Raw genomic sequence first — 69619 nt, forward strand, 5'->3', positions numbered from 1 at the left:
ACTCTGCTGTTAACCTGCTCAATCTTACTCGTGTCTTTGTCTTGATTCTCCATCAATCAATGTTTTAGAGTCTCAAGATCTTGAGTGATCTGATCATCAGGAAATATCTTTTTACTGAGAAGCAGCGTTTGTTTCCAGAAGTCTCAAATCTGCTCTTTTGACTTTCACTGTTCCTCCCAGCGAGGAATGATCTTCACAAGCCTCCAGAACAATCTCACATCTTCTGAGGAGCCTTTATTTCTTCATCTCTCAATCACTGCATTATATGTTTGGATCATTTACATCTCATCTCACTGAGACACATTACTGCAGATATAGAGCACAGACTGATATTCAGATCAGTTTATATCAGTATCTGCTCTACTGTTATAAAGATCTCACTGGTTTACATCACAAGCTGTTTTAACTTCATATTCTCACTCTATCAGACTATATAAGCCATAAAAGATGAACTGATCTGAATTTATCAGCAAACGTCTGAGGGACAGGGTCAGGAAGGTAATCAGGTGGAAACTGGCTGAATTGGATCTCTGAAAACTGTCTGTGAGAGGTTGTTGAAGCAGTAATGACCCTTTTGGATTCCCAGTTCTGAATTTGGCCGTCTTCCAAAAAATTCCTCCTATTTACTCTTCCCCTCTCCCACAACATCCCTTTCGTTTTCTCGCGTGGTAAACGTGTTCTGCGTCCAGCGGTGAAGTCATTTCATTTACACACAGCACCTCGCGTATGATGAGGTGTGAGATGCTGTGTGTTTTATCACTGATTGGTGTTCCTCACATCAAACGCGTGACCCCTGACCTCACGCTGTGACATCATCTCAGTGACCTCTGAACTGCTCTGCTTCACTCATTAACAGCGAACGAACTCACGCATGTGCAAATGAAAACATTCATTCAAGAGTGGATTTTGATTTGGTTTCAGCCTGCTAAACATTCACACTGCAGCTGATTGTGGTCCAGATCTGATTTAATTTCACACGTGACATGGGTTTGTTTCATGGATGACAGCAAAATCAAACTGAATATGATATTTTCTATTCTGATCTGGACCATTTTCATGTGTAAACAAAAATAGCTTGATCTCAATCTGACTTGTGTTTGTTTGAACTGCACATGAATCATGAAATAGATCCGAGTGGTCTGTTTCTCTCTCTCTCTCTCTTTTTTTTTTTTTTTTTTTACTCTTTATTGAAGAATTTTTTTTAATAATTCCTTACATTTATATAGTGCTTTTCTGGGCACTCAAAGCGCTTAACTGTGGTGAAAATGAAAAAGAAAAATACTTTGAATTCCATAAAAAAACCTAATGCAATGCAAAATATATCATACTAAATGTTACTATGAAATTTATAAAACAAATAATTTATAATAATAATTATTTTTAGAAACATCAAAATAAAACAACCTGATGAAAAACTAATTAATTATAAATTATGCAAATATATTTTTAATATACATATTTATGAAAATATTTTTAATAATAATAATAATAATATATAATTGCATAATTTATAAAGGAGTAATATTTATAAATAGTTTATAAAATAAATATTTTTTTGTTAAATTTTTTTTTTTTAAATATATAAAAATTAAACAAGTTGATGAAAAGCTGATAATTAATTATTAATTATGTGCATATAAAATATTAATATAAATATTTATACCAATTTAATATATAGTTGTATTTATAAAAAATATTATCCATAATTAATAATAACAATAATAATTATTATTATTAATATTATTATTTAAAATATATGTTATGATGGCTATGATGAGCATGTGTTTTTTATTTTTATTTAAGCATAAATCTCTTTTGTTTGCACTGCAAACATCGCTGTAAAGAATAATTATTGTCAAACTGAAGGATCGGTGAAATCGGTTTTGAAGAAAACACACAACTTTACTAGTTTGCTGAAGTGAGGTGAACTTAAACTCACCTCTCTATCTGTAACTTCAGCCAAACACTACACACACACGAGAGACGCAGTGTTTAATAATAGAGTCAAACCGCTGAAACTCAATCTGTGTGTGTGTGTGTTTCACCTGTGTGTATTCTCATTAGACACACATGCTTTTCCCACTCTTTGCTATTTTTGCGTGGCCTGGGCTTTGATTTGATTCTCTCAGGGGATTGTGGGTGTAATTATTCCTGGTTCCTCCTGATGATGCGCTGGGGTTATTTACACTTCAGAGCGAGCAAGCGCCCAGCGTAAATATTCATGTGTGTTGACTTTAGCGCGAGGAGGATGCTGCGCGGACACATATTTCTTCTGCTGTTGCGTTATTCTTGGCGGCCGGACGGCGCGGATCACACTGGTGTGAAAACAATCAGCTTTTGACCTCGGAACGGAGGTCAGAGTCTCTGCGGCCAAAGAGAGGCTCTGAGAACATTCTGTTACCTTCTGAAAATGTTATTTCTGAATGTACAGCATTTAAACGTTTACAGAAACTTTTTTTCTTGGTTATGTGAGCGTTAGAGAAAACATTAAGCGGAACGTTACATTTTGTTATTTTGCTAACATTATAGGAATGTTACTTTTCTAATGTTACTTTCACAACATTGTTAAAGACCAGATCACTTTGACTAAATGTTCTATTAACGTTACTGGAACGTCCTGAGCACATGCTCTGTTAGCTGCAGATGATCGCACTAGAGTCACGGGAGCACACTAATGAGGAACACGCTGACTAATGAGGGAACTCAGTCTCGCAGTGGTTTGTCTGCAGGTCGGACGCTTCCTGACTTTAGCGCTGTGTTCATTATGTGATGTTTTTCAGGATCCACGAATCACGTCCAGTTGATTCATGCAGCGTTTCCATCTTCTGTTCTTAAAACAAAAGACAAGCGGGAACCCAGAGACTCCAGAACAATGATTCACGCTCCTGTGTGTGTGTGTCTGTGTGTGTGTGTGTGTGTGTGTGAGAGAGAGAGAGAGAGAGAGAGAGAGAGAGAGGGTGTGTGTGTGTGTGTGTGTGTGTTGTGCTGTGTGTGAGAGAGAGCGAGAGGGAGTGATTGTGTGTGGTGTGTGTGTGTGTGTGTGTGTGTGTGTGTGTGTGTTGTGTGTGTGTGTGTGTGAGAGAGAGAGAGAGAGAAAGAGAGGGGAGTGTTGGTGTGTGTGTGGTGTGTGTGTGTGTGTGTGGGAGAGAGAGAGAGAGAGGGAAGAGAGGGGATTGTTGTGGTGGGGTGTGTGTGTGTGTGTGTGTGTGTGTGTGTGTGTGTGTGTTGTGAGAGAGAGAGAGAGGGTGTGTGTGTGTGTGTGTCAGAGAGAGAGAGTGTGCTGAGAGGTTGTGTGTGTGTGTGTGTGAGAGAGAGAACAGAGAGAGGGCGGGTGTGGTGTGTGTGTGTGTGTGAGTGTGTGTGTGTGTGTGTGTGTGTGTGTTGTGTGTGTGTGTGTGTGTGATGCTGTGTGGAGATGCTGTTGTGAGAGAGAGAGAGAGAAAGAGAGAGGGAGTGTGTGTGTGTGTGTGTGTGAGAGAGAGAGAGGGAGTGTGTGTGTGTGTGTGTGTGTGTGTGTGTGTGTGTGTGTGTGTGTGTGTGTGTGTGTCTGTCCTCATATTTCTCTCTTATTCTGCCCACAGCTCAGCTTGTTTAGATTATAAAGCTCGTGAGCTCAGTTGAAACTCTAGTTGAGTCTAGATATGGGGATATGAGGTTATGAGTTGCATCACAGTTTGCATACTATACATACTTAGCAGGGATTCCCAAACTGAGGTTTGTAGATTGATGAAAACGCTTGATTGATTGATATATACGCGTTAATCGACCCCAGAGGGTTAAATAATTCAGAATTATGCAAAATAATGTTTTGTAATGAAAATATGAATTTATGCATGTATTTTATAATAATAAATTATAGTAGTAGTAGTAGTAGAGTATTGTTTTCCTAAAAATGTAAAATAAAAAAGGCAAAATAAAAAGCTTATAATTTATTAAATATTATGCACATATATTATTTTAATATACATATTTATGCAAATATAAAAGTATGCATATATTTGTAATATATAATTTATAAATAATTAATATTATATAAAATGGTTATTTTCATTAAAACGTTGTTGAAAAATGTTCAAAAGTTGATCGAAAGATAAATAATTGAATATGAATTATGTGTGAATATATATTTAATATACATATTTATTCAAATATAAATGTATTCATGTATTATTCTATAATAATATGTAACTGTATAATATATAAATACTTATAATTAATTTATAAATAATAATAATAATTTATTATTAGACTCATAAAAATGTATTAATTTAAATTAATTTTAATCAATAAATAAAATCTAGAACTCAGTTTGAATATGGGTTTGCATACTATTCATACTGTACAGGAATGTGAATGATTTATTGTTTAGGATCTAATAAACTCAAAGCTTCAGCGTGTGGATTGTGTTTGAGGAATCAACTCTACGAGTGAATCTTCACGCTTTTAAAATGAATCTTAACCTTGCAAAAGTAAAGGTGTTGTCTTTGGTCACCTGCATACTGTATGTGATGATAATGAGAAGATCAGAATGAGATATCAGCGAGTGTTTGCTGGTTTAGTTGATGCTGAAACACGTCTGTGTTCTGATTCAGACTGCAAGCAAACGGCGAATGCAGAGAAGCGGTGTGTTTGGGTTCTGATGGAGCAGATTGTTCACTGGCTTTGACTGTATGTTCACTGCAGCAGATATTACAGTTCTTCAGGACGAGAGGAGCTGTGAGTGTTCGGATCTGGAGCCTGTGCTCGTCTGGGTTCATGTGTTTTAACTGCAACTTATTGAATATGAGACGGATGGTTGCATTATGAAAACTGACCGAATGAGTCACTTTTGGAAGCGTTTATAAAACAGCTGATTTCTGTATTAATGCTGCATTCCATGCTGATGGAAGTGTAATTATTGCAAAAATTACAAAAGATGTTTCACTTTGCAGACACTCATAATTAAAGCCAAAATCAATCCATGTTGATTTTTTTACTGATTTATTGCACTGAAAAAATATTGCTGTGGGATTTACTTACTCAGAAATTGAACAAACGATAGCAAAGAAAAGCAGCATTTTGAATTAAACATAGAATTTTGAAGTAGAAAAACTGAAATAGTATTTTCTTGTAAAAATGTAGTCCAATAATCTTTATTAATTTTTTTTTACAGCGTGCATATTGATTTGCAAAATAATGACAACTAACAAATAAAGTGCACAGCTACAAAAAAAAAAAAAAAAAAAAAAAATCAACATTTATGAATTTGACAGATGCTTTTATCCAAAGTGAACTGCATTGCATTGAACTGTTTATCAGTTCATGCATTTACTGGGAATCGAACCCATGACCTTGGTGTTGCTAGCGCCATGCAACACTGCACTAGTGTAGCGATAACTACTTAACTGTCTTGAACTCTTCAATGTTAACTGAAGCTAAATAAAAAATAAAACAATTTAAAAAAAATATTTTAAAAAATTAATAAAAAACATTTTACAAGTTGCAACAGTCAGTTTTGCACTTTTATCATTTTAAAAAACATTTTACAAGTTGCAACAATCAAAATTTAAATTTTATCATAAAAATGACATTCATACAAAATGAATATACATGTAAGTTTATTTTTGAGCTAAAAAAATGACATTTATACATGCAAAATTAATAATAAATATATTAATATATAAAGAAAAAATTTTGGTTTATCAAAAAAACATTGGTGTCTTTTATCATGCTATTGGGAATTGCATTTAGTAGTAATTCACAGTGTTTTATTTCATCACTGGGTCTCTGTGTAAATATCAGGAGGCTGAAAGATGTTTGCACTGAGGGTGTTAATGTCTCTCTCTCTCTCTCTCTCTCTCTCTCTCTCTCTCTCTCTCTCTCTCTCTCAGGTTGAAATCACTCTGCAGGACGTGAATGATAACCCACCGGTCTTCCCCACCGACGCTCTGGACATCACCATCCAGGAGAACATCAGCGACGGCTTCAGGATCCTGCAGCTCACGGCCACAGACGCAGACGAGGTACAGACCGCAGCTGTCACTCATGATGATTGATGTGATGATGGCTCTAGCAGACGTGTGGGCGGAGTCTGTGTGGCTCCGCCCCCAAACACTAGCCAGACGCAGACGATACGCGACGTTTGAGGTGTTTCTGCAGCGCTAGATTGATTTTAATCATCAGGAAAATAATCACACACTATATCTCACATCAATCATACCCTAGAGCTCCAACACACAGATTCTCAAAACAAACATACAGATTCGTGTTTTCCCTCGAGTTCAGATCCATCACTGCATTCAGTCTGAACTATTAAACACTTCAACATTAAAACAAAGGCTGAGAGAAATCTGACGCTCAAACTCACGTCTACACACAACTAATAGAGTCCCTGTCGTGGGCTATGATTGGCTATTGGTGTCAGGTGGCATTGGGGGGGCGGGGCTTCTCATTAGAGAGCAGATAATTAGCAGAATTGTTCTAGCTAAAACTATAACTAAAAAAAAATAAATAAATAAAAAACCTAAAAGCATAAATTGTTTCAAATAAAATAAATGTTAACTAAAAAAAATAAAAAAAAATACAAGAAAAACTAATAAAAAACAAAAAATATAATAAAAACAAATAATTAAAAAAAAAAAAAAAAAATATACAGCATATTTTTATAATAATTCAAAAACATATATATTTAAGCTAATTGCCAAGCTTCTCTTTCATTTAGGTTGTAACTTGATCTACTAAAATAATTAAAAATATGTAAATAAAAATGGATAAGTATATAGCATAATAAGTATACAGACATTATGATTTAGAAAAAAAAGAGCTAATAACAATGACAAAATACAACCTACCAAAAATTAAAATGGAAAATATAAAAATACAAACTAATTCAAAATACTGATAAATAATAATAGTATCAAATAACACTGGTAATTAGAGTAATAAAATGAAGGTTTTTGCACTACAAACCAGTGTGTTTATGATTATGATAATAAATTAAAATATGATAAATGCTATCAAACAGCATCAGATAATAATCAAAGAGCCTGAATATAAAGATGAATTATTTGAAATATTAATTGTGATTCATCTAATTATTAAGTTGTCAGTTTACAATTTACATTAATTATTAAATGTTTTAAAAACATTAGATATTTTCATATAACTAAAATAACTATTTTTATCTATTTTAAATCATTATAATCCAGTCCAGGACAAGCGGTTGTGATCTGATCTGTGATTTCTCTCCCCTGTTGTTCATTTCCAGTGTTTTTTAAATGAAAAGCTCAAACTGAATCTCATGTTGGCACGATGGGCAGGAATTATGGGATGTTTGGGCTCCACTAACAGCATGTGTGACTGGAGTCCAGGGTTATTCCTGTCCCGGTCTCTGCCCACATCCGTGCAGGACGGCCAGAGCTCTAACTCCACGCCGGCGCATGATAAAGACGCCGCTAGACACCCATCACTAAACACAGCGACTGAACCAGAGCCAGAACTCACAAACACAAACACAATGAGAACTTTCTCTTTTTTTTCACTTTCACATTGCTATCTTGTTCTTGCTATTCTCTATGCTGTTTCTAAGGTGTTGCTATGCTGTTGCTAAGGTGTTCTAGGTGTTGATATGCAGATGCCATGTTGTTGCTAAGGTGTTCTGGGTGTTGCTAAGGTGTTCTAGGTGTTTGTTACGCAGTTGCCATATTGTTGCTAAGGTGTTCTGGTTGTTGCTAAGGTGTTCTAGGTGTTGCTATGCAGTTGCCATATTGTTGCTAAGGTGTTTTAGGTGTTGCTCTGCAGTTGCCATGTTGTTGCTAAGGTGTTCTGGGTGTTGCTATGGTGTTGCTAAGGCATTCTAGGTGTTGCTATGTAGTTGCCATGTTGTTGCTAAGGTGTTCTAGGTGTTGCTATGCACATTCCACATATTTTCTAAAATGTTCTAGGTGTTTGTTACGCAGTTTCCATATTGTTATTTATAATGTTACCATGTTGTTGCTAAGGTGTTCTAGGTGTTGCTATGCAGTTGCCATATTGTTGCTAAGGTGTTTTAGGTGTTGCTATGCAGTTGCCATGTTGTTGCTAAGGTGTTGCTATGGTGTTGCTAAGGCATTCTAGGTGTTGCTATGTAGTTGGCATGTTGTTGCTAAGGTGTTCTGGGTGTTGCTATGGTGTTGCTAAGGTGTTCTAGGTGTTTGTTACGCAGTTGCCATATTGTTGCTAAGGTGCTCCGGGTATTGTTATATAGTTGCTATGCAGTTGCTAAGGTGTTCTGGGTCTGAACTCATATTAGGTATCAGAGGATCCATTAGCTGGATTCAGAAAGGTTCAAAGAGGCGCCCGCTAGTCTGTCTGTCTCTCTCTCTCTCTCTCTCTCTCTCTCTCTCTCTCTCTCTCTCTCTCTCTCTCTCTGTCTCTGTCTCTGTCTCTGTAATGCATTATGAGTCTTTAAAAGATGTTTTAGACTCTAAATGGCAAGGGATAGATGGGTTAGATGGATCACCTAAAGGTAGTTGGAGGACTCTGTATAAACCGTCCTATTGATAAGAGAACCGGTGATCTCCAGTGGCGTATATATACAATAGACGGGAATAATAGCTACTAATAGACACAGGGCACATATTGGATCAACTTGTAAGGGATGACGACAGTGTCCTTTTTGTTTTGAACATGAAGATATGTATCATTTATTTTTGCAGTGTGAAAGATTGAAGCCAATGTTTTTATTGTTGGAAGATTGAGTTTTTGGATCTTGATGTAACAATTTATGTATTTTGTAAATACTGTTTTATTGGTAATGTTAAATTGTTAAAGATAAGAAAAAACTAAAAGTAAAGGAACAGTCTCTCCTCTCTCCTCTCTCTCTCTCTCTCTCTCTCCGTTCTCCGTTTGTCTCTCTCTCTGTCTCTCTCTCATCTCCTCTATCCTCTATCATCATTCTCTGTCTCTCTAATAAATCAATCAGTAAACAATTCAATGCATGAATACATTTATAAATCAATAAATAAAAATAAACAACAACCCAATAAAATCAAATAAAAATAACACTAAAAAACACACTTGTGTGTATTTGTCTCAACATTCAGACTTTAGTTTTGTCCACTGGCTGACTCTCGTAGTTTGTGGCAGGCTGTTACATACTTTGCTGCTGTTGTGATTGAGATAGAGAGTTTCTCCCAAAATATGATTTAATTTCTCTGAATTTGGTAAATGCCATAAAATGTGGTTCTAGTTGTTGGAATCTGGTGAAATAGTGTGATCTAATGCTGTGATAGTGATCACAGTGAATGAGGAAGTGTTCTTCTGTCGCCTCCAGCTCTCTCTGAGAGCACAGTGAACACAGTCTCTGCTCTCTCGGCTGCCATCTCTGCCTGTGCCGTCTCTCTCTCTCTCTCTCTCTCTCACACACACATATCTGCTTAGGGTCCTTTCTCAATTTATGCTCTTTCACACAGCTCAGGTATTCTGCTGGTTTATACTCTCTCTTCAGCTTTAAATAGAGTTCCATCTTCTTTTGTGATTTAGTAACATCTTTCCAATAGGTGATGTAGTTTTGTTTTTGTAGTTGTATAATTTGGTTTGTCCAGATAGTGCTGTGCTGGTCTGGCTGTAGTTTGAGCATCAGCTGTGAGAGTGCGCTCCGGTGCCGGTTCTGCTCCTGACACCGCAGGGCTTCAGCCTGGTATGAGCTCGGCTCGCTGCGCTTCAGGTGCTGGTAGAACTTCACAGCTCTTTTCTGGATACTGATCAATAAGGGGTATTGTCCTAATTCAGCTCTGCACGAGTTGTTTGGCGTTGCTCTGTTTACTTTTAGGATGTTTTTACAAATTTGTGTATGCAGAGTTTCGATTTCCTCTTTTTTTTCCCCCCATTTAGAGAAATCTTGGGTTTTTTTTAGAGGTCCCCATATCTCGCTGCCATACAGAGCAATTGGTTCAATTATTGCTTTTAGGATTTTTAGCCAGGTTTGAATTGGAATTTCATGTCGAATAGTATTTTTAATCATGTAGAAGACTCTCAGTGCTTTTGCCTTCAGTTCATTCACAGCCAGATTGAAGTTCCCTGTTGAACTCAGTTTTAATCCCAGGTATGTGTATTCCTGGGTGTGTTGGAGGACTTGGTTTCCTGCTCGAAAGATGTATTTATTTTCCCTACATCTGGATCTATTTTGAAAAAATCATTATTTTAGTTTTTGCGAGGTTAATTTTGAGAGCCCACGTATGACTGAATGTCTCTACGACGTCGAGGAGCTGCTGTAGTCCCTCTTTTGTTTTTGACAGAATGACTAAATCATCTGCGAAGAGGAGACATTTAACTTCTGATTCCGTCAGGGTTGGGCCGGGGGCAGTGGAATTATTTAAGGCTTTGGCTAATTCTTTTATATATATGTTAAATAGAGTGGGGCTCAGTGGGCAACCTTGTCTGACTCCTCGTTGTTGGGAGAAAAATTCTGTTCGTTTATTTCCAATTTTTACAGCACATGTATTGTTTTTATACATGGTGCTGATTAAATCAAAAAGTGTTTTCCCTCCAATCCCATTTTCCAGTAGTTTTAGGAAGAGTCCTTCGTGCCAGATCGAATCGAAAGCCTTCTCAAAGTCAATAAAGCAAGCAAAGATTTTGGATTTATTTTGGTATACATGTCTATCAATGATTGTGTGGAGGGTGTAGATGTGGTCCGACGTTCTGTGTTTGGGCAGAAATCCAATTTGACTTTTGTCCAGGATTTTGTGGGTTTTGAGAAAGTTTTGTAATCTTGTATTAATAATCGAACAGAAAATTTTGCCCAGGTTGCTATTGACACATATGCCTCTGTAATTGTTTGGCTCATATTTGTCTCCTTGTTTAAAGATTGGTGTAATTAGGCCTTGGTTCCAGGTGTCGGGGAAAAAGGACCAATATCCTACTCTCAAAACAAAGTTGAATAATTTGATTATTGCGGTTCTGAATTGGTCATTGGTGTATTTGATCATTTCGTTCAGTATTCCATCAATGCCACATGCCTTGTTTGGGTTTTAGTGCATGTAGTCTGTCTGTCAGCTCATTTACTGTGATTGGGAAATCCAGGGGGTTCTGATTGTCTTTAATGTTTCCTTTTAGGATTTCTAATTTGGTTTTTAATTCATTTCGAGCAGGATTTGTTTCAGTTGTTTTGTACAGATTTTCAAAGTGTGTCCTCCAAATGTTCCCGTTTTGAATGACCAGGTCTTCCTGTTGTGGCCTATAGAGCGTGTTCCAGTTGTTCCAGAAGTTACTGGTATTTATTGACTCCTCCATTGCTTGAAATAATTGTTCTGTGTGTTCTTCCTTTTTTACTCGTAGAGTTTGTTTGTACAGTCGAAGGGGCTTCGTGATATTGATGGCGGAGTTCTTCATTGTCAGGATCTCTGTGTTTTTGATTTGAAAGATTTCGTACTGTTGTTCGGATATTTTTGCACTCACTGTCAAACCACATTTCTTTGGTGTTTTTTTTGTTTCCTTTTTGAAGATTTATTTTTCAAATTTGCACATGGATGCTGATTGGTGGAATATTTTGGTAATGTCACTAAGTGCCAGACTTATTCCTAATTTATTTTGTGAATATGTGTTCAATATAAATTTTTACAATAATAATCTGATCTTTTTACTTTCTAAGTAGGTGTGGTTATTTTCTGTACTGTTATTGGTCCACTTGTAGGGTGGTTGCAGCTTCAGTAAGTGAGAGGGCTGTCTGTGTGATTCATTGCTATGAGTTCGTCTTAAATATAGTGTAATGTTACAGTGGTCTGACAGAGGTGTTTGAGGACTGACTGTGAATGCTCTGAGATGCACTGGGTCAATGTCTGTGATGAAGTAATCTACAGTACTGTTGCCCAAGAAAGAATTAAAGGTGTAACAACCGAAAGAGTCTCCCCGTATGCGACCGTTCACTATATACAGGCCCAGTGACCGACAGAGCTCTAGAAGGCTTTTTCCACTTTTGTTTGTTAATTTGTCATAATTGTTTCTTAGCTGGTATGAGGGCAGAGAGTGGGCTGGTGTTTGTGATATATTTGTCTCCCTGTGTGTTTGACAAAGTCTGGTTCATTTCCAGTTCTGGCATTTAGATCGCCACACATTAACACATTCCCTTTAGTCTGGAAATGGCTAATCTCGTCCTGCAGGATGGAGAAGGTTTCTTCGCTGTAATAGGGGGACTCAGCTGGGGGAAGGTATATAGCACACAAGAATATGGGACGCTCTGTGGAGACAATGTCTTTTTGGATTTTTAACCAAATGTTAAATTTCCCGATTTGTATAGCTGTGATTGAGTCTATGAGGTGTGCTCTATACCATATCAGCATTCCCCCTGACTCTCTGCCCTGAGTCACCCCTCTTAGTTTCGTCGATGGTAGAACTATTTCTCTAAATCCAATTGGACAGCCAGTGGACAAATCTCTAACATTCCATGTTTCCTGTAGTATTACAATGTCAGAATTCTCATTTCTTTTTTAAAGTCTGAATGTTGGCTCTTGATACCAAAAACAGAGGACCTCAGTCCTTGAATATTCCAACATGTGACTTTCAGGGAATATGAGCTCATTAAATGATCACATTTGTTATTTCAAAACAAGACAGACATCAGTATATTGAATTGACAAATCAAGAAGAATATATTAAATATTATGATCCAATAAAATAAGTTAAATGTATAAATTAGGTAAAGAAAAATATACAAAGATATCATATTAATATTATATACATATACATATACATATATACACATATATATATATATACATACATACGCACATATACATATACACATACATATTTTTTTTTTTTCAAGAAGTATAAAAGGTTTCTAAAATCTGATATATATAAAAAAAAAAAATCAAAAAAAAAAAAAAAAATTTGTATACATGCATACACATCCATACTTTTTTTTTTTCTTTTTTTTTTCAAGAACAATAAACAACAGGTTTCTAAGAGTCTCATTTAAAATAAGTAGAAATAAAACACATTTTCACATACACACACACACACACACACACACACACATACATTTTATTTTCTTTACTCAATTTTTTTTCCAATCTCAAAAATCTTTTTTTATTTTTTTTTTTCCCTCTTTTTTCTTTGTTGTTGTTGTGAGTCACTAACCCATGAGGTGTGAGCACAGCAGAGTCAGCATGTGCTGGATGTTGGTGAGGTCTCTGCAGGGTGATGGGGCCGGCTGGCTGTGGGCTGTGCTGGGGCTGCAGGGGGTCAGTGATCTGCTGGCTGCTTCAGCGTAGCTCCGGCTGCACGCCGGCTGCTGATGTTCCTGTGGATGAGAAGGTGAGGGGGCTTCAGGCCTGTTCATGCGGTGTTTTCCAGGGGGGAACACAGAACCTGTTGTGGGCTTCCTCCGGTCAGAGGTGAAGTGGTGGAGGGGGTGGTGTCCCTGCAGTAGCTCTGTGGGGTGTCCATGAGGTCGCTGCGGGTGTGCTGGAACTGCGGTTGAGTGCGATGTCCTTCAGGGTTTTGGCAAAGATGGGGACTGCCCTTCTGTGGAGGTGGACGTGGTCGTACAGGCTGCTGAGATTCAGTGTGGGGTGCTGAACCAGGTGTACGTTGGGCTTAGGGCACAGTCTCTGGATACTCTAGCATTTATATGCCTGATGGTGTCCTGGTGGAAGTCCGAGCGCAATAGCAGGGTGGAGAGGATGATTTTGGAGTTGGGGAAGTTGGAGGATGCCTTCTCAGTCACATTAATGAGAGCTGTTGCTACTCTCTCTCGCTGAGCTCGGAGGTCGTTAGTGCCGGTGTGGATGATGATGTGGGGCTGGGGGAACCCAGCTGCTCTCACACACAAGAGCTCCAGGGCCTTCTCTGTGTTTGGGCACCATATTTTTTTGGACGTTTTTTTGGGAAAAAAGTCTCTTTTCATCGATGAACTTGCCATTGGAGTCCATGAGGAGTATAATGTGAGGCTGTGATTGACTGTAGGAGTCTGCTGGAGAACGAGTCTCTGAGCTCGCTGAAGAAGGAGTCTCCTCTGAGCTCTGCTGTTCTCCTCTCTGTGTCGCCTGCTTCTCCACAGCTGACCGTTGTATTATGTGGGACTCTCTGTCCTCTCTCAGCTTTCTCATCTCTTCCCTCATTACAGACAGCTGACTGCTGTACTCTTCTCCCTGTTTTTTCATTTCTTGTGTTTCTTTCTTAAGCATTTCTATTTCTTTCCTGTACTCCGCTTCTTTCTGTGTTGGATCAGTCTCCTTCACCACTCTATGCATGTCCTCTCTCAGCTGCACCAGCTCCAGCTCCATCTCCCTGAACTTCTCCTTCATGTCAATGATGATGCTGTGTAGAAGGGAGATCTCCTCACTGTCGTCTCTGGACTGATGGCTGGAGGGTCGAGGGCTCTTCTGCACACTTTTTGTGTATTAGGGCTGATCTTGTTCAGTTGAGCTTTTTCTTTAATTTGCAGGAAATCCTTTTCAAATTGTTTCAGCTTCCCCTGAATCATTACAGTCCCATTTTATATAGGTTGGCTGTTATCATGACATCTGAATCTGAATCCTCCCCTTCCTTAATCTGTAGTTTCCATCCATTACTGATGCCCTTTCTAATTACTGTGGGGGTAATGATGTCTGATTGCTGAGTGCCAGGCTTCAGGGTCTTCTGTGTGGAATATGATGTTACTGACCTCTCCATTCCTGTATAGGTCTGAGTACAGGGTTTCTGGACTGTCCTTCAGGAGCCTGATCTTTATGTTTCTTCTTTAGGATCTCATTGGTAGCTTTGGATGGGTATGTTATAGGGACTGATTCTGTCATTTTTCAAATATTCTGACAGTTGCTAGCAGTTTGTTGTGTTGTTGTTGTTGTTGTGTTTTATGAATGTTTATATCTACTGCAGTCAGCCCTTATATTGTAGCTTAATTAAATCACCGTTTTTGGGCAAATCTTTCTCCAGAACAAAGGTGGTTGATTGTTGATTGTAGATATTTTGTGTACTCACTCGGAGTTCCTCTTTTCCTCTCTCTCTCGTGGTAGTTGTGGGACCTTTAAGCCTTCTGTCAGTTGGTTGTCTGCTAGTTGTCTTCTGCAGATTTTTTCTTGGTTGACTCAATGTTCTTTTGTAGTTAATATGTTGCAGAAGGTCTTAATTTATATAATTTTATAAAAACTGATTGTCTGTCTTGTCTTAAAAAAAACAACATTTAAAAGCAAAAAATCAGGAGCTCATTTTCATGCTGCTGCTGCTGTTGAAAGTTCTCTCTCTCTCTGTCTCTCTCTCTCTGTCTCTGTCTCTCTCTCTCTCTTTCTCGAAATGAAATACCGTCACTCTCTCTAATTGGTCCTGCTGCAGTGTTGTGCGCTGGGTTTGTGTTTCTGCAGATCTGACTTCAGGAAACTCAACACCAGCCTGGAAATGAAATACCGTCACTCTCTCTAATTGGTCCTGCTGCAGTCTGAAGTTCACGTGTCACACGTTTGTTCCAGTATTTTGCACACCATTTATTTTAGTGCCATTTACATACTATTATAGTTTTAGTAGTATTTTGAATTAGCTTTTATTTTTATATTTTCACATTTAATTTTAGTTCCATTTTTTTGTAATTTTGTTGTGTACTATCGTCATTTGTAATAGTTTTAGGTTTATTTCAGTTTTAGTTTAAGTTCATTTTTAGTTTCTATTTATTTCCAGTTAGTGATTTTAATGCTTCAGCATTTCTCATTTTCTCGTTTTTTCCTTCTAATATTTATATTTTATTTTATTTCAGTAAATGTATAAAAGTTTGACATCATGCACAGACATGTTTATTTTACAAACCATTTATTATTTATTAATATAATATTATAGTTTCTAGTAATCTTTTGAATTAGCTTTTATTATTTTCATTTTATTTTATTTTTTTTGTTATGTGACATTTTTTATTAGTTTTTTTATTATTAAATATTACTATTTATATGAATTATTGTTATTTTTTTCAGTGTTGGTTTTAGCTTAGCTTTATTTCCATTTCAGTTTATTTTTTTATTTTAATTTTATGTGCTTTTGACATTTTTATTAGTTTTTATTAAATATTACTATTTAATTATATTAATTAAAATTAATTTATTTTGTTTAAATTTTTATGTATTTCCAGTCATTTTAATGCTTCAGCGTAAACTTATTTTAGTAAGCTGCCAAGACAGCATTTCTCATTTTCTTTTTAAGTTTTTCATCTAATATTAATATTTTATTTCAGCTTTATTTAAATTAAATGTGACATTATCCACAGACTTGATTGAGTTTCTTAGTATTTTTGTCTTGTTTTTCAGTGTAAAGATCCAATCATTCTTGTTTTCTGAAAAACTGATCAAAATGTAGTTTTTGCTTAAAACAAGAAACGAATGTCTTGTAGTGGGGGCTTGTTTTCCCGTTTGTGACTGAAGCTGCATGATCAGGTGATCACGTGCCGCTGGTTTGTGTGCAGGGTGCGAACGCTCTGGTGACGTACTCCATCATCAGCGGCGCAGACGACAGCTTCCGCATCGACCCCGAGTCCGGCGAGCTGACCAACACCCGGCGTCTGGACCGCGAGCGCAGATCCGAGTACTCGCTGCTGGTTCGAGCCGATGACGGCCAGCAGTCCTCCGACGTCCGGCTCAACATCACCGTCAGCGACGTCAACGATCACACGCCACACTTCTCCCGCGCCGTCTACTCCTTCGACATCCCCGAGGACACCAGCGCAGGTACCTCTCCATCACCATCACCTGCAGGCACAACTACTGAACACATTCTCTTTTTAAAAACCCTGCTTCTGCAGACCATGCTGCACTCTATTCAACCACAGAAATGAACCAGACAACGGCATTCTGGGAAATTAAGTGTAATTTGTATATTATTAAGTATATTAACTAAGTGCACATTTATATACGTGTAAGGCTGTACTGTATCTGTAAGGCCTATAATTAATACATTTCATGAATAAATTATGATTCATGTCTCTGGAATGCTTGATTGTGATTGGTCAGTGAATATTGTTGTACAATTACTAAGTTTCTGTGGTGGTTTTCCATCGAGGTTCGATCGTGGCGGCGATTCTGGCCAGCGACTCTGACTCGGGATCAAACGGTGAGATCACGTACTCTATAGAGGAGGATGATGAGGACGCCACCTTCCTCCTGAACCCCGTCACCGGCGTCTTCAACGTCACCCGAGCGCTGGACTACGAGTCTCAGCAGTACTTCATCCTGACGGCGCAGGCCCGGGACGGAGGCGGTCTGTCCAGCTCCGTACGGGTCTACTTCAATCTTCTGGACGTCAACGATAACCCGCCGCGCTTCAGCAGCTCGGTCTACAGCAGCTCGGTCCTGGAGAGCGTGAGTCCCGGAGCGAGCGTCCTGAGCCTGAGCGCCGCAGACGCCGACGACGGTGAGACCACGAGATCGCAGACACGTGTTTATGATCCTAATAACACAAGACAAGCCTGAAATATTCACTTGAAACTGGCCTGAGATTTTGAGTTACTTTTTCAATAATTAAATAACATATTCATAGGTACAAGTGTTTTATTATTATTATTATTATTTTAAATATATATTATTTATACATTCATGGTTACAAGTTTTGCATTTTGTATTATTTTTATTTTTTATTTTATTTTGATTTTAAATTTGTTTCTATTTTACTTTTTTATTATTTAATAGTTTTTCATCATCTTTCAAACCTCGGTTTCATTCACAGTTACTAGTTTTTTTATTTTGTTATTCAATTTTATTATGTTTATATTTGGTTGTATTTTATATTTGTATTTTAAAATTATTTATTGTAATTGTACTTTTTGATGTAATTATTAGTTGTTATTTTCTCAACTTGCAAACCACAGTTACATCTTTACAATATTATTTTGTTAATTTATTTTATGTAAATATTTTGTTGTATTTTATTTTTTAATTTTAATTTTAAATATATGCAATTATGCTTCCTTTTTAGTACTTTAATTCAAATTCAGGTTGATTAGTTAAGCTAGTTTATCTTTCAATTATCAAAAATATATATATATATTGTTTTTTGTTTGTTAATTTTCTGTTCTGAATGAAACACATACAAATAATTTACATTCTTTCAATTAAAAAAAACATTTTTTATTTTTTTATTTTCTATATTTTGCCCTTCTTTAATGATTTTAATGACATTAACACTTTTTTCTACAGCAATAAATTACTATTTATTGTATTAAATTAAATACATAAGATTTTTTTGCAGTAGTAATTTTCCACATGTTGCCACTTTTTGAATGATATGATTGACTTTTTGAATTTAACAATATTTATACTGTTTTCTACAACAGTAAATTACATTTATTTAATATCATAATTCAGTGTAATAATGTTGACCAATGCTAATATTATAGCATGAAATGCATTACTCTATTGAATGTAATTGTTTTTAAAAACATCACCTTTGTTCATTTAATATCAGCATATTTCAGTGTATTTTACACTCCTGCTAGTCTAGTAGAGACTGCGGTTTAGTACAAGCAGTGTTTGGGTGAATCTGACTAAATCATGTCTGGTTCATATCAAAATGAATAAAAGAAAAGAAGAGCGATATTTTGCACAAAGCATCTGTGCTGTTTTACAATCAAAGTCTGTTTAATAACCGACTAACAACACATTGCTCCGATGTTGAGATTCCCAAACTTTTTTGTCAGCCGAACTTATTTACTTGAATATTTAATATTTGGATTAATATTTAGTTGAATATTTTATATATATACATTCTTGATTATTGATTAATTTGCTCTGATGTTTCAATTATTTCACATTTGCGTGTTCACAGTTCTCTGATGACGAGAACATGCAAATGTCACCAGTTATTTTAGTATTATTTATATACTATTATCATTTTAAATAACGTTTTGAAAGTTTTTTTGTTTGTTAGTTTGTTTAATTTTAGTTTAATTTTTAGGTATGTGTTTTTTAATTATTTTTATGCGTTTGTATTTTTTTTAATATTTTTGTTATTTTTTTTTTTATTTATTTTTTTTCTATTTAGGCTTAATTCATGTTTATTTTATTTTAGTTTTAGTTTGTATGTATTTCCAGTTAGCAATTTTAGTTTAAGTCAGAGTTATTATATTTAACCAAAACTTAAATATATCCATTAAAGGCAACATTTCTCATTTTAATTCAGTTTAACTTGATATACTAAAATATCTAAAACTAAAATATATATTTTTTTACAAAAACTATATATATAAAAAAAAAACTACTAAAATAACAAATAAAATAAAATGAAAAGCTATAAAAATAAAATCTTATTCAAAATATTAATAAAAATTATAATGGTATTTAAGAGATACAAAAATAATGTTAAGTTTTTTTATTTAATATTTTTATTTTATTTCAGTTTATGTCTGTTAGTTTTAGTTCATAACAACCTTGACTGTCACAGGTTAAATACTTTTTTTTTCTTCTTGTAAACATTTTTCTTTAATGGTTTTTGTTTTACATCATTATTTAATTAATCATAACCCATATACACACACACACACACAAAAATCATTTTTAAGATATTCAGTTATTTGCAATAGTCATCTGTATTTTGCCACTTTTTTAAACATTTTTAACAGCGTTTCTGTTTTCTACCACAGCAGAGCTGCGACCCCTGATTAAATATAATAGCATTAGTGTTGTTTTCCAGGGCCGAATGCGGAGCTGCATTACAGCATCGCTTCAGGAGACCCGCAGTCACAGTTCACCATCACAAACACCGGCGTCTTACAGACCAGGAAAGCTCTGGACCGAGAGACGCAGTCATTTTACAACCTGGTCATCACCGTGAACGACCTGGCCCTGCCTCCCATGAGCCGCTTCACCAGCACCGCACAGGTGTCAATCATCCTTCTAGATGTCAACGACTGCCCCCCCACATTCACGTCTCAAACGACGGCGTATATTCAAGAGAACACGCCGGTGGATACGCTAGTGTTCAGAGCGCAAGCGAGCGACGCCGACAGCGGCCCCAACAGCTACGTGGAGTATTCCCTCAAAGGGCCGTTTGGGAATAAATTCAGCATCGGGAACATCGACGGCGGCGTGACTCTGGTGGGTGAACTGGACCGCGAGGAGATGGCCAATTACTCTCTGACCATCGTAGCCACGGATAAAGGCGAGCCGCCGCTTTCCTCCAGCATGGAGGTCACGATGATGGTGCTGGACGTGAACGACAACACGCCTAGCTTCTCGCAGAACATCTACGACATCGAGATCGAGGAGAACACGCTCAGCGGCACCGACGTCCTGCAGGTGTTCGCTAGCGACGCCGACGAGGGAACCAATGGCCAGATACGCTTCTCCATCGCCGGAGGGAACCTGAACTCGGACTTCCGGATCGACTCGGTGACGGGAGTGATTTCTGTGGCGAAGCTGCTGGATCGCGAGACGCGCTCGGCGTATTCTCTGCTGGTGCAGGCGGCGGATCGCGGCAGCAGTCCTCGAGTGGATCGTGCCACCGTTAACATCGTGCTTTTGGACGTTAATGACTTCACGCCTGTGTTTGAGCTCTCGCCGTACAGCGTCAGCGTACAGGAGAACTTAGCAAACCTGCCCAAGAACATCCTACAGGCAAGTGCTCCGCATTTACACCATCAAAACAATCATAAATACACCCACAGTCATGCATTTAGCTTATGGGTTTTTCCAAAGTGATTTATGAAAGAGGAACCAGTTGGAAATTGACATAAAACGCCTCTGAAGTCATATATTTGGGTCTTTTTGGGTCAGCTTCTTTATAATCGAGATTAGGAGAAACACTTTTTGGACAAATTTAAGCATTTATGAAACAAAATCTATGAAATGGAAGACAAAATATGTCCAAGAACATCTTACATTCAAGTGCACAACATTTATGTGATTTAAAAAAAATCTTTTAAATACATTTAGAATCATGCATTTAACAGACGCTTTTTTTCCAAAGTGACTCATGAAAGAGGAACAAGTCAGAAGAGTGAGAGTTTTCATAAACAGCTTCTGAAGTCAGATATTTGGGTGTTTAGTGCATTTTAGACATCATAAAATGTTGAAAATCAAATCCAATTTTCAAAACAACTTTTTGTGTAATCATGATTGGGAGATTCATATTCCAATCGAGATCAGGCCAATAAATTTAAGTATTTATGAAACTATATCAATGAAATGGAAGGCCAAAAATGTCCACTCTGTTAAGGAAAAGTGAACGAGTTTAAAATGACTAATGATATGAGGTCATGATCTTTACCAAGGACACAGAAGCCACTAAACACCAGGAATAACCCAGTTACGACTGGGAAACTCAGAAACCCAGTTTTTAATTTGTCTGGACACAAACTATGTCTTAAGTTTTATTCCTTTTCCCCACAACATTTGCATCGCTTCCTCTTGCTGTTACAGTCATGTGTATTTACGTAACTCAATAACCATTTGATGCATAGTGTATGTATTTCACACAGCATTTAACTAGATTGTGTGGTGAATGTTTATATGGTTGTGAACGAATATGATGTTACGATTTATTCAAAAGCTTTTGGAGATTATAAATCCAGTATCTAAACATATGCAATACCTTTTGGCTCTGATGAGATTTAATAGGCAAGAATAAACCCTGTGTCTGATGCGAGAACGTCATAATTACGACTTTAGTGGGTAATTTCTGATAGCATTAGTTCATCTCATTAGATTGGGCAGCTTTGGTTCTACATCATTTATCATTTTTGCTTGAACATACAGAAATGCGAGACAGTTTCCAGCACAAAGCGCAATCTTGTTTGGAAATGTAACTGGAATGGCTCGCGGCTGGAATGATAAATGCTGGGCGTGAATTGGGCTCCGGCTTCAAGAGCAGGGTGACAGAGAGTAAGTGCAGAAAGTAATATGCCACGGCTAAATGACATAATGAGGGTGGTCTCCAATGTCCGAGTCAAAACAAACCTCACCTGAGCGGGAAATGAGCTGGAGTCACGGCTCCGTCAGGTGCGCCAGCGCCAGAGTCTCATGCAAACCAACACTGAACCCAGCCGAGGCATTCCACAGACCTGAAACACAGAACGAGAGCCAGCCAGTCCACATCCAATCAGAACTGTTAACTACCAGCTAACATTTAAATTATAAAACTGTGCTGGGAATATTGTTTTGGCATGTTTCATACAACATTCTACTAACTTTCATTTTCACCCAAAGTATAACATTATCGTAAGAACGTCAAAATGCCCAGTTTTCTTGCAATTATAATGTTATTTAAAGGTTACAGAAACATTTCTCACAACATTCATCAAGTACAAATAACATAACGATGTTTCAAGAATATTGATCTCAGAATGTTTTCTCCCAACATTATGAGAATCAAATATTAACTAGATAAAAAAAAGTTTGTCAAGACAAACTTTAGGTTGGCTTAAGAAAGCCTATCCTGAAAGTTTAAAGCAGTTGTAAAAGCCTGAAGTTTGACAATTTTTATAGATTAGATGTTGATAACATGTTTCTAGCATGATTAGCATGTTTTTTAATATGGTTGGCCTGTTACTAGCATATTGTTGACATGATTAACAAGTTACTAGCATGTTGGTAGTATATTGCTAGCATGATTAGCATGCTACTAATATGCCGCTAGCATGATAACAAGTAACTAGCATGTTGCTAGCATTAGTAGCAAGTAACTAGCATGTAGTTAACATGACTAACAAGTTAGTAGCATGTCGCTAGCATGATTAACAAGTTATTAACATGTTCATAACATGTTGCTATCATGATTAACATGTTGCTAGCATGATTAGCAAGTTCTAACATGTTGTTAGCATTTTTCTAACATGATTAGCATGCTACTAACATGCCGCTAGCATGATTAACAAGTAACTAGCATGTTGCTATCATTATTAACAAGTACTAGCATCAAGTTAATAACAACTAAACAAGCAACAATAAATTCAACAACAATGTTGCTAGCATTAGTAGCAAGTAACTAGCATGTCGCTAGCATGATTAACAAGTTATTAACATTTTCCTAACATGTTGCTATCATGATTAACATGTTGTTAGCATGTTGCTATCATGATTAGCATAAGATTACTAGGCATGTCACGCTAGCATTTTTCTAGCATGATTAGCAAGTTAGCATTTAGCAACAGTTCCTAACATGTTTCTAGCTGATTAGCATTACTAGCAGGTCCGATTATTTATCGTTTGTTTTTACACCGTTATTTAAACGGTTACAGAAACATGTCTGTGCAAAATAATTTCTACAGACTTTTGATGCTGATCTCAGCATGTTTTCTCAAACATCATGAGAATCAGATATTATAGCAAGTTTATGCAAGTGGACAGTACTAGCATGTTTGTCTAGCATTTATATGATTCTAGCAAATGATTGAGCATGGAGCTTAGCATGATCCTCAGCAAAGTGTGATGACTTTAAGAGGACGAGTGTCCCTACCACTGCATGATTAGCAGGGAGTGAATCTTGTAAATCTATATCATGTGAAAATGGGCGATTAATGGTTATTATTTTCAGATATAAAAGTGTTTTTAATCAGGTTTTTTTGAGCAGTTTCCAGAGTCCAACTATTCACGCATTTATTGTGCCACAACGATTTGCTTGGTTACTTCTCAGAATGTTCTCTCAACATCACAACAACAACATAAACACATTCAGAATATAACACCAACATCATAATGATAACCAAACATCATGAGATTTTTTCTGCTGTCAGATATTATAAATTAAAAAATTCCTGATATGATAAAATTCCATAGACAGCGTAATTTAAGGTAAGGTTTCACACGGGTCTTAATTGCTAATAAAATGGTTATTCTGTTAACAAATAAAGTTGGAGCAATGATATGGATAATTAAAAAACAGTATTCTTCCGCCAAACAATGTAGTTCCTCAGAAACAAGTTGTGGTTCCAACAAAGTGGTTGCCGAGCAACACACAGAAGTAAACAAAGGTGTATGTTTGTAGAGTAATTTACAACAGCTTTGAACACGTCTCAGCCAATCAGAATAAAGCACCGGAACTCTCCGTTTTATAACGTGGTCTTGACTTTATCTGTGTGGATCCTAAAGGAGGTTTGTGTTGTGTGGCAGGTGCTGGCCCGTGATGATGATCTGGGCTCTAACGGTCAGATCAGCTACTCCCTGAGCAGCGGGAACGAGGCGGGAGCGTTCAGCCTCACATCCGGCGGTCAGCTGAGCCTGATCCGAACGCTGGACCGGGAAACTCAGGACAAATACACACTCATCGTCACGGCGCACGACGCAGGTAAGAGCGGCTCCACTGCATGCTTCTCATCCGTGATGCAAACCAATCACAGAAACCTCACTTCCATTAATCCAGCACTAGCTCTACATGCTTTCCATGATTGTGTGTGGGACACAACAAAAACAAAACATCAAACTAACACCCCAACACCCCAAGATTCCAAAACCCAAAACAAAATACAAAAATTTCTACTCTAACCCTACTCATCATTTCCGTCTTGTTTTCCAGCACAGATATCTAAACATCCTTAAATCAGGATGCATTTAGTGGAGATGCAGAATAACTCAATAAGAGGAAAATGATATTAAGTCCTATAAAATATTACATTTATTTTTCAACACTATTGACAGATGTTTTGTCTTGTTTTAATCATAAACTCACTTAACTTTGAGACGTTTTTCAGAAAGCGGGACTTACCAACAGGGAAGATTTCCACAACTTTCACTATTAAAAACTTAATTTATTAATATTTGATATACATTCTCATAATGTTGAGAAAAAAAACATTCTTAGAACAACATTCTTGAAACATGCTTAAGATGTTATTTGTACTTAAATGTTTTTTTTTTTTGTAACCTTTAAATAACGTTATAATCACATCAAGAAACCTGTACATTTTAACGTTCACAGAATATTAAAAATAAAAGTTCAAATAACATTATATTTTGGGGGAAAATAAAGTTAGTGAAATGTTGCAAGAAACATTTTTGTAGAATGTTCACGACAAGAAACATTTTAACATTTCAGAAACATCTCAAAACAATGTTCCCACAACGTTTTTATAACCTACAATTGTTACCGGTGTCACACATTCTCCTGCTCAAGTAAATGTATCTTGATTTAAGAATAGATATTTACAGTAGATATCTGTACTAGAAAATCTTTTTTTTGCAGTGTGGTTGTCAGAATTTGGGTGCTGTTACTGTGTGAGAAAACATGCCTGGCTTTTATTTCAGTCTTGATTTTAATTTTTATAAGAGTTCAAACAGATTTGTAAGAAGAGTTTGTGTGTTGTGTGCATGCTCTGTGGTTTTGTGTGTAGAGTTTACAGAAAAAGAGCCATGGTTTTAAAAAAACTAATGTGCGAGAAACCATGCCTTGGTTTTAAAGGGGTCATATGATGCTTTTTTAAAGATCATATTTATTTTAACAAAAAAAATATACTTGACGTTAATTAACAAAAAAAAAACAAATTATCAAACAAATACACATAAATTAATGTACTCCATCCACTCCCTCCCAAACAAACACCTCGTTTTCTACAAAGTCCCTCCTTCTGACAAGCACAGTCTGCTCTGATTGGCCAGCTGACCCAGTGCATTATGATTGGCCAAACACTGCAAGCACTTGTTGGAAATGTAACGCCCCTTTCCATAATTGTGAGCTCCATCTTTCAAAATAAATGTAAAGACAGTTAATAATGTCCTTAGTTTTAACATCAGTTCAATCCTGAAAGGAGAACAGAGTCAGTGACAGACACAGTGATGAAGCTCGTATGTGTTTGCAGTACACAAGACACGGACGGTTAAGACCGCTGAGTCCACTGTGATGTGACCCTGACTCTCTCTCTCACACACACACACACACATACAAAACTCTGCATTTGAACAGTCAACAGAAAATACTTTAATAACAAAACATACTTACAGTACAGTATCTGATTCCGAAGCGCCAGATTGTCGTAGCAAAGTCAGAATGACCTCCTCTGGTTCACGAAACGGTCGTCCATAAAATGCATTGCTGTTCTGTTGTAAGAAATCTTAAAGCTTCCTAAATGCATCTACTTTCAGAAGAACAAATAAAGTGCTTTTACTTTGGTCTAGATACACACACATCTCCCTGACATGATGCTTCAACACTAACTGTGTTACTGAAACCACACCTTCTTTCTTTGCGTGAACATTTGGGCAGCATTACACAAATATTTCCACACAGTGATGTAGAGATGTGGGGTGTGTTAGAACGAGCCTTTTCAGGGGCGTGGCAGAGTCTTAACTTTTATAAAGAATATCTCTTTGGATTTGAGACTTAAATCTTTGCAACTTCAGAGATTTTCTTCATGCACCAAGAGCTTGTAACACTCCAAAGAGAAAGGAAAACTTGAAATCGCATCATATGACCCTTTAATTCGGTCTTGATTTTGGGATGAAATATGACTCGGAGAAGTTTCACCCATATATAAGTAACTTTGTAGTAAATATTTCTGCAGTTGAACTTCAGTTGCTCTGGAGCTGATGTTAATCTGTGTGTTGTTTGGAAAGCCTTTTTCCTGGTGTGTGTGTGTGTGTGTGTGTGTGTGTGTGTGTGTGTGTGTGTGTGTGTGTGTGTGTGTGTGTGTGTGTGTGTTCTGGTTAACTCCAGTTCTCTGGTCTCTGGTTAACCCGTCTCGGCCGTCTGGTGCCTTTCGTCCATTCCTCCGAGGTCACGTGACCTGCTGTAATGACAGGGATTTGCTCTGGACACCGGCGAGAACTTTTGACAATAAATACTGTCCCGTATCTGCCAAGAGCAGGAAACGGCTCTGGAGCGCCGAGAGACAGTCAAACCATGACTGATGTTTTGGCCCGGACACAATCTGCAGACGTTTTTCACATTTTCTACACCGGTTTCACTAGTAAATCTGCTGCAGTCGGGTTTAAACGTGATCAGATGTGTTCAAACGTGATCAAATGTGCTCAATTACACATACAACAAAGAAAATTAACAAAATTAACCCTTCACTCCTTAAAAAAATGAAAAAAATGGTTTTAGCTGGTCTGAAATGTCCTCAAAACTCCCTCTCTAAATCCAGCAAAACCAGACCAAGAAACCAGTTTACAGACAGTATAAAACCAGTTTAGGGCACCTTATGATTCCACCTATTCCACCAATCCCCAGAATCATAAACATCATACAACAAAATCACAAATAAAGCGTGATTAATGCTGCAAATGTCTACTCCAAAAATCTCCAAACTCTCCCAAAAAACTCCAAAGACCACAAAAACAACCCCCAAAAAGAAACGAACTCCCTAAACGCCGCAGAAAGAGCTCATTGTGTGCTGATAGTGAAATATGGAGCCGGAGCCGTCTGAAACGCTTTCCTGGAGCGGCCCAATGATTTTCCCATTCCTGGCTTTCCAGCAGATTTGTGATTCAGATCAGAGTGGTTTCATTGACACGTTCAGCAGACGGCGGTGGAGGAAGCCATTATTCCTCTTATGGCTTTGTTCACTGTGTCAACTTTAATAATCAGCTTTAGTTCTGGTTATTAAAGCTCATCCTATGGAAGCTTGATTCTGCCACAGAATAAAAAAAAAACTGTAAAAAAGGCAATTGCAAGTTTTTATCTCACAGTTCTGACCTTTTCTCAGAAGAGTGAGAAATACAGCCAGAATTGTGAGATAAAAAGTTGCAATTACCTTGTTTATTTAATTTTTTTATTATGTTGCGGAAACAAAAGAAAAAGTCAGAATTACGAGACGTAAAGTCAGAATTCTGGCTTTGCAAGTTTATATCTCATAATTCTGACTTTTTTTCCACAGAATCATGAGAAAAAAAAGAGATAAAGAATTGAGATAAATTACCTTTTTATTTATTTTTATTTTTATTTTATTTTGAATCCTACACTCAATCATTTAATTTTTCCTGTCACAAAGTTACAAAGGTCTTCAAGTTGTTTTTTTATGTGTGATTTCTTGTCAACAAATTCTTCCTGTTTTCCAGTTTGCACGATTTTAAAGTATAATATTCCATAACATTGTTACATTAATGTTAACATGATGAAATATGTTCAAAATAAATAATTAAATAAATATTTTTAAATATAATTTTATTGTAATTTTACTTTATTTAATTTTTTTATTTATTTATTTTTTTCATCAGTTTACAAACTCTAGTTTGGTGAACCTGGTTGTGGTTCATTCTTTGTCTTGCATCTGTGCATGTACAGTATCATGTACAGTATCATGTACAGTATCATGTACAGTATCATGTGAAAGCTACTGTACTGTTTCCAGCTTCACTTGTTCATGTCAGGAACTGAAGTATTAGACATAATAAGTGATGTGCTCAGACAGGCCTCTGGTTAAAGTCTGGCGGCTGGATTTCTGGGAGTTTTAGGGTGTCTCCGTAAATTTGTTTCTGTCACACTTTACCGAGCTCTTCTGAAATGAACGCCACTCTCTACTTCTTAATTTTCCACTTCTATCGTCTCAACCTTTAACTTCTCGCTTTTCTTTGTCCCTAGAAGTCTCCACAATATCTTTCCATATGATCTCTGTCTCTGAAGGAAAGCTGGCAGCGCTGGGAGAGATCTTGGCAGGCCGGAGTCATTATTTGGAAATGTGTGTTTTTCTGTGGAGTGTGGCGGAGAGGCCAGCAGTAAAAAGGTGCTTTACGAGAGAGAGAGAGAGAGAGAGAGAGAGAGAATCGAGGGCTTATTCTGCGTGTCGAGGAAAGATGTTGGCAGAGTTTCTGAGGAAAAACATGGAAAAACATTGACAGATAACCAACAGAGAGAGAGAGAGAGAGAGTGAGAGAGTGAGAGAGAGAGAGAGAGAGAGAGAGAGAGAGTGACGGGAGAGAGGAGACAGAGAGAGAGTGAGAGAGTGAGTAAGAGAGAGAGAGAGAGAGTGAGTGAGAGAGAGAGCGAGAGAGAGAGAGAGATCTTTAACATCTCAGTTGTTTCTCCGCAGCAGCAGAGAAATGTAATCTCACACGAGTCTCATCTAGAGTTTTACTGTAGGTTTCAGCACAGTGTGCTCAGTCTCTGACTCATTTATAGAGAGCTGAGACTCATCGTTATCATCGTTAACTAAAACTATAACCATAAAAAAACTAAAACGATTGAAATCAAAGGATAAAACCCTTAAACTTATTTTGTATCAGCTAGTTGCCAATGCATCATTTATCATTAAATTCATTCAATTACAATTAATACAAACTAAACTAAACTAAATAATTCAACTAATTAAAGCTTTTGACATATTTAAAAAATAACAATAATAAAAATGATAGATCATAAAATAAAATCAAAATCAATAAAATCTATAGCAGTATCTCAGTGACTCTCCTGGGCTGGGAATGAGCCTCATCTGAGCAATAACACTTTCAGTGGTCTCCATCGTTCACCGGAGCTGTGCTTTCACATTAACAGACAGAACTCCTCTTCACTAACAGAAATACCAGTGTCCATCTCAGCAACTAACACAACACACCACACACACACATAACACACTCTCTCACACACACAGACACTGCGCCCACACACACACACCACACACACACCACACACACAATGACACACTCACACACACACACACATGACACCACACACACACACACACACACCACACACATGACACACTCACACACTCACAATGACACACTCACACACAACACACTCAATAATGACACACTCACACACACTCACACACTCACACACACGTGCAAGAATACACACTCACACACACACACACAGTCACAATTGACACAATCTCTACCACACACACAGAACAGACACACACACACACACACACACACACACACACACAATAACACTCTCTCACACACACACACACACACACACCCACACACACACACACACACAATGACACAATGGCACACTCACACAACAGACAATACAAAGACACACACACATCACACGCACACACACACACACCACACACACACTCACAATGACACACTCTCTCACACACACACACACACTGTCACAAGACACACACAACACACACACATGGCACACACACCACAATGACACACAACAACACACACACACACACACACACACCACTCACACACACACACACACACACACACACACACACACAATGACCGCACGCACCACAACACTAATGCACACACACGCACACACACACACGATGACACACACACACACACGCACACACACACACACACCCACACACACACACACACAATGCACACACAATGACACACACACACACACACCATATGTACTAAATGCACTTTAAATCATACTCAAGTTTTTAATACTCTAATCAACATGGGCATGGACAAATATGCTTTTTGCAAATGCATGTTTATAACTAGTGAAACCATACTCAACATAGAGCTAGAAGACCAGACATGTTTCAAAGGTCATAGATGTTTTTCTAAGAACTTGTTCATATCTATTAGACAAATTAAAAAAAGAATATACTTCATACATTTACATTTTCACAGGGCAGTTCACTTCTTCTGAAAATGCACATTTATTATTTATTATTTAATTTTTTTTTTTGCCTCTCTCTGCCCATATACTGTATTTTGATGCAGCTAAATTCTCAAAAAAAACCTGTTTTCATTTATATATTTTACTGTTTCTGACAACAGAATGAATATGAAATAGTGACCAGCTCTCCCTTCCAAAACATTAATCTGCACAAAACTCCTGATAATCTGATGAAATCAAATACACATACAGTAAGATAAAAACAACAGCTGTGCTGTGATTTTGGCTACACTTGCATGTAAAATTAGAGAAGCAACATCATATATGTTTGAACTGAAAGAGCATTGCTCGTCTGAACACAGCAGACGCACAGAGAAAAAGCAAAGACCGCGCGCAGCAATAACGGCCAGTCTCAGAAACTAAACAGGCCTAAGGTTTGGGCAAACCCTAAAGATTTGTCGCTGGGTGCTTTTTTGAAGAAAGAAAAAGTCGCTAAAGGGGTCTGCAAAGGTGCTAAGCTGGCAACACTGTGCATCTACAGGCCATGGGTCAAACAGAAAATGTGCGCGCCATGCTGCGTTGATCATGCATTAATAAAATTAGTGCCGTTAAAATGAATTTGCATTAACGCCTTATTAACGCGTTAATTTTGACAGCCCTGAAACATAACCAACACGTCGTCTAAAGAAGAAACGACAAATGTATTCATTACACGGTTTGACGGACAGATGGACGGGTTTGGGTCTGAGTTCTGGAAGTGTTTAAAGCCGGATTCAGTGCCAGCAGGAGACAGAAAAGCTTTAAACGGACCTCCAGTCATTAACATAACATACCTTATCAACTCAAAGAAGATAAATAACAAACAAAACATATAAGCCACAGTGCCCTTTTTTTTTTTGTATATTAGATTGTTCTATAGGCTCATTCTAAGGGATTTGTGGCTCTTTAATAAATGTGACCAAACAGTGTGTGTGTGTGTGTGTGTGTGTGTGTGTGTGTGTGTGTGTGTGTGTGTGTGTGTGTGTGAATGATGTTGAACACTCTTTTATTCGCGAGTGTTTCCCAAAGCTTCTCTTCCTCCTGCTCTCATTCTCACGTTTCGTCTCTCGCAGCACATTAAAGCCGTCCGAATCTTTCATTTAAACGTGAAGAGCCATGAATGTGTCAGAATCGCTCGCCTTGTAAAAGCTCTTTTACTTCAGCCTTTCTTTATCGTTCCAACACACGATACACAGCAGCCTGAAGATGTTTCTGACACTTTTGGGCACTTTTAAAACAAGCACAAACGATTGCAGAAATAATGTCATCTTTTTAAAGGTATTTTTTACAATGTTTGTAGTGTTTTCTGAACTCTACATACTTCAGGGATGTGTTTCGTCTTGTTTTAAATATGAGGTAGACGTGTTCCTCACTCTCTAAACGAGATGTCAGCACACAGTTTTCAATGTGTTTATTATTAATCTGATATGAATGTAAACGTGGAATCGGTGGAAGTCGAATCTGAGCAAGTGGAAACTTGCCATTTTTCAGGGACTCTTCGTTTTGAAAGATGCAGATCTGTATTAATTAAGTGTTGAGATGAATTGATTTAATGAAGTTTACAGGTGTCTGAAAGCAGCTGGTCGGTGAATTATTCAGTTATTTTCTGTTTTATCTTGTAAGACAACTAAGAACTGCTCTCAGACGTACAACATGGTACATCTGATAAACAAGCGAGTATTTACTGTATATGCTTTCTATATTTAATATATATAAAATCACAAATGATTTTACATTATATAATGTAGATATAAATATGTAGATATAATTAAATTTTATAAAAAAAATTTATATAATTTTAGATATGTATAGAATTTAATCTAATTTAAATTTTATTTATATAATCTATTCATATCTAACATACTATCTACATATCAATTATATAAAAAAATAAAAAACAAAACAACAATAATACAAACATAAATAAAAAATAAAACATCAATTATACAAACAAAAATTATGTTATAAAAGAAAACACTATATGTGCCATGATTTAATTTTTTATTTTATAATAAATTAAGTGTGTTTTATATATAAGTCCGTAAATAGTATTTGGTCACAATTTTGTTGAAAAGAAAATAAAGTGACCTTCTTTTCATTTTTACATTTAATACAGAACAAAAAGTATTTTTACTGTCGCTGTTTAATTGTTTAAAAAGGTTCCTGGTATGATTTTGATAGTGTAGAGTATTTTGGTCAGCTTGCGCTGTATGGTGACGTGCTACAGAAATAGATATGATTGATTGATTGATTGACTGATTGATTATAAACACTGTGAACGTTTGAGTCATCGGCTGGGTGAGAGAAGGAAGCGTTTGTCAGCTTCGAGTCTTTGTCCTTCCGGAGTCTCTCCAAACACACAGTTAATAAAGCAGTAACAGGGCAACAGATCCGCTCTCGCTCAAACATCTCTTCCCAGCGTTCACTGCAGCTTTATTGACTCTGGCTCTCTTTCTGTCCGTCTGAGAGTTTCGTTTGGAGTAAATGAACTGCCCTGTAAATTCACCCTCCATTCATCCTCACATATTCTACTGAAAACGTGAACATCTAGTTTAAGTTTTAAAATCACAGAACGTTTTCTCGTAGCGTTTGTATTTATCATTTTAATTAACTTCATATGAAGTCTATGCTGTGTCATCATGAGCATTTGTTTTTTTCTAAAATATAACATATACACACACACATATATATATATATATATATATATAATTTTTTTTTATTTATTTAAATATACATTCACATCAGGGTTACTGCATTCAACTAAAACTACTAAAAAATTACTTGAGATAAAATAAAATAAACTTTTTTTTCAGCTGGTTGGCAAAAAAAAATACAAAAATGACAAAACACAGCAAAATTACTAAAACTTTAACTAAAATGAAATATAAAAATGAAAACTAATTCAGAATATTTATAATAGTGTGTCAGTGATACTTGAATATCACTACAGTATATGCACACACACACACACACACACACACACACACGCAGCAGGTCAGTAGTAATGTGGCTCATAAGCAGCTTATGCGGCTCCGTATGTTTGTGAGAGACTGAGTTTGTGAGCTTGCAGCAGAATTAAGATGCAGCACACGCTTGAATGACTTCCAGAGCGAGAAGCAGGACAGATGGAGCACGTTTACTGCAGTCAGACGCTCGAATCCAGCTAAAGCTGCGGGCTCTGAAGAGAGACTCCAGTGCACGATTAGAGCCACTATCAAGTGAGCTTCACTGTGAAGTGTGCACTCAGGTCCAATTCAGCTGATTCAGTGAAAACAACCTTTTTTGTTTCAGTTCATGTTTTTGATGGTTTTAGTTAACAATAATAACCCTGGCTTGAGTGTGTTCTTAAAGAGAAACTTTGTGTGCTTGTTTTTGGATTGTGGGAGGAAACGAACCTTCGTGAAGGACACGTGGAGAGATTCAGTGTGAATCATTTATCTGTCACTGCGTCCAGTGAGGAGTTCAGCATCACAGATAGCTTTATGAATACTGAATACTGCTTTGTGTTTCTCTCATTAAAACACACACACACACACACATACTCTAATCTGAAGTCAGACGAGGACAGTGTTGAAGTGAAACTGAACTGGTACCACAAATTAAAACCACTTAATAAATACATGAATTATTGATTCAATTTTTTCAAGTTAATTAATAGTATAACCCATATACAGAAATATATACACATAGAGAGAGAGAGAGAGACAGAGAGAGAGACAGATAAATTGAGAGAGACAGAGAGAGAGACAGAGAGAGATATTTGTGAGTGTGTAATTTTTTCACCTCATATTGAAAGAAAAATGACTATTTTGCATATAGAAAATGAACCCAGTTTTTATACTACGACTTTTAGATTGTTAAATTATTTTCATTTGTCCTGCAGAAATTCTCATAACTCTAATTCAAGAAAAACTGATTTAAATCCTAAATGTATTTATACAATGGTAGTTTATGTAATGATTCACATTATGCTGATTTCAATTAAATTTACAGTACAATGTAATGTAATGTTTTACTGTAATTTGGTCAACAAGAGAATAATCACTGAAAACAGTGAGAAAAATTAAAGTTTCTCACATCGCAGAATTAAGAAGTTGAGAGTGAATGTGAGAAATTGTCATAAAAATAATTTCAGTTTAAAAAATATCACATTCTACATTGCACAAAAGCAACTTTTTGAAGTTCTTTGATGTTTTACAAGAAAATATGTTTTTCTGCTTCACAGTTTCTCATTTAATTCAGTGTGTCATCTGCCATTTCTTTGTAACTGTTTGTGAAATTTACAAGCAAATTCTGAGCTAACTTTTTTCAGTTTATGAATAACTTTCAGTTTCCTTGAAATAAAGAATATTTCATAATTTCTTTTGATGTTGTCATGAACCCTGAGCTGCACATGTTCTGCTGAAGAGATTCGAGTCTCTTCCGTGTGTTTAATTGGATTCATCAGTGTTCCTGTAGCTGCAGTAAATATGATGATCAGAGCCCAACACACAGACACAACCACAGCAGATCTTCAGCAGGCCGTCCTTCACGTTCGGTGGGGTTTGAGAGCAGAAGGTCGGGCTGTGTGGGATTATGGGAGCTTTTTGGTGAAAGCACAAACACACACACATTCCTGTTCCATCAAGTTGGGTTCGCTGTAGTTCAGCTGGTCTGTGGTTCATGTGCAGGTCTCACCCAAGGCCCTGCTCGTAAACAGGTAATGATGTCACTTCCTGTAGTCAGAGAGGAAGTGCCTGGATCTGGTCCAGCAGAATCCTGGAGAACAGGAACAATGCAGCTCTGATTTCACGCACAAACACTGAGAAACGCATGGGATATGAAATATTCAGTATTTTAGGTTCTAATCAATAGTTCAGTTCTGGCAGGTTCTCTCAAAGTTAGAAACAAATGTTCTTCAAGTAACATTAAAGGAATGTTTATTCAGTTAGTTAGACATCAAACATTTTTTTTTTTTTCAGAAATATTTGGATGTTCCTCTAATAATGTTTAAACGTTACACAGAACATTGTTTTTGAAATGGTCCTAATATATAGAAATATCCAGTTTTCTCGTTTCTAAAACATTGTTATTTAAAAGTTTTTAAAATGTTCTACTTACTTTATTTTCATACAAAAAATAACGTTAACTGAATCTTTATTTTTAATATTCTGAGAATGCTTTCTTGTCGTGATTTGAATGTTATTTAAAGGTTACAAAAACTTTTTTAGAACATTCATCAAGTAGAAATAACAAGAAAATTCGAGAACGTTTTCTTTCAATGCTACGAGAACATGTATCGAATATAAATAAAGTTGTAAGAACTTTCCATAAACAATATTTTAAGAACGTTTTGCTCTAACATAAAAAAGAACGTTGTGAGAACGTTCGCTGTTAGTCGAGTAATTGTTTCTCATTGTTCAGAAAACATTCAAAAGTAATATTTAAATAATGATTGCAAAACAATCAGATGTAACATTCCCTCTCTAATCTCTCTAATGTTCACATAACCAAGAAAAAACGTTTTTTAAACATTTACAATAAAAAAATGAATGTTTTGAACTTTCTGAGAACATTCAGAAGTAACATTTTCATAACTTAATGGAAACATTCTTAGATTGTGTTTTTGTGAGCTTTGATCAAATTGAATCAGTTTATGTACAGAGAGAGAGAGAGTTTTTGTTTTAAACAGTTTCAAAACTCATTTTGCTTTCATAAAGTGATTAATTTTTTAGTAAAACCTGATTTTTTCAATGCACTCACTGTAAGAAAATAACTAACCAGTACATTTTCCGTTCATTTTTACATATGGGTCTAGTCAATGCATTATTCAAAAGACAGGTAGAAAACTGTGAATAATCAATATGGAAAATTAAATTCCTTCATAATAACAAGTACGTTGTGCCTGGAGAGTGTCATTGATGTTGAAAATATGTGGTTTTGCAGTGTTTATGTGCGACAGAAGTGTAGATGGTTTGAAATTGTTTGTCATGTAACTGGACATATTAAATCTGAGACAGACAGATGAGGAGAGATTTTGTTGTGCAGGAACACAGATCTGAACTGATCACACTAACTGGATCAGACGTCTGATTAGTGTTGAGTAATGGAGTCCTGTCACGTTCACACACACCTGCGTCTGCATCTCTGTGTGTGTGTGTGTGTGTGTGTCACTCTGCTGATTCTTCAAAACACACTCGATCAATATGAGTAATCAATACAGAGGTTTGGCTGCTGTCTCACTGCTTTTTCCATCGTCTTGCACATGAGTGTGACATTTCTAAGACTGTGTGTCAAGTTAAGAACTTAAGTTATTAAAGTTTAAATGTTCCTGATTTTGTAATGTTTGTCAAGGTTTCTTGCACCAGAAATAGCTGTAATTTAGTAGCACATCACCATTCATTAAAGCAGCTCAAGTTTGAATGAATGCTGAATAGGCTTTTATATGCAAATGAAGGCAATTATGTTAATGAGTTCATGGTTGTGAATTTTACAATAACATTCTATTTCTTAATACAAGTCAACTTTAAGTACTATTAAATAGCATTATTTAATGTCAACATTTACTAATGCATTTTTTAAATAAAAAGTTATATCTGTTAAAATTGATTAATTGACCTATATTACATGAACAGTAAACAACAATTTTATAATTTACTAATATTAATGCCTTTGTTCCTCTTTTTAAAGTCACTTTGGATAAAAGCATCTACTAAATGCATACAGTAAATGTAACTGTAGATGTAATGCTTTAATGTTAACAGATACAACTGATTTTAATATTTAATGCACTCACATGAACAAACATAAACAGAGATGAGTAAATGCTGTGAGAAATGTATTGGTCATTGATAGTTCATGTGAGCTAATGCATTAAATAATACATTTATTCAGTGTTGCTTGAAAAAGATATTTAGATATTTATACAAAGTCAAAAACACTAGTTAAACTATATTAAATGATACAAGTCATTTTTAATACAATGTGCAACGTTTTTGAACATGGCAAACAAACAAATAAACATTTGATTTTATAATATATATTTTTTTTATAAATATTTATATATTTTTTAAATTGTAAAAATGCAGACAGTTTTCTATTAGGATTTGGTTACAGTACTTATAACTGTATATTAAATATACAGAGTACAGTATATAACAATAGAAGTCTGTGCAATGTCTCCATTTAGATAAAGTGTGCAACATTAAACAGGATTGTTTTGGTCTTAAACTGTGTATCAGACACAGGTCACAGTGTTTAAGGTCTGAATGAGACACACACACACACACGTTTCCTTGTGCTCATCAGATAAATGCTAATCTGACACCATGCTAATCTCTTTGTCTTTGCAGTGAGGATGAGGCGATTAAAGCGTGTGCTAGCAGCTTATTAGCATGTGTTATTAGTTACACTAATCTACTGGAGGCCTGCAGGAACAACACGCTCTGAAAAAACGCCTCAGATTGCTTGCAGGCGAGGGGAAAATCTGCAGCCATTTTTCTTCTCTCTGGCTTTTGTTTTTACGAGCAGGATTTTCTGCTGCGGTGTAGAAGCGCACAGTGTTATCAGAGGCTGAATTTATGCACGGAGAAAACTCATTTTAATCACATTCATTCGCTGCGAGAGGGGGCAGATGTTTGAATCACTTTACCTCTCTGTGCTTCTTGTCATCTGCTATTCATTTAGCACGCTCCCCTCTGACCCATCGGGCCGCTTCTCATCACTGCGGCTTGATTTTCGCTGAAAATAGCATTCTTTCTGCCGCGTGCCTCACTGTTTTAAACAGCAGGATTACATCTGTAAACCGTGCTGCCCCCTGCAACGATCCCAATGTATATTTAAACATTCCTGAGTGTTTGAGGCACGCGGTGAGTCAGAGATTAGCGCTGGACAGGAGTGCAGACAGATGGCACCGACTCCAGCTCAGGATTTCAGCAGAGATGCTTTGGCTTGAGAAGTTAATCTGTGCTGCTAGAATATCAAACCATCTGTGTTTAATGAGTTAAGAGGGTCCAAACCCAACTTGTCACACCTGCCAGAGGCCAGTGATTCTTATCAGTCATCAAACTGTATTTTTAATCCATAAATACAGTTCATTATTTTCTTTAGGAGACATTTGTGTGTCATTGATTTAAATCTCTGATTTGTTTACATCACTGAGTGTCAGACTATCATTCTTACTCCATATGATATGTTGCAGCTTCTAACAAAGCTATGAGCCAACTGGTTTGTAATGTTGTATTATTTAGTTGCACAGAGCCAATTTTTCACAGTTGCCACTTGGCGAGTGTTCATTTTGGACCCTGGAATTGGGTCATGTACTGCTTCACACTCATATATAGATGAACTTGTTTTTCTCCTGTGTTTGTAGGAACGCCATCTTTGAGCAGTTCTGGTACTGTGACGGTGCTGGTTGGTGATGTGAATGATAATATTCCATCATTCAGCTCAATGTCTTTCCACACAACCATTCCTGAAGATGCGCCCACTGGAACAGACGTCCTGTTGCTGAACAGCTCAGATTCAGATGTGGGACTCAATGGCGTGATCAGGTACGACATACAAACAAAATACTATAGACTGAAGCCAAAATTCTAAAATTTGTTTTTTTTTTTAGCAATTTTGTCATCAAACACACAGCGCTACCTGTTCCTCATGTATCTCTAAAGTGCCCCTGCATGAGCTCATGTGGGGGCAACATGCTCCACTTTCTCAAAAACATGCTAATGAGGATGATAATGAAGTATGACAGACAGATCAGAGCCCCATGGGGGGCAGCGGGAATGTGAGGGGCTTCAGTTCTTAATTCACAGAACCAGCTTCATGCATCAGTACAACATCATAATTCTCACCGATCATGAACTGGCGTGAGGTGGATGATGCGTGACTGTGGATGGTGATGTTGTCATCTCGCAAGGGTTGTTTTTCACACTTTGTTCTATAATTTGTGGAATTCCCGTCTCACTGATACAAGCACACAGTGAAGTTGCCATGTGTGCATGTTACTGTCAGAACGAGTTTGTGTCACAGGCCCCGAGAGTGAACCTCACTGAAACTCAAGGCAGCATGGGAACGGCTCGAATGGGGTGTTTTTGATCAGGGCTGGTTCACTGATGCACAGCTGAGAAAAAATGCTGCGGGAATTATGAAAGAATCTGAAAGATGAATAAAGAATTAATCTTCCTGCCGCCCATATGATAAGATACTTGGCAAACAAAGTTCTGAATTCTTGCTTATGAGGAATTTGTGTTGGGGCAGGTGCTGACACTGTACAGACCGAAACATGCAGCTTTCTTGTAGCTCAAATGGTTGAACATGGTGCAATAGCGATGCCAAGGTCATGGGTTTGATTCCCAGGGACAGCGAGCACTGATGTGTGTGGGTGGTTGACAAATAGCATTGTTTGGTCTCCATGCATAAATTTAATCTGTTGTGTTTGTGGTTTACAGTTACAGTCTCAGTGGTGGGGACGGTCAGTTCTCCATCAACCCAGCCACAGGCTTGATCATCACCAGCTCCTTGCTGGATCGAGAGGCACGGGCAAGTTACCAGCTGCTGGTGGTGGCAATGGACGGTGGACAGCCCACTCCACTATCCAGCTCTGCCACAGTGTCTGTGGTTGTGGCCGACGTCAACGATAACCCTCCACGGTTTCACCATCATCCATATGTTACACACATACCTGCTTCTACTTCCACAGGTGCATCTTCTGTGGCAGGGGTTAATGGTTTCATTGGGTTGTTGTCTGTCTGATCAGCATTTAATCACTTCGGTTCTGTTTTTTTTTTTTTGCAGGCTCACTGGTCTTTGCAGTCACAGTAACAGATGAAGATTCCGGCTCAAATGCCCAACTTCACTATTCGCTCACTGGACGCAATTCAGAAAAGTTCAAGATAGACCCTATCAGAGGTGCCATCACTGCAAATGAAAAACTCACAGGAAGTTCAGAGGTCACCTTCACGGTCCACGTAAAAGATGGAGGCACCAACCCCAAAACAGACAGCACAACTGTTACAGTTCGCTTTGTTACTGGAGGAGACTTTCCCCATATAAGAATCAAGGAGAAAGCCTTCACCTTCCCAGAGAACCAACCCACAAATACTGTTGTGACTAAGGTCACCGGATCTTCACCTAGGGCAGGTTCTTTGTCGTACTACATTGCAAGTGGAAACCTGGATAATGCATTTCACATAGATCAACTTTCAGGAGAGATGTCTATCAAAAAGCCTCTGGACTATGAGAATATTGAGAAGTATGTCTTGTGGATAGAGGCCCGAGACCAAGGCTTTCCCCCTTATTCAGCCTATGAAAAAGTAGAGATCACAGTTCTGGACGTTAATGACAACCATCCTACTTTTGAGCAAGAACCGTTCCACGCTGAGATTTTAGAAAACCTCTCACCTCAACGTGTGCTGATAGTATCGGCATTCGACCAGGACAGTGGACCAAACGGGCAACTGGAATATGCCATCATTGAAGGCAACAAAGAAAACAGCTTCAGCATCAACCGAGCAACTGGTGAAATCCGCACAACACGACCACTGGATCGAGAGAAGGCCGCTCAGTATTCTTTGATAGTGAAGGCAACGGATAGAGGCAGTGCTCCTAAAAGCACAGCAGTCAAAGTCTTGATCAGTGTGCTGGATGTCAATGACAATGCTCCCAGATTCTCCAAAATCTTCAGTGCCACTGTACCTGAAAATGCACCAGTGGGCTTCACTGTTACCCGAGTAACCACCACCGATGAAGACGCAGGAGCTAATGCTATAAGCCGATACTCCATCAGCGATGCAAGTCTTCCCTTCATTATCCACCCCAGCACAGGAGACATCACCATCAGTAGGCCTCTGAACAGAGAGGACACGGACCACTATATTGCCAAAGTCTCAGCACACGATTCAGGATGGACTGTTAGCACAGATGTCACAATATTTGTAACAGATGTGAATGATAATGCTCCAAAATTTAGCAAGCCGTCATATTATCTGGACTATCCTGAGCTGACAGAGGTTGGATCCATTGTGACTCAAGTCTCTGCCACAGATCCTGATGAGGGTTTCAACGGTAAAATATTTTACTTTATTAGATCTCAAACAGAGTACTTCCGAATCAACTCCAGTTCTGGTGAGATCTTCATTAAACAGCAGCTCAGGTATCAAAACTCCAGTGGCCACAGTAACATCAATGTGAACCGTCATAGTTTCATCGTAACCGCTTCAGACCGAGGCATCAAGCCGCTCATGAGCGAAACCACAGTTATCATAAATGTAGTTGACAGCAATGATAACCCACCCACGTTTGAATCTTCTTTTTACTTTACCCCTGTCACTAAAAGTGTAAAGGTCGGCACCAGACTCCTCAAAGTCAAAGCCCATGATCACAAGGACTTTGGCCTGAACTCTGAAATAGAGTATGCTGTGTCTGGAGGCAACAGTTCCAGCAAGTTCCGCTTGGATAAACAAACTGGATCGGTCACAGTAGCATCCTCGCTTACCGCAGACACAGATAAAGTTTACCTGCTTGAAATAACAGCAAGTGACAAAGGAAACCCTCCTCTGTCCGCTAAGACCACAGTCAAAGTAGCTGTTACAGAAGAGAACCATCATACTCCAGAATTTTCACAGAACCAAGTAACAGTTACAGTGTCTGAAGGTCTGACTGTCGGCACAGCCATCCGCACACTTTCAGCACGAGATAAGGACAAGGACAAACAAATGAATGGCCTAGTCACGTACAACATCTCCTCAGGTAATGACGATGGCTTGTTTTCAATTCACAGTCAAACCGGTGTCTTATCCCTGGCAAAGCCACTGGATTACGAAACAAAACAGAAGCATGAACTCAGAGTTTCTGCAACAGATGGTGGGTGGATTGCCAAAACAAGCTATGTTACAGTTAATGTCCTAGTTACTGATGTAAATGATAACCCTCCTGTGTTCGACCCTGTGGAGTACTTCCCAGTCGTGCAGGAAAATGTCCCCAGTGGCACTACTGTGGTAAAAATGAATGCAACTGATAAAGACTCTGGGCCAAATGCCCTGATGGCGTATGTCATTCAGTCATCAGACAGTGACTTGTTCATAATTGATCCCAACACAGGAATCATCACCACACAAGGTTTCCTAGACTATGAAGCTAAACAGGTGTATCACCTTACCGTCAAAGCCTTTAATGTTCCAGATGAAGAACGATGCAGCTTTGCATATGTTAACATTCAGCTGAAAGGTGCTAATGAATACGTCCCTCGTTTTGTGTCAAAGCAGTACTACTTTGAGGTTTCAGAGGCAGCACCTAAAGGCACAGTCGTTGGGGAGGTGTTTGCCAGCGACAGAGACTTGGGAGAAGATGGCATAGTGTATTACTTGATTTTTGGCAGAAGCAGAAAAAGGGGTTTTAGCATTAATAAAAAGACAGGCCAGATCTACGTCTCAGGACCACTTGATCGTGAAAAAGAAGAAAAGATTTCTCTCAAAGTCTTAGCTAAGAATGAAGGAAGCATTAGAGGGGCAGATATTGATGAGGTGCTTGTGAACATCACAATTCTGGATGCCAACGATCCTCCTGTATTCACCCAGGAGCTCTATGATGTTCAGGTGAATGAGGGATTATCCCCTGGAGGCCTGGTTACATTCGTCAGTGCTGAGGATTCGGATTCTGTCCCTAGCTGGAGCAGATTCACCTATGCCATCACTGCCAACTATGAAAAAAGTACCTTCACCATCAACCCTCAGACAGGACAGGTGTCTGTGGCTTCAGAACTGGACCGGGAAACTGTCCCTGTGTACAACCTCACTGTCCTAGCAGTAGACTCTGGTTCTCCAGCTGCCACCGGCAGTGCCATTTTAATTGTGACCCTGGAGGATATTAATGATAATGGACCAACTTTGGAGACTACAAGTGGGGAAGTGATGGAGAATCAGAGGGCAGGAACAACCGTGATCACGCTCAGTTCAAGTGATCCAGATCTTGCACCAAATCAAGGACCATTCTCCTATAGCCTTGTCAGCACTGGAGCAGCATCCAGCTACTTCACCCTCAGTCCATCTGGAGAGCTGACCACCAGCAGAGAGATAGACCGAGAGCAGATAAGTGATTTCTACCTCCCTGTGATCATCAAAGACTCTGGTATTCCTCAGATGTCCTCAACAGGAACTGTCCACATCAAAATTAATGATCAGAATGATAATCCCTCAGAGTCTCGCTCCGTAGAGATCTACGTGCATTATTTTGGAAATATGTTCCCTGGAGGATCACTGGGGGTGGTAAAGCCACAGGATCCAGATATACAAGACACATTCCACTGTTCTCTGACTCCATCAGCAGCTATCCTTTTTAGCATTCCCACAGGAACCTGTGACCTCCGCTCAAACAGTCGCTCCACAGATGGCACCTTTGATTTATCAGTGCGTAGCAGCGATGGTGCCCACGATGCTGTCAACAGCCATGTGCGTGTTTTCTTTATTGGATTCAATAATGCCACAGTGGACAACAGCATCCTGATACGCGTCATCTCCCAAAGTGCCAGTGACTTCCTTACTAATTACTACCTCAGTTTCCTGCGCATTGCCAATTCACAGCTAGCTGGTTTGGGCACTGGAGTCCAAATCTATGGGGTGTTTGAACTAGACAACAGCACTTTCCTGATGGCAGCTGTTAAGCGTGGTCATGGGCAATACATCAATCCAAGTGGAGTCGCCACTTTCTTCCAGAGCATCAAGGAGATTCTGCACAGACAAAGTGGAGTTAAGATTGACTCTGTGGACTATGATCCCTGCTCCCACAATCCGTGTCAAAATGGGGGGAGCTGCAAGAGGCGGCTGGGTGTTGGCCCAGACATGAAGACAGAGGAGAGTGTCCCGGTCATCCTCGTGTCGAATCGCCCCCTACAGCCATACGCTTGTAACTGCAGGCCAGGTTACGCCGGTACCCTCTGCGAGACTGACATCGATGAGTGCCAGCCAACACCTTGTCACAATGGAGGAACTTGCCACAACTTGGTCGGCGGATTCTCTTGCTCCTGTCCAGAAGGTTTCACTGGGATGGCTTGTGAGAGGGACATCAACGAGTGCCTTTCGAACCCCTGCCAGAATGGGGCACTCTGCCAGAATTACCCCGGGGGCTTTAACTGCCTGTGCAAATCTGGATTTGCAGGTACAGTCTGTCATCTATTTTCCTTTTACCAGTAACACAACCACAGATGTTAAGAAAGGCACATACACGCAGCTTGCACACAAGTGTGTTATCGTTTTAGGCCAAGAAAAATATTTGCTTCTAAGTAATTGGAGGGGTGTTGTAACCCAAGCATACAGTGGCCATTGCCAAAAGCAGTTTGCTGTTAGGGTCACAAACTGGGAGGTATCAGCTGTGATGCAGATCAACTTGTCATGTTTACTGTAATGAAAGTAGATGATCAGATTTTCAACCTAATAAGGACAAGGCCGTAAACCACCTTCAGATTTCACCTGTGCTGTGCAGTTAAACTGCTTGTACTCTGTTTGTACTCTACAGCGGACTCTGAGTTTAAGGACTGTGTGGCTTCTTTGAGTCCATTTTAAGACAGGTTAAGTCGTAGATTTTTTTTATATATATATATATATTCATTTTGGAATGCAGAGATCATTTGTAAAACTAGCTAGCTCAAGCCATTTCAGAGTTTTTAAATCTGTAATGATGACATATTAAAGTGACTTTAAAATCAGTTGGTGTAAGTATGGATCTGTCTGTGATGTTTGCTTTTGAATAAGCGTGTGTGATAGCCTTAGCTTGAATCGGCTCTGTTTGGGCAGGTGTTGGCTGTAGATTTTGGATGTTGTTTTCAAAATGGAGCTGTAACAGACGTTTTGTTTCAGGCTCTGAGTCATTAAGATTCTTTTTTTATTTTGATCATAACAAATGACTACAGTGTGTTCACATCGGAGGCCCCAGATAAATGGGGCTGCTAGAGAATTACACCTATTGACTTACAGTAGTGTGCATGCACTCCAGCTGAACCCCACACTTCCTGTTTTGCTAGCAGTGATTGAGTTTTCGTTCTTCATGCCATTTGTCTTAAAGCGTTACATACAGGGAGCAGAAAAGGAAAGAACTCAACTTAAGTTTATGCTTGATCATTTGTATGTCCAGCCATTCTGTTTTTGTCATAGTCTTCAGCGTACAGTATATGTGTGTGTTTTATATCAGCTCCTCTTTTATGGGTCTCCCAGAACCAGTGCAGCTGATGTACATGTGCACAGAGAAACCTTCATGACAGACTTTAACCCTCTCTTTCTTAGAAATTTGGGTCCATTTAAAAGGTGTAAGTCTTCAAGCTGTTTGTATTAGAAAGATAAAGTGTACCAGAGATGTGAGCGAGAAAGAAAACACAGGGGATTCTGGGAGCCCCATGTGAGAACAGTCATTTTTGTGTGTCATGCTCACCTCATTGTTTTCATTGGTGTTGTTTCATGAATTCAGGGAAAGCCTGTGAGTCCATCATCAATTACTGTGAGTGTAACCCCTGTTTTAATGGGGGCTCCTGCCAGAACCGGGTGGAAGGCTATTACTGTCACTGTCCTTTTGGTAAGTCATCATTTCAGCCCCGGGACCAGTTCAAGGTCCTTCAACTGCTGCTATTAATTCTGGACTGTGTGTGAGACTGTAATGCAGAAACAAATGTGTTGTAGATTACAAAAAATGAATTGCAGAGTGAATTTGTCAGTTGACACATACTGTGGTAAATGTTCAACTGTATTTTTTGTGTGTTTTACTGTGAATGTCATGAATTTTTCACTGCATGAAATTCTTACGGCCCAGACAGACAGTAAATCACTCTCGCTCTGCAGGTGTGTTTGGAAAGCACTGTGAACTGAACAGTTATGGATTTGAGGAGCTCTCTTACATGGAGTTCCCCAGCCTCGACCCCAACAACAACTACATCTACATCAAGTTTGCCACTTTGAAGGAAAACGCCTTGCTCATGTACAATCACGACAACCAGACCGGCGACAAGGCGGAGTTCCTGGCCCTCGAGATCTTAGAAGGCAGAATGAGGTTCTCGTTTAACTTGGGGAGCGGCACTTACAAGCTCATGACGACCATCAGGGTCTCAGACGGCCAGTTCCATACGGTCATCGCCAGGAGGGCAGGAATGGTGAGTCCTTTAGATCTGTCTATTAATCTGTTTGCAAGGAACCTTCAGATTGGTTATGAAGATATTTTACTCTGATCTCGTAAGATTTGAGGTTAAAATGTTTTTATTCAGATTACTCTAGTTGATTTACTAGTTGGTTGTGTTTTATTTATGCATCCTTTTCTGAGATACCAGTCTAAAGTCTTAACTCTTCTGGACTTGCTGCATTAAATCTCTCTGTAAATGGCTTGTAAAAACACTTCAGCACGGCATTACTGCAACACCTTAGCGTTGTGTGATCCGACTAATGTTCCCTGAAAAATAGGCTATAAGTCTGTTGTGGGCCTCACTGAAGGCCTGAGAGTAGAGCCGTGTGTCATGAGAACCCAGCCCCTACGGTGCAATAAAGAGAACCTGATCTGTGTGTTTGGAGAAGCGGATGTGGGTTACTTCGGTGGTTCTGTACGAACATTTTCTTTTTTTCTTCCTTTTCTTTCTAGACGTGAGCTTGAGCAGATGTTAAAGTCATACATGGCCCCTTGTTTTCCCCCATGGAGAAAGCCGAACTCTGACAGTCAAGGGTACTTTTGTTTAGTTTAGATGTCCAAGTTTACCCCACAGCCAGATGCATTGGATTTTGGCACACTGTCTCGAGCTCATGTTTTTTTGTTTTTTATTTTGGTTTAATGGAGAGTCAGAGTTTATCGAGAGCTGGTCTATGGCCACGTTTCTGCTCTTCACTTGTTTCTGCGTTGTGTGTTGCAACTTAGATGGTTGATGAATTATAAATAGAAAATTAGAAATCAGCTCGCACACCCACATGCAGCATGTGTTTCCAAACACCGTCCAAAAAAGCAGCTCAAAGCCAAATCTATTTAATACACAGACTCTGAGAATGCTCTTTGACCTCAGCTGGGTCCAGTTTCAGATTTTCAGACCAGTGCAGTCTAGTCGTGCACTGGATGCACACTAAACCATTCATTCAACAGTTTGCAGCAATCTTTTTGAGTTATGACAACATGATTGAGGAACTTAATTTGCAGCATAAACCATTTGTTGACTACTCAAAAAAAATTAAGTTGTTCCAACTAATTTCAATATAATTGCATGGTTTACCCAGAAAACTGGGAACATTCTCACAACTTTCACTGTTAGTTTTTAAGTTTTATAAAGGGCCAAAACTTTCTTAAAGTAATATTTATGAACTGTTCCTATAACTTTATTCATATTTGATATACTTTCTCATAATGTTTAGAAAACGTTCTGAGATTAACATTCTTGGAATGTCCTATTTTGTCTTTGAGCGTTCAAAGAAACTATTCTTTACCTTTAAATAACAAACATTCGACTCACAACAGGAAAGTTGTGACATTTTAACATTCTTAGAATATTAAAAATAAACAATGATACATTTTAGGTTAAAATTCAATTGGTTGAAAAAGTTAGTAGAATGTTGTAGGAAACGTTTTTGTAACTTTTAAATAACGTTCTAATCATGATCAAGAAAGAAAAATCAATCAAGAAAACATTTTAGAAACATTTCAAAACAATGTTCCCGCAACATTTTTATAACCTAAATGTTACCGGTGTAGAAATCCACTCCCTAATTTTCAACGTTAACAAGACAATTTAATTAAGTTCTGCTGCATGAAATTGGTTTTGAGACTCATTTCTGAAAGCAACTCTTTCCTCTGCTGGAAATGCTTTGCAGCGGTGTGCGACTCCTGGAAAAGAGAGCACGCTGTGGTCTGGTTTAGTCTTTTTGAAGTTCAGGGAGGCATTAATGCGATGGCCAGACGCTCGAGCCGCGCAGGAAGTCGTCTGTATCAGCACTTAGCACAGCTCCAGCAGACAAACACATCTTTTCCATTGTTAGTGTAGGATTTTCTTTTTATAGGCTGAAATTCCTCTATAACGGAAGTGAAGTGTCTGTATTATCTGAACGTTGAGGTTGTGCTGCTGTCTGATGTCAATCCTGCTTCTCAGTGCCTCTGTACTCTTTGCACCTCCTCCTCTGAGATGTTTTTCTCCCAAATGTCTGCACGGGACTCATAAAGCACCGAGAGGACAGGACAGATCTCTGTAGAATGTCTTGCGGTAATTTATTCCCCAGCATCTGGGTGTCGTTTTTTTCCATGTAGTATTCTGTAGGCTCAACAAAATACTCAGACTTGACAAATACGTACAGGTCATTTTATTTATGTAATTGAATGTACAAATACATTCCAATATGTTTTTACTTTGATTTAAAAATGCATATGGATTTCTGAGATTGTTATTCTGAGATGCTGAAGTAGAATACAGTAAAATGAAGACTGTCAGTCTCAACCAGTCTCACACAAGCATCATGCTGACCTGATTGTCTGTCTGCTGTGTTAAAGGCGGCGTCTCTCACTATTGACCTGTGTGGGGAGGAACAGGAACCGGGATACTGTGCGGTCAGCAATGTGGCTGTTCATACTGACTGGTGAGAAACACTCATTATAGAATCCCTTTTATACTGTATGTCCCAATATAGAGCGCAACAGTGACCACATGCCAAGTGGCCTGGGTTTTGAAGGCATTTTCATGGTTAATTTTCACCACAGAGTCTGAGATGAATCACAATATTGCAATTTTTTTGACTAAATAAATACATATAATTATATGTGTGTGTGTGTGTGTGTGTGTGTGTTGAAATATTTTAAATGAAAGTTTTTTATTATTAATAATTTTTTCAATTAAAATATATTATTGGTAGATGATTGGTAGGTCTCACTTCAGAAAATTAATAAAAACATTAATAAAAATAACAAACTAATATAAAAATATTTTTTTAATTTAAATATTGTAAATGTAAAAAAAAATGTATATAAAATTTTTTTTATTAAATTATTATATATAAAATATTATACAATATGTTGTGTATATATTTCATCATTTATATATGGTAATATGTTTTTTATTAAAATATTACAATTATTGGTAGATGGTTGGCAGATCTCGAGATTTAGATTTAGAGCATTTAAACAATTTTTGGACTTCTACGCAGCAAAAATGATTTTCTAAGTATTTTTGTCTTGTTTTCTAGTATAAATATCTAAACATTCTTGAATCAAGATACATTTACTTGAGAAGCAAAATCACTTACGGGATTAAGTCGTGTTTTCTGAAAAATGTTTCAAAATGTTGTTAGTTTTTGCTTTAAACAAAAACAAATATCTGCCAATAGAGTCAGAAAAATAATCCTAATTCAAAGGGAAAACAATATGATTTTTCTGACCCCACTGACAAATATTAGCTCTTGTAAATATCACTTAACCTCAGAGCTAACGGTCAATCTGTCTTGGAAGATTTATTGTTACCAGTGAAAATCACTTGCTCTTCTTGAAGCTGAGTGTCGGGCTGCTGTGTCTGATAGCGCTGTCTCGTCTCTCAGGATTCTGGATGTCCAGCCAAACCGTCTGTCTGTTGGGGGCGTTCGGTCGATTGAAGCCCTCCTGCATCGTCGAGGTCAGGTGGCCACGCATGACTTTGTCGGGTGCATCATGGAGTTTGCTGTCAATGGACGTCCACTGGAACCATCTCAAGCTTTGGCTTCACACGGCATTCTGGACAGGTCTGTCACCAAACACACAAACACAAAACACGAGCCAACTCACTGAACGACAGCTCATTCGGCTCTCTGGATGTCTGTGAATGCAAAATGAAAGCTGGCTCCAGCTGGTGTGAATTTTCTGGAGCAGGTTGAATAGTGTTGATTTTATTTCAGGTGAAATTAATGCAGCTCTTTTGCATTTATGCTAATGTTGGAGTCATGGACTCTTGTGTTGCTGTGATGTTCCTCGCTGAAGGTTTTTGTGCGTCTTTCGTCCACAGATGCCCCAGGTTAGAGAGCATGTGTGTCGCTGAGCCCTGCAGACACGGTGGGACGTGTCTGGACATGTGGTCGTGGCAGCAGTGCCAGTGTACTGAGGGTTTCACTGGACCCACCTGTGAGAAATGTGAGTTTTTGCTATCTGGAATGATTAAATCTAATATTAACCATTGGTTATTCATGCATTGGTCAATTTTGAGATTTTGGGCTGTGTCTTCTGACAGTTGGAAAAGAAATACACAAAATACACATTTAAGGGTTTATTTTCATTGCACTTTATCTATTTTGCGCTTTAGATTTCAATTCCAATCCATACCTTTAAAGAGTTTTTTTTCCACTGAAGGTTTTTACTGAGCGGTTTGTTCACTTCATTCACAATTTATACACCAAAACAAATGGTAAAAATGGATAACGGTTTGTTTTTTCAGCAGCACTTACTCACCAAAATTTACAGTTATCTTTAAAAGAAGGTTTTTACTGAGCGGTTTGTTCATATATCATTCACACTGATTTATACAACATTTTATTCCTAAAAACATGTTAAAAATCCATATCTTTAAAAGGCTGAGAGTTTGTTTCTCCACTTCAGCAGCACTTACATACACCAAAACTTACAGTTTTATTCCTCTCTATATTCTGAAGGTTTTTACTGAGGGCTTTGTTCATATATCATTCACGTGTAATTATATTAGATCAACCATATTATGTTTTACTGTATTATGTACAGTATTTTCTGACTTATGTGTTTGAAGAGATTAATTCACAGTCCCCTCTGGAAAAACCTTTAACTCTAATATTTCAACAGCATCAAATTAATTTTGAACCTGGCTTTATCCACATTTCTGTTCTGGAAATGTATGCAAATGAGTGCATATTTAATTTGGACAATGCCTCCATTTGAATATTTAAATGTGACATTTCAGAAAACTTGTAATAAAAAGTTTTTTGGGAAAACAATTTGACCTTATTCACCTGTAGTGTCAGTAATACTTTGAAAAGCATGACTCCACCACAATATAAATGCACTTAATAATGTGTGCTTTCCAATTGCCAGAGCAACAAATAAGCCATGACATGAGAACCAACCAATCAAAACCATTTTGTTTGGCTCCTATATGTGTTGCTGAAATTGCATCAGTCCAAATTCCTGGTCTTCATAACAGTGTATTAAACACCAAATATTTTATGTGAGAGTTAAGAATTGTAATTTTTCTCTTCATCGCAAACAGATCCATGGTGTCTAAACTAGAGTCCTTGTGTTCTTCTCTCAGACATTACTGCAGATACGGCTCTATCTCTGGACGGTTCGGGTCGTTTGGACTACGGTTTGAGTCAGAGCCGCAAGAGAGATGTGTTGTTGGCACGAGCGCTGCAGGACCCCGGCCGACCCGTCCCGGAATACAGCAGCCTGGAGCTGAAGTTCCGCACTCGCAGCGGCTCTGGAACGCTGCTGCACGCACAGGAGAGCTCCAACTACACCACCGTCAGGGTAAGTGTGTATGTGGCTCCAGCTCTGGGCTCACGGCCAACAGGCTGAACTCGCTCCCCTTCGCCTCTCCATCCACAGCAGCTGCTGACAGGACGTCCCGTACAACTAGTGAGGCCGCAGAGAGCTACTACTCAAAAACACACAAACACATCCACAGTATCTCACAGCACAGTGTCGCACATCTCAGATTTGTTCTTTGTTCAAGACAGATTTCCAATTCCAGATTTTGTAGGTCTGTAAATCATTTTCCTTCTACACTGAAGTTCTTTTCTGTTGCCCCTTCTTTTTCCCAAACAAGATTGTTTTTCCATTTTAGTAATGAAACAGTCAGATTAGCGCATGCATTACATAGCACTGTTACAAAATCTAGTGAGCTGCCTACTTAGACAGCATGTCCCAACTTTGGCAATATTGCATTTCTTAGTCACTTGAATTGAATTTAAATGTTAAGGTATCACAGATGAATAATAATAATAAATTAGCTTTTATTTTTATATATTCAGTTTTCATTTAGAAGTAAAAAAAAGTGACATGTGGCCAAGTATGGTGACCCATACTCTGAAATTGTGCTCTGCATTTAACCCATTCAAGTGCACACACACACACAGTAGTGAATACACACACACCATGAACACACCCGGAGCAGTTAGGGGTTCGGTTCTTGCTTAGGGGTCTCACCTCAGTCGTGGTATTGAGGGTGGAAGAGAGTGCTGGTTATTCACTCCCCCCACCGACAATCCCTGCCAGACCTGAGACTCGAACCCACAACCTTCGGGTTACAAGTCCGACCTCAAACCATTAGGCCACTAAACTTAAGCTGCCCTCACGCCTTGTTGAAATGACTGTATGCTCAAGACATGTGACGTTCTACTGACTCTGTATTATGCATTTCTATGGCAAAACTATCAACTCCTAAACATAGTGCTTAAATGAATCTGGTGGTACAAGGTACAGGTGGTACAAGTCGTAGCTCTCAGAAAACTCCTAGCCTACAAGCTGCAATTACGAGATCTATGAGAACATGAACGCGTTTTACAAGTTGAAATCTTGCAATTGCAGTAATTCCGACATGGCATGAATGCAGCATTACTTCAGTTATTAGGTTTAGTTAAGGTGCTAAAAATTTTAGTTTGTGCTCTTTTCATATATATTATTTTTGTATATTTCTATTTAACTTTAATTTATTTTCTATTTTTTCAACTTTCAGATGCCAAGGAAGCATTTTAAGCTTAACTTTTCCCTCTGATTATTTAATTTCAGCTTAATTTCAGTTACCGAATAAGTTTTAGTAGAGTAGTTTACAATTACAATACTGCTTAGTAAGACTGCTTATTTTTGTCAAATAATTTTTCTGGTTAACAACCGTACCATAAAAATGCCCATATTAAATCGATGCTCTAACACACATTTTTGGCATGATGTGCCATTTTTAATTTTTCTGGTTAACCACCGTACCATTAAGTGGTCTATATTAATGCGCTGCTTTAATTGATGTGCGTGCACACACACAACACTCGCAAACAAAGATCTGAGATTGCGCTGTGCAAAAAGTAACATTCAGAAGTTCATAAACTTGTCAGCGTTGCCATGCTACTATTAATAAACAATACATCACCACAACACAACACTAATCAACAAAAAAATCATCATTCATTCTCAAACTCAAAATGGCCAAAACTCAGCTTCATTGTTTGTAAAGAGAGAGACAGATGCATACAATTTACACACATATCTCTCTCTCTCTCTCCCTCTCAAAATGGCCATAATTGAGAAAAAAAAATCAAGTAGTTTGCATCACTGGATATATCTGTCGGTCATTTTCTATCGTAAAACGTATCATTAAAAGTTGACTAATATTAAATGGTTTGCAGCTTCATCTTACCTCGCTCTCTTTAACGTTAAACTGACTCTTCGCGCTCTGCTTCTGTCAACAGTAAACCCCGCCTACTTTGATTTGATTGGCCATCTCAGTCATTTTGACATTGACGAGCACTGTTAGACCGCTGAGGCTTTGATCTGAAGTGCCTAATATGTGCAGCGGTCGTGCGCACATCCATAGACTAGCGCAAGTTAATTCTCACACTTTAATAATATTTATAGCTCCTAACAGGCTTTGTGACTATGAGAAGTTATCACCTCAAAATGTAAGTCCAGCGATTATCCCTCTGCCGTAGGTTGTCGACCCCTGTTGCAGACAAATCAAAATACATTATAAAAATGTTTAAATAAATATTATTCTAATTAAACTAGAGTTTGGAACAGAGCTGATATGAGTGTCTTAACATTGTAGAAATGCTGCAAGATGCAATGCATCATACTACAGGTTAAATCCTGCATTATATTTGAAATGCTTACATGAAATTCATTGATCTTCTCTCTCTGTCTCAGCTGAAGAACGGTCTGCTGCAGTACGTGTCTGATGCTGGTGTCGCCGGTAAGGTAGAGAGGATTGTGGGAGATGTTGTTCTGTCTGACGGTCAGTGGCACACACTCCTGCTTCAGAGAAACGGATCATCCACCATTCTGCGGATCGATGAGTCCAGCTCGAAAGTCATTCTGCACAATACGCAAGACTTCGGAGGGATTGACGTGCACACGCTGTCTCTCGGGGGCGTCCCGACTCGATCAGCACAACAGAAAACCAGCCCAGGTCAGTTCCATCAGTCCACATTCTGTAAAACCTCTTATGATGTGACATACAGACCAGTATGGTGACCCATACTCAGAATTCATGCTCTGCATTTAACCCATCCTAAGTCCACACACAAAGCAGTGAACACACACCGTGAACACACACCCTGAGCAGTGGGCAGCCATTTATGCTGCGGCGCCCGGGGAGCAGTTGGGGGTTCGGTGCCTTGCTCAAGGACACCTCAGTCGTGGTATTGATGGTGGAGAGAGCGCTGTACATTCACTCCTGCCGGCCCGAGACTCGAACTAGCAACCTTTCGATTACAAGTCTGAATCTCTAAACATTAGGCCACGACTTTATAATGATGGCTATAAGTATCATTATAGAGCTTAAACCCAGAATACAATCCAAACATCCTGGTGACATTTGCACTGTAAGCTGGTTCCAATAAAATATGTAAATATTTGAATCAACAGAAATGACTCTGACAAAATTGCATGTTATGAACTAAACAGTTTTACCACTGAGAAACATCTGACTCGCAGGCAAAGGATGTGTCATAGTTGGCACGCTCTGCCTGAATCAAAACTTGAGAGTGTTTTTCCTCTACGAGTGTATGTGACAGGAGAAAGTTCAGAGAAAGTGTGCGTGTTTGTGTGCTAACTAGGATAGACAGCAGACTGCCAACAGGAAAGAATATCTGAACTTTCCTCTGCAGGACCTGCACAGTACAGGAATCCACAGAGCTCAACTATTGTCCATTAAAAACAGTCACTTGTAGACACTTCAGACTAAAGCACTGAAAGAGAGAAAAGACCAACCGTTTAGCCTGTGATAAGACTGGAGTCTTTATTAGAGCTCCAGACAGGCTGAGCAAGATGTATTCGGTGAAGTTCCATAGGATAGGGAAAAAAATCTTTAAAAATCTTTGTTTTTCTTAAGTCTCCTTCTCAGATGGTTTTCCTGAGAAAAGAACCAGTAATCTCAATCATGTCTGTAGTTTCAGAAGAGATCTCAATGTTTCAAACTGTGCACAGATTTACTTTTGTCCATCTCAGGTGTTTCTCCTGATATTTCTTAGGTGAAATAAAACAAAGTTGACAACCCTACTGAGGAAACTCAGAGCGTAAAGATCACAAGCGGATGTTCATGTATGGCCAAATTGAGCTGTTGGTTTGTAACCCACTCTTTACTGGCAATCTAAATATCAAATGAAATTATCCAAACTATTTTAATGTAAACATATTTTGTGTACGTAAGGTCATGCCATTTCTGGATTTTAGGTCTGAAAGTGGGAGAACGTGAAACAGAATTGGGCCAATCTGCTTTTCTTCATCTAATAAACAGAACCTAATGTTCTGTGTTTGAATGGGGCATAAATTCGATAAACATCGATTTACATTGTTGACGGTTCGTCGTTAGGCAACATGATAGTGCAGGTCTGAATCAGTGACATTAAGATTTTTCCCAGATGGCGTGGTCTTAAAAGGTTGCATTTTTGGCTTGCAGGATACTTGTGCTGAAGAGAAGAGTCTGTTTCTTTTCCTCCTGATGTAAAAGCGACGATTTGGGGGAGAATTCTCTGGGGGAGAATTTTATTCTATGTTGGCTGATGCTACAGCAATCACAAACCCAAACAAAATGTCTCCCTGTGTAGCGTTAAACTAAGCAATGTCCATTTCTTCCACGTAGCTAAACGATTGACTTGCAGTGTACATTTTATTGCAGTTTGCGGCTTTTGGCCAAAAATCCACCCATTTAGGACTGTTTGATTGACATAAAAACAAACTATGACTGATTACTTTTTATCCGCCTTTTAGGAGCGGGTACATCTAAAAATAGTACTCAACCATTTCTGAGTTTATTTGAGTTATAGTTAATATTCCTCTCTCTGTGTTTCTAGGTTTTGATGGGTGTTACGCCTATGTGAAATATAACGGAGAGATGCTCCCCTTCAGTGGTGAACACAGGACTGTCTCTATCTCCAAGACTGATCCCTCTGTGAAGATCGGCTGTCGTGGCCCAAATCTATGTGAGAGCAGCCCTTGCTGGGACGGGCTGATGTGTGTGAACCAGTGGTACACCTACCAGTGTGTCCCACCAGGTGACTGTGCCTCAAACCCCTGCCAGCACGGCGGCAGCTGCATGCCCGGCGCTCGTGGAGGCTTCACCTGTGCGTGTGAGGAGTTCTACACGGGCAGAGTGTGCGAGAGCCTGGTGGCCTGTTTGGGAGTCCGGTGTCCACAGGGTACGGAGTGTAAGCTAGGAGCCAACGGAGGGTCCACCTGTAGTCCAAGTGCAACCACTGAGGAGATGGTTCTGCCCATCTGGGCAGTTCCTGCAATTGTGGGCAGCTGCGCTACTGTCTTAGCATTGGTGGTTTTGAGCCTCATACTGTGCAACCACTGCAAGGGCCGCAAGAAAACCAAAGTGCCAAAGGATGAGAAGAAAACAAAGGAGAAGAAGAAGAAGAAGAAAAAGAAAGGCAGTGAGAATGTGGCATTTGATGATCCAGACAACATTCCACCTTACGTAGATGACATGACAGTCCGGAAACAACCAGAGGGAAACCCCAAACCTGACATTATAGAGCGGGAGAATCCCTACTTGATCTATGACGAAACTGACATTGCACACAACAGTGAAACCATTCCCAGCGCCCCCTGTGCTCCATGTGCAGGACCAGAAGCAGACATGGAACACTATGACATTGACAACGCCAGCAGCATTGCTCCATCAGATGCCGACATCATCCAGCACTACAAACACTTCCGTAGCCATACTCCCAAGTTTTCTATTCAGCGCCACAGTCCACTGGGATTTGCCCGCCAGTCCCCTCTTCCACTAGGTGCCACCAGCTACACCTACCAGCCGACCTACACCCAGGGGCTCCGCTCCACACCCCTCAGCCATTCAGCTTGCCCCACGCCCAATCCCCTGTCACGCCACAGTCCAGCACCCTTTAACAAGCCATCCTCCTTCTACCGCAACACTCCCACCCGTGAACTCAACTTGGCACGCCGTGAGGGCAGCCCTCTCGATTTCCACGGCGACGTGGGCCAGCCTGGTATGTTCAACTACGCCACCCGATTGGGCAGGCGCAGCAAGAGCCCTCAGACCATGGCGGGCCATGGCTCTCGGCCCGGGAGTCGTCTCAAGCAGCCAATCGAGCAGATTCCATTGGAGAGTGGCCCACCTGTGGGGTTGTCCATAGAGGAGGTGGAACGCCTCAACACACCTCGACCCAGGAATCCCAGCATCTGCAGCGCCGATCACGGGCGCTCATCATCTGAGGAAGACTGCCGCCGACCGCTCTCACGTGTCCGGAACCCTGCAGATGGCATCCCTGCTCCGGAATCCTCCTCCGAGAGCGACTCCCATGACTCCTTCACCTGCTCGGAGATGGAGTACGACCGTGAGAAAGCAGTTTCCTACAGTTCTCGCATGCCCAAGCTCTCGCAGGTCAACGAGTCAGACGCCGATGATGAGGATCACGGAGGGAGGATGCGACAGAGGCGATACTCCAGTCGACGTGCGGAGGGTGGGCCGTCCAGCAGCCACAACACACTATCGGAGTATCAGCACCACACTTTACCCCATAAACTGGGCCAAGGGTCCAATAACTTCAACTGGGACAACCTACTGAACTGGGGTCCGGGGTTCACCCACTACGTGGACGTTTTTAAAGACTTAGCACTGCTACCAGAGAACTCTGCTGCTAAAGACATCGAAATGAAGAGCGGCGACGGCTCCATCACAATTCTGAATGAGGGCGAAACTGAGCAGTATGTATGAGAAGCACTGAGTCCTCATCTCTTTGCCCTCTAAGACTGGAGTCAGGAGCCATTGCAAAACACATGAAATACTGATTAATTTCTGAAATTTGATTAAGACGAACTTAAATGCAGCAAGGCAGAGCACTGATACAAAAGACGAGCAACAAACACCCTTCACAGAGTGCAATAAAAAAAAACACACTGGGGGAGCACAGACTAGTCGTTTCGTTTTGCCATTAGTTGATGTGTTGGGTTGACTAATCATGGATTATGCAATGGTGCATCCCAGTGTATTTGCATGCCATTTTCTTTGAACAGTATTGGCCAATTATATTTGTAATTTAGTGAACCTAGAGCACTTTGCGCTCACAAAGCACATTGTTAGTAAACCCCACTGGTGCTGTGTAATGACTAAGGTTTTCTGAGTGTTGCATTTACCAGCAGCAGTAGACCGCTGATGCTGGATACCATGTTATGAGTCACTTATGTTAAGATAAACAGTAATTCACACGTAAACGAATAGTTGTGCAACCTCTTCCAACAAACACACCAACAACACAAACTCTGGAAGAGGAACTGGGAGAGGTGCGGCACTACCATGAACACACATATGAAGTGAATCAGTTCTAGTCCATCCGTCTGTTCTGACTGAGTTCAGAGTGCTAAAATAAAGTGGGTCATAATGAAGGGTCGTTGTGACCCTCCGGCACTGCAGCCCTGGAGTCTGGGCTCTGTCCGTTTGGCTGATTTTCCTGTGTGTTAGTGCCTCGACCTCTAGGAATCACATCCATGAGCTCGGTGTGAAGAGCAGGGCCATATTTGGCTCCGGTTCTGCACACTCCAGCCAAAATAGAAAGAAAAGCTATGGAACCATCTGCCAAGAACGGGTGTTTCTCATCCTGAATAACTGGCTGCCGTCTAAAACAACAAAACCTCCAGATATGAGATTAATCAGGCCTCTGCCTTCTGGATATTTGAGGATTTACATTTGGGAGCATGGACACTATGACTTTGAATGGTTATTTGTATTGGTGTATTGCAGGTTTCGTACAAACACGCTTGACCTGTCCAACGCAATGCCCACCTGCTATGAGACTATGAACTTGTGTACATTTTGTATTAATGTGGAAGCTCTTGGAAGTCAATGTTCTCTGTCGTTTTGTGATTTTTGTTCAGTGTTTTTAAAATGTACGGTTTCTACTTTTTTACTGTTTATTAACTTAAAGGTTCGTTTTTATGGATATTTTTCATATGCTGGAAATGAGGTTCTTACTTTCAGCGGAAGTAAGATTGAACTTCTTTTTTTTTTTTTACATTTGTTACTTATGTAACATCAGTATTTTCCACTATTTTGATAAAACTATAACATAATGTCTGATTTATACGTGTAAAAGCCAATAACAGAATAAACAAAAAAATATTTATTTAAAAAAAGAAGTCCATTTTGGTTTTGATGAGACTAAACTGTCTGAAAAGCAAGTTAACAAGGGAATTTTTAAAAAAAGCTTCAATGCATTTAACCATGAAAAGCTCCTTTTGTGGACAGAAAGAAATTGATATGAACAGAATAAAATATTTAAAAGTTTGGATGAAAATGAGCTCTGATCCAGGACAAAAAAAAACCCAGTGAAAGAATTAATGTAGTAGTAGTAGTAATATTTAATTAAAAGGTGACACATAACAGTCTGAGCAGCACATTTCACTGTAAATTAAGTAAAGTTCTGATGAATCTGTCAGTGTAGCTTTACAAAGAGGCTGTTCAAAAAGAACAGACACTTTAAATTATAGAAGGGAGGTTCAAATGTCAAAAAGTGACAATTTCTCCCAAAATGCTGGCACATGTAGCTTTAACACTCTTAAAAGTCAGGATATGTCAAACTAAAACAGACACATTTAAAGCTAATTCTAATAATTTAAAACTAGAATTGAAGAATCAGCCAGAATGAGCAAAAGATCTGCATTGCTGAACCCTCCATGAGCGACGGAGCTGTTGTTTACTAAAGCAACACACAGCTGATTTTGCATAAACTTACAGGAAACGACTGTGAATAAACAATCACACATTCTATAAACCAGCGTGTCACTGATGCTGCTGAGACGCCAACGCTGTGGTTTGGGGCTACTTTAAAACTGTTGCTGCGACTGGATTTTTCTCCTGTGGTTTGAAGTTTTAACAATCACACACATTTTATCAGACTTACAGTATACAACCTACACAAGCATGATTTTCATGCAAATGATCATTTAAATCAATTTCCAAAAAGGGGGTCACATTGATTTTTGAACTTTTTGAAAAGTTCGTTTTTTATTTTTGATGCTTCTGCAACACTTTATTACCCTCGGTTCTCTCTGGAATGTTGTGAAGTTTGGATCCGTCTGATTCCAACAATCTGCCGGACAATCCCGTTCCAAACACATCCCGTCCAGCTCCTGTCCATATGTGTGTGGACACTTCTGAGGACGTCTGTGTGCCTTCTGTCAAACACGTGGCATGTAATCAGAGTGATTCTAGGATGCTTTGAATCTCCACTGGCCAAAGAGACTAGCACAGAGTTCAGCCGTTAAAAACTTTCAGACCACATCGTTGTCCTGCCTTCATTTACCAAAGACAAAGTTTCTTTTGAGTTCATCAGTGAAGGTAAATCAGTGGTTTATTAACCAGCAGACTAAATATTGTCCAGTCATGTAATGAGATCATGTGTGTGATTTCAGTGCTGAGTCAGACTTTTTTCCAGTGTTCACGTGAACTAAAGCTCCTTTAGAGACACTGAAACAATGAAGACCAAAGCATGACTCGACCAGCACAAGGTCATAAACTTTGACCAGCAAGACATCCCTCTTATCAGCAAATTCTCTGAAGGCAACTGAAGATCAGAAGTATTTAGTTTTACACCACTCATTCAAAATTAAATTCACACTTAAAAAAAAACCCACATCAAAGCTGTCATAAATTTCAAATGCTCTGAAGGCAACTGAACACCACTCATTCAAAATTAAATTCACACTTAAAAAAAAACCCACATCAAAGCTGTCATAAATGCCAGATTCAATTATCAGTAACTAAAGACTTGGATTTCCATCTGTTCCTCACATTAAAGCACACGACTTCAGAAGGCCTTGATTATAGTTTATGCTCAACTCAACCAGCAACATGTGAACTGATGAAACGCAGCATTGAACTCAGTTTGTATAAAAGAATCTGCAGCATAAATATGAATATTTGTCTGCTGATTATTATCACTCAAACAGGACTAAGCTTTATGAGGGAAACCAAAATGTTGAAAATTAACTCAACAATCAGTTCTGAAGAATCAAATCAGGCTCAAACAAAATAGGCAAAAGTGGTGAAATTATATTAATGCATGGAGAAAAGAACAGAAAATAAGAGCTGCTTTATGAGAGAAAAGAGTGTCTTCATCAACACTCCTCACAGAACACTGAGCTTTATACTCGACAACAGCTGCTCCCCGTCAGCTGATTGGAGCACAGGGAGAGAGGGGCGGGGCTAATACTGATTGCCTCTCCTTCTACACCAATCAGATGATCTAGAAATTATTCAAATATTCACTGCAATATAAACAACTGCATTGTCATACATACTAACCAAAATATGTTGATAAAAATAACAACATATGGCCAGTAATAAATATTTATGGCTGCCACATATTTCAGATGTATTCACACATGAAGATGTCACACACGTCTATAGCTACAGAAGTAACTTTCACAATAAGTGTGTTTTGAAGATGTTCTGCCTCATCTCAGAACATCAGAGTAAATAAGTAGTTTGCTAAAAAAAAAAAAAAAATCCTCAAGTTACAAAGTACTTTGTAGTACTAGTATTATTTCTTTATTATTATTATCTTTACTCAAAATGAGGTGGTGTGAGCATTCTGGAGCATTAAACACTCTCATGTAATGTCTGTTTCAGAAGCGAGACTCGCAGAAGTATTAAACTTATGATGTTCCAGGAAATCCCTTATATGGACGCAAGTCTTCTTGTGCTTGAATGGTTTAAAGTCATATTAAAATGCGCACAAAGGAATCGATAAGAGGAATCGAAATTGTAATTTCACAACAAGTATCTGATTCCAGCAAGGGTGTAGAATTTAGTAGAGACACTCTGGACATGTCCCTATCAATATCCAGCGACTACTAAATTCCCGGTCTCCTAAAAATGGTCCGTTGAGTTCCTGGTTCTATGAAGCCCAACATGGCCCCGCCCACTTTATTACCTGTTTCCCGGGGCGGGGTTCATGTAAAATTTAGGGTTCGTGATGTCACCAACCCAGGAAGAAACTGGTTGTAGTCCTTACCAGCCGTGTGTTGTAGGCCTTAAAAAGCTAATTCTGTCAAATAAAATATCTCCCTTTGCACTGAACTTTGAGCGTTGTAACTTCTGCTAATCAAGGCTGCATTTATTTGATAAAAATTCAGGGAAAAAAAAGTTATATTGTGAAACAGTATTATGATGTAAAATACCTGTTGTTATTTTACTTCATAATACGAAACTGTTGTGCTGCCATATACTTTTTTGAAACCTTTGATACTTTTTTCAGGATTCTTTGATGAATAAAAAGTTAAAAAGAAGAGCATTTATTTAAAATAGAAATATTTTCTAACAATATACACTACAGTTCTAAAGTTTGGGGTCAGTACATTTTTATTCTTTCTGTATTTAAAAAGAAATTCAAACTTTTATTCAGCAAAGATGTGTTAAATTGTTAAGTGATAGCAAAGATTTATATTGTTAGAAAACATTTCTATTTTGAATAAATGCTGTTCTTTTTAACTTTCTATTCATCAAAGAATCCTGAAAAAAAGTATCAGTTTCCAAAAAAAATATTTGTCAGCACAACATTGATAATTCTAATAAATCATCATATTAGAATGATTTCTGAAGGATCATGTGACACTTTATACTGGAGTAATGATGCTGATGGAAATTCAGCTTTGCATCGCATAAATAAATTATTTTAAAGGATATTAATATAGAAACCATTATTTTATATTGTAATAACAATTTGCAAGATTACAGTTTTTTCTGTATTTTTGATCAGATAAATGCAGCTTTGCTGAGCTGTATATGCTATGATAAGAGTAAAGCTGTTTTGTGTGCAGGCTCTGAGAACAGTGCATCAATCCTGTCCTTCATGAGCTCATGGCGCTTAAACAAGCAGAAGAATCCTCGAGCTCCGTCCATCTCGCTCTCTCGAGTCTTTGACACATTTTCGTGCGTATTTAAGCAAAGACAAAAACTCCTGCACGGTCGACATTCCAGCCTGTGAACCGGGAGAATGCGGAGAATACTGGGCTCTTGGCAGCGTCTTTAGACGACATTAATTTCCACAATAACATTCATTGGCTAATTGTGCGTCTGTGCCGGTGAGTGGCGTGTTTAGCCGCGGGCTTTTTCCCATGCTCTCGTCTCTTTTCTCCTCCTCTCGTGCATTCATCTGTCAGGACTCAAAGCTTTGCTCTTCATGCTAATTGTCCCTCAATAGGACGTCTCCTCCCACTGCCATAAAGCAGCTCACACACACACACACACACACACACACAGCGGACTCGAGCTCGGAGTCGGTTCGGTCCTCGCGCTCGCTTCAGGAGTCACGAGGTCTTTGAGAAAAATGTTTGCACAGAAAAATCCCACACATATTAGACATTAAATATTCAGAGTTACTTTCTGTGACATATCTAAAAACTAATGCAATTTATTACACAGCAACAAGCTATAGCGTATGAATCTTATTATTTTAAAATGAATATTAAAGCATATTATTTTCAATGAAATAAACTGTGAGCTACTCACCTATGCTTGGATGCAAACAAATTATTCAATTTTTTTCACAAAATTTGGTGTTTCATGACAAAAAATATATGGTTAAGTTTTTTGTTATCGCTCAAAAAAAAGGTCATTACGAATAATAATTCACAAACAAAAAAATAGATGTGAAAATTGTGATTAACGGAAACCTTTTTTTCAAGAAAAAAAATTTACTCACCATGGGAAAAAAAAAATGAGATTAAAAATAATGTAACTTTGCATGACAAAAAAAGTATATCAATTAATATATGTTTGGAAACTTAGAATTTTCTAGGAATACAGAAAAAACCAGTAATAAAATAATTAAAATAATAGTAATAATATACTATAATTTAATAATGCAAAGCTAATTTCCAATTATCCAAGAGAACCTATCAAAAGTCATAATTTCAATATAAAAAAAATAAATTCATTTTTAATATCCCATTTTAGAAAAAAAATATATGCATTTGTAATTTTTTTTTTTTATCCCATGGTAGAAAAAAATTCCATACATTACTGAAAATAATGTAAATAAAGGAAATTGCACACATTTATTATTATTTTTTTTATTTTATTTTTTTATAATGAATCATGACAGCTTTACTGTGTATCTTTATGACAGAATATAAGTCATATAATATACAAAAACATAAACACATTTAAATTTAAACAATTAATACATTCCTTTAATGTGAAACCTTTACTGTGTATCTATACATATGTATAATAGTGTGTCAGTCTGTAAAACACATCTCATTCAGTCTCTCCTGACAGCCGTGTGAAGTTAACAGCGTCTCGAACAAACCGTGGCAGTCTGGGTAATAAAAGACTTCAGAAGTGAGAGAATCTTCACTGTAATGGGTTAAACGGGTGAAGAACACTCATGCACTCTTGTTAACTCTGTTAATTGTGTTCGTATAGACCTCCGCGGGACTCTAGAGAGAGACACACAGCGCTTTTGATCAGACTCTAGAAGAAAAAACACATCCACAACTCAAATGCACCCAATTATTGAGTTATAAATAAAAAAAGATTAATTAGCATCAATTGCTTCCATATTGTTGCTATTTCTGTGTCATTTTCGTTTTTAGAAATGCCGGCGTTCAAGGATCAGAACATTAGCTTCATGTTTGTTTAAATTATGATTGAAATGCTTCATTTTAGGGTGAAATTGCTGTTTAATTAAAATGGGGGATAAATATTTTCTTTTGTGTTTCCATGTCTGGAGGAAGTGTTATTATGGATTATGGACTCTATGTATTTGAGTTAAAAACATCTTAATGCTGGATGTGTTTCATCTTTTGTCTTCTCCAGATGTTCACTGATGGACTGGAGTGCTGTGGATTACTTGTGGATTATTATAATGTTTTTATCAGCTGTTTGGACTCTCATTCTGACGCCACCCATTCACTGCAGAGCATCCATTGATGAGACACTGATGCAGTGCTACATTTCTACAAACCTGATGAAGAAACAAACTCATCCTGATCTTGGATGGACTGAGGATGAGCACATTACCATCATTTTAATTTTTAGGTCAACTATTCTTTTAAAAGAACGTGTGAAGAAAATATTAATCATCCAAAGAACAATTTCCATCATAAAGAGCCTTGAAAGGGATGTACTTTTAAGAGTGTATGTAAAAATGAAGTTAGTTTGACCGTGTGGTCAGATGTTGCTCAACCTGTCCCAGAATTCAACACTCTCCCAGACGTCTCACCCTCCTCGTCACCTTTAACACCTTTAGTTCAACCCCGTCCTTCAGAGATCTCTTCTCCCACACGCTTCAAAAACAAAACTCCGATTTCAGCTTCGTTAAAAAAGGCGAAGAATAACAGGCCTCCTGCTTCGCTCGTCCTGTGGGTTCAGCTTTGTTGTCATCTCAGCTTTGTTGTAATGACTTAATAGTAATTTCCATCTAAAGCGGAGCAGAAACACTCGGCTGGCAGCGTCTGACCCCACACAGCCATTAAAATGCCAAATATGACTTAATAGTAATTTCCATCTAAAGCGGAGCAGAAACACTCGGCTGGCAGCGTCTGACCCGAGGACACGCTCTTCCTTTCACAGAAACACTCTCAGAACGGCTAAATTGGGTTTCAGGGACACACAAACAACTCTTTTTTTTCTTGCAGTATGTGTGTCAAGTCTTCACGCTGAACATTTTTTTTTGCAGTGTTTTGTCTTGTTTTCCAGTACAAATATCTACTGATTTACTGGAGATGTATAGATCTTCATAGCTGAAACAAGAAAAAATATCAACAAGATATTTAGCACGAAAAAGAAATGTACTTCTTATCTGTGAGGTATTGATTTGATGCATCACTGCGACAGACAGATGAAAACGCTGCTGTCCTGGTTGATGCATTTGAAATAGAATAAAATGTTCAGCATTAATTTCTTTTATAATTTAAATCTTTAAATTAATCATTACATACTTATCATTATTATTAATAAATTAATAAATTAAAATTAACATTCATAAGCATTAAAGCAGTAAAATTTTTACATTTTGTCATTATAAACTCTTTCAAATTATTGTTTTGATTATTTGGATGTGTTTGTTGGTCAGAATGCATATTAATATGATGTGTGTGTGTGTGTGTGTGTGTGTGTGTGTGTGTGTGTGCTAAATAAATTAAATGTAAACTTATTCAACTTATTTATATATATATATATAGAGAGAGAGAGAGAGAGAGAGAAATAAGAGAAATAAGTTTTGTTTTCTGAAAAATGCATCAAAATTAATGCATAAAACAAGAAAAAATATTTGCCAATAGGTTCAGAAAATAATCTGGTTGTTCCTTAGAATTAAGTTTTCTTTTGAGTTAATTTTTCTTACCACTGGCAGATATTTGTTCTTGTTTTAAGCATAAACTCACTTTATATAGATTTTTTAATATATTAAGTAATTTTGCATGTCCAGTAAATATATCTTGATTGAAGAATGTTTCGATACTTGTACTAGAAAACGTAAATATTATTTTACATCAGAAAATCATTTTTTGCATTTGTGGTGCTACCTGAACCATCAACATCATGCCAGAACTCTGTTGTCTTTAAAACACATTCCCAGTCTTAAATAATGCACACTAATATCATTATATTGTAGAAGATTATCATTCGAAGCGTTCTGTTTTTCACTTGAAATCAGTACATGGGCTGGTTTCTGTTGACTTTCAGCTGTTTTTGTTCGGTGTGACTGGCCGATGGATGAACCGGGCGATGCTTCATATTCCGTGTCTCATTCTTCAAGAGATTTCCTGTATTTTCAGGAGGTCAGCAGATGAAGACAGACGCGAGGGCAGAAAAACACTGGGCGGTTAGTGTTGGGGGTATTTGAGCGGTTCTTCTCTCTGGGTTCGGAGGCCACACACTGCGGTCCAAAGCCTTCATCACAGTTCTGGAGCCCGACCCGAGAAACAGCAGCTGGAAACACTCAGAGATTCACATGACAGTATCCCTCTCTCTCCTGCTCTGTCTGCATCTCTCTCGCTCACACATGCCTTTTTATGAAAGAAACTCAATCTCAGTCTCTGTGTCAGGATCCGGCTTCATCAGACGGTCTTCGATTTTAGCTTTTCTGATCTGAAACTGCCATCTGAATGACAACGTGAACTCAAGAGCAAACAGCATTCAGAACTCATTTTCAAGTTAAACATAATTATTTAATGAGGATGCATGAGACTTTTTGTGTCTGAGGAATAAATTGGATGTGCATCTAAACGGATGAATAGAAATGAAAAATCAGAGGGATTGATAACATATTCTCTACTATTCTCATTTGAAATGCATTTTAAAAAGTATAAAGCATTTAAACCTTTTCATTTAAAGATTTTGTAATTATAAACTCTTTATCTCAACTTTTTGTTTTGATTCTTTGGATGTGTTTGTTAATGCATAGTTTGGTTATATACAAGGTTAATATTAATCTTATTTTTATTTTTATTGTATATTTTCTTTTATTTTCATCTTATGTTTATTTTAAATTTTATTTTAATTTTAGCAAATTTTATCTTAAACTTTATAATATTTTATCTTGTACTGTATATTTTTATTGTACTTTTGCTTTTTTTATTGAATGTTGTATATATTTTTGTATATATATATTGTATTATATTTTTGTTTTATTCTCATTTTTTTTTCTATTGTATATTTTTATTCTTTATTTCTATTATATTTTATTAACATTTTTGTTCTTTATTGTGTATTTTTATTGTATTTTGTTGTATTTTCAGGATGTTTTATTTTCTATCTATCTATCTATTTTTAGAGGAAAATGTTATTTCTGAATGTTCTCAGATTTTTAAATATACCTTTATGTGAACGTTAAAGACAATATTAAAATGTTCCTTTTTATTATTTTGCAAACATCATGAGAATGTCACTTTTGAATGTTCTCTAAACCATCTTAGAAGAATATCCCGCTAAAATGTTTCAGAAAAACGTTCCATAAAAGAAGTATAAATAATGTTTTGAGAATTATATTAAATAAAAATTCTATCAACATTACTGGAATGTTTGGAATGTTTGTTCTCTCTCAAAAACACACACACACACACACTCACACGTACACACACTTTATTATATATTACATATCATTTATTTTATTGTATTTTTAAAACTTACCTCATTTTAATTGATCATGTAGTATTATGTATTTTTATTTATTTTTTATTGTATTAATTTGTATTGTTAATGTCAAATAAAATTGTATTCTTTATTATGTAAGGCACTTTGAGAAGATTATAAATTGTATCGTTTGTGTAACATTTTTTACTTTAAAAAAAAATTGCATATTGCCATTCATACATAATTTAAAGAATATTCACATATTCAAACAACACATAAAGATGATGGGCCTCATTCATGAATATTTTATAAACGTGTGTTGTGATCTGACATATTTTAGGATCCAGAAATACGTGAAACTGAACGACAAATCTCTTGTACTTGAACAGAGTCAGTGTGTGTGTGTGTGTGTGTGTGTGTGTGTGTGTGCTGTCAGAGTGAATCATGTCAGCAGGGAAACAGAAAGACTAAACTGAGGTCAGTCATTTTCTGGAGGAAAAATAAACCCGTTCAAAGGGTCTTTCAGAATATGAAATCTGAACACAGTCATTATGCTTGAATTGGCCAAAATTCAGTCAGCAGTGAAACATTGAACTGTTTGTAAATTCAGCGTCACTTTTGAACCCCATGTCAAATCCAGTGTGTGAGTTTACTGCGCTCTGCTGTCTCTCTGTCTATCAGACGATTAAAATCTCAGTTGTTTCTCATAGAAATCAGTGTGATTAAATAGGGAGCTTTTATTCTGTCACCTTTGGCTTTCTCAGATGAGGTTCAAATGACAATTAATATTCAATAAAAAAAATCTACCAATCAAAAATATAAAAAAATGTAGCATTGCATCAGTGTCTCATCAATGGATGCTCTGCAGTGAATGGGTGCCGTCAGAATGAGAGTCCAAACAGCTGATAAAAACATCACAATAATCCACAATCTGGTGAGACTCACACGTGTTTGTGG

At 38.1% G+C, this 69619-nt stretch overlaps 1 protein-coding gene across 1 annotated transcript; it reads left to right on the top strand.

Moving 5' to 3' along the window:
- The first annotated feature begins 5813 nt into the window (after positions 1–5813).
- Positions 5814–59741, top strand: LOC109101772 (protocadherin Fat 4-like). Its single transcript, XM_042770478.1, has 16 exons — positions 5814–6002; positions 16403–16664; positions 16996–17346; positions 19621–20543; positions 24036–24210; positions 38792–38972; positions 39870–40120; positions 40216–44571; positions 45874–45978; positions 46242–46549; positions 48910–48995; positions 49947–50126; positions 50387–50511; positions 51656–51873; positions 54262–54523; positions 56409–59741. The coding sequence occupies exons 1-16, from the start codon at positions 5814–5816 to the stop codon at positions 58298–58300; spliced, it is 9864 nt and encodes a 3287-aa protein (XP_042626412.1). The 3' UTR covers positions 58301–59741.
- The last annotated feature ends 9878 nt before the right edge of the window (positions 59742–69619 follow it).

Source organism: Cyprinus carpio, chromosome A14, assembly GCF_018340385.1.
Source record: "Cyprinus carpio isolate SPL01 chromosome A14, ASM1834038v1, whole genome shotgun sequence".
NCBI lineage: Eukaryota > Metazoa > Chordata > Actinopteri > Cypriniformes > Cyprinidae > Cyprinus > Cyprinus carpio.

Bases quoted from the DNA above. Each gene is read 5' to 3' on its own strand.
- LOC109101772 (XM_042770478.1), top strand. From the start codon at position 5,814: ATGTCTCTCTCTCTCTCTCTCTCTCTCTCTCTCTCTCTCTCTCTCTCT. The intron at 38,973-39,869 runs GTACGACATACA...TGTGGTTTACAG, and splicing joins GGACTCAATGGCGTGATCAG to TTACAGTCTCAGTGGTGGGG. The intron at 48,996-49,946 runs GTGAGAAACACT...CTCGTCTCTCAG, and splicing joins GTGGCTGTTCATACTGACTG to GATTCTGGATGTCCAGCCAA.